Source organism: Osmerus eperlanus, chromosome 19, assembly GCF_963692335.1.
Source record: "Osmerus eperlanus chromosome 19, fOsmEpe2.1, whole genome shotgun sequence".
Taxonomy (NCBI): Eukaryota; Metazoa; Chordata; class Actinopteri; order Osmeriformes; family Osmeridae; genus Osmerus; species Osmerus eperlanus.
The window spans coordinates 2,304,065-2,376,153 of record NC_085036.1 but is presented as its reverse complement, the minus strand read 5'-3'; the positions used below and the strand labels follow the sequence as shown (position 1 = coordinate 2,376,153).

Below are 72,089 nucleotides of genomic sequence, written 5' to 3'. Positions count from 1 at the left end.
GAAAATGGCCCAAAAATGGCCCACTCTGGCCCTGATAGTATTTATATAATATATATAATATATATATAATTGCGCAGCTCCCCCTGTCAATGATCTAGCACCCCCTCAGCACCTGCATGAAAAATTATCTGGCGCCGCCACTGCTAAACTGTCTTTGTAAGTGATGAAGGTTGTTGAAAGATAATTTACAGTCCCTAAACTATTCCACTAGATGGCATCATTAAGAAGACCAATAGATTGTATGTAGAGTACGGAATTTACACATATTCCATATTTTGTCAACAAGTTTGTAGACCATGGACATTTCTTTGTGAATAAAATTGGCCTCTCGATGGCTCACCTGGTAGAACGCAGTCCTCACTGCAGAGGCCCAGGCTCAATTCCAGCCCGGGCCATTTAGTGCACTTCATTCCCTCTCTCTCTCCCCTGCCTTTCCTGTCTTTACATACGGTCACTATCAAAAAATAAAGCAGAAATGCCATCAAATATATCTTAAGAAAATACTGAAATGCCAGGTTGTCTTGTCATCCATCACCTTGGTGGTTGAACTAGAATTATTATGAAAAGTTCAGACACCAAACCTCTCTTTTAAAAGTAATTACTTAGATTTGTCAAATTATATGTTTCCCTACAAATAATTTGTGTGTGTGTGATCAACAGGCTCCCCTTGAAACAAACCGTGACATGGAAATTACACAAGTTTTGTAGTGATGTCATGGAAGGCCCCTTGCTGCAGTACATAAAGAAAGACTGAGAGGAAGTGCTGTTCATACATTCTATTCAATTAACAAGAGTCGATATGGCATTAAAGCTGCAGTTTTGCTTTCTTGTCTTGTTTGTACATGGTGAGTACAGCACTTATTTTCTTTCATTTAAAGGATGTGAGATACAGGGCACATACTGGACAATCATCAAAGATTGTCTGATTTAAGAAATGACTTGAAGATGGTCGATGATATTCCACACTATGGAAACATATTAACATATATCACAGCAACAATGTATGTCAGTATGCCATGTCATTAAATGTAAATGTATCCTTTAGAGTATGTATCTTATTGATTGGTTGGTGGGTTCTTTTTCAAATCCATAGAGATGGCAGAAGCAGTGGACAGTCATTCTGGCAGAATTCTGACATATGCTATTGACATAAAAGAATGTAGTGTGTGTCAAAAACAGTGAGCCAATTGTTTAAAAATATATCAGATAACGAACAATGTTTTGAGTTTGATGGTGATGGGAAAGTGTGTAGAGATCTTTAAGGCTTTATTTAAAATGTATTTATATAAGGAAGGAATTTATATCATTTGTAGGTAAACACTTTAAATTTAAATTAGCCACTTCACCCCCGTTTTTGTTTTAGTTACAGTCAATTCTAAATGCCACATAACGGAAGAAAGTATTCCACAGAATATGTTGGTCTTTCAAGCCCACCACTAATGGTGTCATTTTAGCCCCCCCAACTTTCCAGACATTGTCTTCTCGAACCAACCTACATAAAATGCAAGTAGAACTCAGTTTGTAAAGCCTCCCGCTTGTTTTCTCTTTCACTACTATCATGTGATCAAGCACTGACCACATGATTTTATTTCCTGTCAGCTCTGTGCAGTACTGTAGAGTGTGTGAAATGCTTAGGAGGTGAAAGCAATCTACAAAGCTCAAAGGCAAATACATGACATCCCCCTCTTCTCTTTGTACCACAGCCACCCTCTTATTCTCACCTCAGACCCCAAAATGGTAACTGCCCACCTTAAGTTTCCTCTGTAGCCCCTAAATCATGAGCAAAAAAGAAGTAGGAAGACAGCAGTGGGTGTGAGAAAAGGGGAAGTTTGCAAACGTGGGGAGTATATTAGGTTTCACTTATTACAATCAGTGACCATTCTAGCCTCTTAAGTTCATCTATCTGTCATTCTTGTTTAGCACAAAATGTTATGGTACATAAAACATTTTGAACTAATACTCTAATCTTTCAAAAGTATTTTCTGTCATGAATTATACAATCTAGACGTACACATTTGTATTCATAAAACAGTCTTTGTTTAATATACTCTGATGATGAATATCTTGTCAAGAATCATTGTTGTTTGACATTGTAGAGTCCATGAGTGTGTGGCAGAGGAAGACCGTGATGGTGGGAGAAACACTGACCTTGACATGTGCAATAAATGCTGGAGATACAAGCAACGTGGAATGGACAAATCCCAGTGGATTTGTTATGTTCTTCAATCACAATAAAGGTCAACAAAGGTTTAATTATGTTTATGGAAGTATTTGTGCAGTGTATACTTACATACAGTACCATACTGTACAATACCAAGATGTTACATGGTCAATGTTTGAATCAGTGTTTCACTGGGATGCCCATGACATTTGAATTTAGTTACTTTTAGGAACATGATTGGTTTTGATTATTCTAGCAAACTTAAATAGTTTATTACTTTGTATTTGTGTGTGATTTGCTCCATCTCCTCTCCTTCATCTTCATTTGCAGCCTTAAAAGACAGTCGATACAGCATAGTCAACTTTTCCAAAAAAGAATTTAAAGTAGCCGTGTCTGATGTCAACTTCAAAGATGGAGGCGTTTACACATGTTTACATTATCATCACAAGCACAAGAATGTTGCAACTAAGAGGGTGAATGTAATAGTTTTAGGTAAGTGCAAACGTTGTGCACAACATTGTTCTATAATGGCTTTATGATTTTAGTCTTGTGGGTTAGTTAGTTAGTTAGTTAGTTTAGTTATTTTGCCATGCAATTACATTTGTAATATAACATCATATTTTTGCCAAGTAATGGCATACAAAATTTGATAATTTTTCTGTAAATTACTTGCTGGTATTGTTCTTGCTCCCCAACTAATCCAGGTTTGAGACATTTCTAAGATCCCTAAACTGTTCATTTTATGGCAATACAGTGTCATGCTTAGTTTTCTAATGACATTGTCATATTTGTCATATTTTTTTCCAGGGACTCCAAAACTAGAAGTAACAAAAAATAGAAAAGAAACTACCATTAAATGTTCTGCAGAGGGAAACGCCCATCCACCCAAACTATCATGGCAGTTTGGAAATGGATTAGAAATCCTAGGTAAGTTAAATTACACCTTAAATCAATGTGGTTTCAGAATTTAGAAAAACCAGCTATATGAAGCTTCAAACATATATTTTTGATCCTAATATAACACTCCATCATCAATTGTTTATAAGTTGAGAAATATTTAGATGTCCATGATAGGCTTACTAATTGACAAAGGAATGTGAATGTAAAAACGCAAACACTGAGCCAAAGACAATGGAGAGGCCTGTGAACACTTTTGCTCAACTTCCCTAAATACTCCCATGCTTTTATAGTCTCAAAAGAGAACTAATATCTCGTGTTTTCTGAGAAAAGGTCAGTGGAGATAATTACAGTAATTATAATGACTGTTGTTTTATTTTGCTCTTTTTCAGTCACTTGATTTTTTGTTTTTCAGCTCAGTCTAATTCTGTGTTCGACCACAAAACACGTAAACACTCCTCAGAAGGCAGTCTTCACATTAAGTCTTGGACGAAGAGCGTCACAGTGAAATGCCTTGTCCGTCACCCAACGTTGCGTGGCCCAAATCTTGATCTCAACTCGGTTGAGATCAAGATTGATGAGTTGGACAGTGAGTACAATTTAAACTTGTTCTTTGATGCAGGGTTGCATTGTTGATGCCTAAATTACAATTCACAAGATATGAATTGTCACTCCTCATACATAAAGTACGTTCTCACTAAAAAGAGGTATATCCACCAAATAAATAATAACAATGAGTCAGGCTGTATTTTCAGAAACAGTGGAGAAAGTATAATTTGATGGCGTCAGTGACTAGGGGAAGTCCATATAAACCCTAGGTTATTTTCCCACTGGTCTCAATTGTTCCTTAAAATGACTTGTAAAGTGTCACGGTTTCTTGACCACAAACACATCACTTCTTCCTTTTTTTATGCTGAGAAAAAAACAGACTTCCCAAAGTAATCTGAAAGAGGCCAATAAGTCAATGTTTGTTCTTTGCGACATCATTTTCAAATATTTTTTATTGAAAATTAAATAGTGATTTGATTCAAAATTTGACATTTAAAGTTGCATAAATGTAGTGCATAATTATTGGGGCAAAATATTTGAACCTTGCTAGATAGATGATGATAGATAAATAAAAATGTCTCTCTTCTTTACAGCCAATGAAGTCCCACACACCATGAGACCTAGTACAGAAGGGGTGGCAAACACACCAGTAGAGAAAACAACTGAGAAAACAACTTTATACTGGCCCGTAACAGAAGGATCAACAGAGACACCATCAGACAAATCAACATATTCAACAAAAATACCAATAGTTACTGACTGGCCTACACCAGAGGGACCTCCCACAGCATCTACAGGATCATATGTTTCCACACATAGTAAGTTGAGGACTGAGTGATAGAAAACACTGCATGGACTTTATGGAGCAAAACAAGATTCGCAAAGAGCTGTTATTGCTGTGGGAAAAGAAGTTGAATGTCTTGATAGCATCTGACTGTTTGAGAGCAGGCTGCCATTGTGAGTACAGAGACAGAACTTTCTGTCAGCTGCTCAGGTGCTTAACCACAGCACTCTTTTCTCATATCACAGATCTGTGTCCTCAAACGGAAGTAGGTCAAATTAGCACAGAGTAGAGTAAAGTGAACGTTGTCCAGAATGTTAGCCAGACATTATCAGATGTCTTAAATATGTGTCAAACTACCTCAATATCAAAGTAACTGCTTACAGACAGAGGAAGTCAATTTCACCGTTCATTGTTGTCTCTGCCATCCAGATACCACACAGTCTGAATCAGAGTTTACATCTCAAAATGATACCAGCAGCTACTCTGCAAATATGAAAGGTAAAACTGGTTACTTCAGGTCAGAATAGACAACTTCCTTATTATATATCAAACAACTCTCTGACATCCACGTTACAACCCACAGGATTAATAACAGCCGCATTGGTTATTGTTAAGCCTGCAAATACTGCTCAGCTTCTCCATCTAGTGGCAACTCAAAAACATTACAACTAGGTAAATGGATAAGATTGTATTGAAATAACCACTAGAGCTTGAACTGAGTCCATGCAATGACTGAACCACTTAATAGTTGCTGTTGTGGTGGTGGAATACTTTACTTTAGCAGCAACATCTGCAAAAATAACATTATTTATATGATGATTCCTCACAGGTTTCCTTCCAGCGTCAGAGACAACGCAAAACACATTTCCTAATGGAACAGGGGGGAACACCTCCATTGAAAGTAAGGCTAGCAAAATTATCATCAAAATAAAAACTATCTCTCTGTCTGTGTGTTTGGAAAGGGTAGTCTGGTTTCTAATACTGCAGCATACATGTCTTCCAGGGATGTAGATTGACTCAAACCATCCAAGAATATCAGAAATTAATTAATTATTCTATGACTGGATTTCTGTGTTCACTGTTTGTTATATTGTCATCAGATACGTGATGACTTTAGGGAGGAGATTGATGAAGACTACAGTTTTTGGAAATTAGAACATGACCTGTTTAACTTATCTGTGACTAAGTATTTGACAAAGTTGAATGCTAATGCTGATAAATGTACAGAAAAAGAAGTTTAAATGCAATTCTGTTCTCCACAGGAGGGTTTGATGGCGTGAATCGGCAGACAGGAAAAGAAGGGAGTACGCCATTGCTTGTCTTGCTTGTGACATGTCTAATCTTCGGTTTGTTGGTGGTCGTTACTTTCTTTGGTATCAGACTTAGAAGAGCACACATTATCTGGAAGAAAGGTATATACTTATCACACGATAATGATAAGTTACAACTAATAATAAGTTCACAGATATATCTTAATTTTTCATTTCACTGTATTGAGTTCTAATATTTATAACAATGAGCATGTCTAGGATTATTTCACAGCTTTTTCATTATTACAGAAAATGAAGACTCAGATCAATCAGTAAATAGCACCAAATCAAAATCAAGCCATGAAGAAAAGCATACCCAAAACCGAAGACACAGAGGTAACAATTTTGAGACAATGAATCAAATCACGTCAATAAAAGTTACGTAAACCAAACACTATACAGGAGAAAAAATACAAACATGGCATATTATGTAATCAACAGTATGCTGTTTATTTCTAGGACTTTTTAACATTGGATTCACAAAATATTCAGTCGAACCCATTGATGTGGCTGCAGCCTCACCTGTAACTACAACAGCAACAAGAGACAGCAAAACAGAAGAGGCTCCTGAATCCCATGCCAAGGAGACAGAATTGTAGCTCAATATTTATCCACATACTATATTTATACACTGTCAGTGAGACCGGATGAGATGTGGTATAGCCTAGGCCAGTGTATGGAGCAATTCTAAATCATTCCTCAAGTTAAATTTGATATGAATGTTTTCATGTTATCTTATTTTTGTATTCTGTACTGTTTAGTAAAAAGTGTGTTTGATAAGTTAATTCTTGTTCACTTTTCTTGCAAATGTTTTAGACAAATGCACTTTATTTGGATATATCAAATTAAACTGTCTGCATGTTTCTGTTTGTAGATAGGAGTTTCATTAGGCACAAGAGATAACGTAATGCAGATAGCTTATTTCAGTCTACCTACTAATAATGCCAGGATCTGTGTGTGTGTGACTGTGTGTGTATCTCTCTGTGTAGAATGGGTTTAGTCTCCCACGATCATCTCAAGAACCAGGCACTCTGCAACGTTCATATTTTGCAGGTGTCCTCTTTATAATCCAACAGAGTGCAGTGCCACGATTGACGATGGATAAGCAGTTCAACATTTCCTAAAAAGAATTTGCTGCCAGTTTAGCTTCCTCTCTTCGCTCTCGACTCAGCCATCTTGAGTTGACTAAACTGCACTAAGCTAGCCTTTGCGAGCCGAAATGATATGAATATAGCAAGCTGAAAACAGGCATAAGACATGAACAATATTATTTATGCAGTGGTGGGTTGTCAGGGCCTGCAAGGCCTTCTCTGCTGGCCTAAACATACCCCAAAAATATGTAAATACTGTTGGGGAAATCAAGACGTCCGTAGAAGGTAGTAGAAAAAGGAGTCAGGAGACAAAATATATTTCAACAGCTCAGGGCAGCTTGATGGTTTATTTCGGAAAGGCAATAGCGCATTCACAAGACATACAGTACACCAATGCCCCAAAACTCATGTTTTATAGGCTAAATGAGAATAATCCCCCGCCCTGCATAATAAGACATAACCTTCTAGAAGGTTCTTTAACCAGTTCCTAACCACCCCACAACTGCGTGCGCATCCTCTGTCTCTTAACATGTTGATCAACTTCTCTCTTACTGGAAAAGCCCCCTCTACTTCACTTCCCATGTCCCCGCTTCATCTCAACCCCTGTTCACCCTAACATGCTTAACCTGTTCCTACATCTTCCATCTCTCTCTGTTCTGGCCGAATCTACCACTTTTGGATGCATGACTGTAGCATGACTGTAGTCCCTTAAGACTAAGTTCAAAGATGATTTGCTCCCACCTGCTGCACCCTGTCTCACTCCCTCCTTCCTTTCTGACAGGCCCTCTTGAGCCTGATGACCTCACCATAGGCTGTTGTGCAATAAGTGCAATAACAGCCTATTTTCCCAGGAATACCATTTCCTTTCCCACACTTAGTTTGCCAAATCAAGTCCCCCACCAGACATTCTCATCTGTTTGGAGAAAACCAGTTTCAATTTATAAGTCTGGGATTTTTTTTTTAAACACTTGGAATAAACAGTCATATTGTTTTTCCTTTCCCCAATGGTGACTTCTTTTGACTTATTATTGTTTAAATTCATTTTTTACTTAACAAATCCTAATTTTATTTCCCTTATAATATACCTTCTTATAATATACCTCCCCCCTTGCGCCCTGGCCTAGCCATGCGCACTGAGGATTATAAGAGACAATAAATCAACAATTAATCCCTAACAATTAATCCCTCATAAACTCTCCAAACGTTGTCAGGTCCTCTGACCGCCCCCCTCTCACCCCATAACTGTTTCTCAGCTATGGTAGCTGATTCATGACTCCCAACAGAGTAACCTCAGCCGTCAACTCTACACCTGTCATCATGACAGCAGTGGGGGTGGCCCTCGCTGCCTAGTTTGCCCTCTCCTCTGCCATCCTGTTACCAATAGTCTCTAAAACGTTAACTTTTTGTGTGCCTTGCACCTCACCATAGCTATTTTGTGGTAACATCATGGCCGAGATTAGAGAAATATCCTAGGCATGGTGTTGTATGGGGGATACACTAGTTTATATAAATCCTGGGTTTCCCAGAGGGATCCAAACATCTGACACACCCCATAGGTATGGCAGAATCTGTAAATATAGCTCCTATTTTACCTTGGGCCAATTTCCATGTTTCAGTTAGTGGTAGCCGCTCCGCCGACTGAACTGGCCACTGTTGAGAACATGGTTCAAACAATATCGCGATCGGTACCCTATTTTCATGCATCTGCACCACTGCATAGCCAGCTTCCAGCCTCTCCGATTCTCTGTAACAGGAACCATTTATAAACAAAATTTAATCAACACAGGCGAGCGGTTCTACGCTCAGGTCGGATCTTCATTTAGCATACTCTGTGACCTGTGTTCCACAATCATGAGGATCATCCTCATGCGGACATGGTATGCTGTCTGCTGGATTTTCAGTGGTGCATGCTCTTATCACTACATCAGGATACCTCAACATAACGAAGTATGCTTTAATAGTCAGTTCAGTTAGTACAAGTTTCACCCCTCTCAATCAGGCCTGCCAATTGATGTGTATGCGTCATTATCCCATGCCCCATAATGATGACAATGGCTCTCTCAGACATTTAATTGAGAAAGCCTTCAACTGCTACCCACCCCTGATATCATAGTGGGAACCTCCTCTCTACTCTGACAATACTACAGATTAGTGAGCTACGGGTTGTTTCCTACCCCCCTCCCCTGATACCTGGGTGAACATAGCAGTGGCATAGTGACGGCGGTTTAATACATACAAATGGTAGGATTGGGTGTAGTCGGGTACGGTCACTGCAGGTGCCTGGTGTACGAATGCCTCCTCGCCCTCGCCAGTCCAGGTCTGCTTGGCCGTCAGCAGGATAATGCCGGCTTCCATGATCATGCCCCATAGTGGTGCTACCATGCTCTGGTGCCAGTTCTAAGTCTTCTTGCCAGGTGCTCCTTCGGTTTTTGTCAGTATTGCACTTTCTTTAGGGAGGTTTTGTGTTTATTTATAAACTCAGACTACAGATCTTCGGGGCCCTGTCCTATCATGACTGAGCCCACAATAAGCATGTCAATATACATAAGAATGGTGTTGGACAAAGTACTTTGGTCATCGCGGTACATTAGCAAACTAGGTGCGTGGGTTGGATACTACTGTCTTAAGTGCATCTGAGTGAGGTTTCTCACTTCACTTCTGTCCTTTTCCAACATCTCTGCATCATGCTCTCTGAACTTTTCTATTGCATGGACCACATGATCAGAGAATTCAGCAAAAGTCATTGATGTCAGACCCACTACCTCATCCAGTCGCCCTTTCACCTGGGCTGGGAGCTTGTTGATCACACTCCGCCTGAACATGGCTCTCTGGAGTGCATCCTTCTCCGGGCTGTCTCCCAGCTCAGTCCTCCATATCTTCAGGGTTTTAGCAATGTGAGCTAAGGGAGTTTCAGAGTCTCCCAGGAGCTCTCCTGTGAGGAGCTCTCCTGTGAGGAGCTCAAGTTTCACCTGAGTGGGGAACTTGTTCCTAAGATGTTGCCCTGTGACTGTGTGAGGGTCAGCCGGTGGAGTGGGCTCCCCTCGAGCATCTCCCTCATCTCCCCCACTCCTAAGCTCTTGCTCAGGATGGCCTTGATGTCACCAATGGCCAGTAGGTGGCCCACAGTCTCTTCCTCGAACGCATGGATCCACCTCCCTGCTCCCTCCCGGAGGTCAGGAATCCGGTCCATCAATCCAATCATGTCCATGGCTGCCCAGGGAATGTAGCTCAGGGTCATGCCTCTGACCAGGATTGGCACTTGATACTGGGCTGGTGGTCTGACATTTCTCCATGGCCTCTGATGCTTGGTTTCCTCTTCATCAGTACTGGAGTCTTCTGTATGGTCACTTCCTAACTCATTCCCTGTCTTTCCCTTGCGCCTCCCTCCCGCATGACAGTCTTTTTAGTGCGGGGGCGTTCAGCTTCTTTCAGCTCAGCTCTGACATGAGCATAAGTTCCCTTACTAACCCTCACTGGTCTGTCATCATTATCAAAGTCACTGGGCGTGGCATCTTCTAGGTCAGAGACAGCCATTTCTCTGACCTTACCACTGAACTTGACAACTTTTGTCTCTACCCCCCGTACGACCATCTGCGGCCCGCACGGTGGCAGCTTCTTTGGGGGTATGGGAGTAGGTAATGTCTTAGGGTCCTGGAGACTCTCTCGACAGGCCTTGGCGACGGCTCTGTAGTTCGTTCCTTCGTTGAGGTAAAGAGCAAGAACACCTAGCTCCTCCTCCTTCTTTCTCCGTCATCTCACCACTCCTCCTTTCCCAGGGCAGTTCTCAATGAGGACCTTCAGGTCCTCGCAGAGACTCACGTCGAAAGTGCCACTGTCAGGCCAGGAAAGGGCCATGTCACGGGTCCTCTTTCTCCATTTCTGGCTCTGGACAGAGATTCGCTCCTTCAGCAGTGGATTTTTGGCCTTGAGCACCTGGTCAGCAGTGGCTGTGGCTGGCACTGTGGGCAGACCCTTCTTGGCTCGGGCGTGGAATGGCATGGTTCAGGTGGGCACCCGCAGACCTCCCCTGGGCGTGGTGATCTAGGTTTAGACAGAGATAACATGATTATCTAGAACTCTCACCTAGTATCTCCTTACATGGTGATTGTTCAGTCTCCCTACTTTATCACGTGATGTGGTGGGGGAAATGCTTTATGTTCATATGCTAAAAGGTTTATCACCATACCTTTCATCATACCTGTTTCTCAGGGGATCTATCTAGTCACCTCATGTAGGTAACTTCTTTATCTATCTTGGTATCCTATCTGATCACTTCAGTTGAGTGATCTCATCTTTATCTACAGGCTTGGACTGATTGCTCAATTTATCAGTTTGCGTGCAGTGTATATCAGTCCCCCTCAGTTGGCACAGTCCGATCAAGAATAACAGGGAAACAAAACCATTTTAACACATTTCAATCTTTATTACTTTCCTTATTATTTAAGCTAAACCATCTTTAGTGACAATATTGATTTCATTAAAACCACCTGTACTCTCCGTTTCTCCCACTCTCCACCTACAACTCGGAAAGAACGAGAGAGAGAGAAAGAGAGAAAGAGAGAGAGAAGCCAGGATCCACTCCACTTCCTGCGGAGCGCCCAGTCATGCCTCATTTCCTTAATTCGTGATCGGTGGGCCATCCCTGACAAACAGAAATTTTTATTATTATTAAATGCTCAAACATTCATTTTATCCAACAGTTTTATCCTCTGCTAGCTCACATGCCTCCGTAAGTGCAATCAACTCCCAATTGAGCTGAGCACGGTTGGCTACAGGGGCCCGCCTTCAACGGGGTGGCTTCCATACCTTCCTGCATCTGTACCAGTGCATACCCAGCTCTTAGCCTGTCCACCTCTCTATTACAAGAACCATCCATAAACAAGGTTACTTCCAGACAGGTGAGCGGCTCCGCACTTATCTCAGCACAGATCTTAACTTTACAAACTCGGCCACCTGCATCTCACAATCATGAGGCTCTCCCTCATGCGGAAGAGATGTGCTATCGGCCAAGTTCACAGTGGTACATGCAGCTATTGTTACATCGGGGTACTGCAACCGTACCGAATATGCCCTGATTCTCTGTTCGGTGACTCACCAATTTTATTTCAGAGGAGCATATGCTGGATGCAACAATCAGGCTGGTTGTTTATCTTAAACACTCGTGATTTGCCTCCATTTTCTTTTTTGCTCTCTGGGGACCTTTCAACAAACAGAAAGGATACTATTCTTTGCTCTTAGGCAAACATGCAGATTTATCTTCAAACCCATATTCATTCATACCAATATATCTAATGACGTCCATTCACCGGGGCACCTTCATTAGGTCTTAAAGCCAAGACAATGTTACTTTTATTTATTAGTCCCACCTGACATAATTTCCTTAAAATTACCCCTTATCTAATCTATATCACTACTTTACAGCCTTAATGCTATACCTGTTGCTAAGGTTTTCTCAAATCATTCCTCATGCACAGTCAGTAGTATACATGGGTTTCTTTTCAACTTCATTTTTTCAGTTCTTACTTCCTCATGCAATTTAAACAATCACAACATTTTACAGTTTACTTGGTTATTACTACAATAACAAAAAAAACACACAAATATCCACTTACATCAATAGCATTGTGCATCCATGCAGTAGCAGACAACTTCCTATTGTTCAAACAGTCTATTAGTCATTCATCATGCGATTACTCATTTATTCATATAGCCGATGTTAGCTATGACACTTAATGTCAATCTTGGCAGTGCCACTCAATTTCTCCTAACCATTGACAGTACAACTGTCTTCAGTATCTGCCACAACACCCAAGAACTTCTTGGCATCTCATTCTGTTAAACTAAAAGGGAAGGGAACCCTCCCCCCTCTCCTAAGGCACACACACTAGCTCTGAGTGTGTGCCGCCAGGAAACTTCTCAACAGGCCTTGGCCTCCAGGTTCCCTTGGGATCGCAACTTGAAGCTACCTCTTTCTCAAACCAAAAGCCTGCTCATCGGACGTGATGAAACAGGGCGGAACGTAGCCCATAGCTCAAGCTGTGCCTACTGTCAACAATCAACCCATCACTGGTGTCAGACTCCAGGAAAGGACCACGTGACTGGTTGATTTGAGCTACTGTTGAGTTAGACTGCCCGACTAAAGATATCAGTATTTAGGCAGTGCACATTACTGAGCTTACTCTGTGGGTTGTCTCACAGTCTCATGGACCCAAAACAAAACCCCACCTTCAAATAGAAAATACTTCCAGTGCTACCAAATGGAAGTTCCCGAGATTCTTTTTTATGAAAAGACTCTTCTCTCATCCCTCTGAGGTTATAACTTCCGAAGAAGGCCCGACTCCTCCCCCAGGAATGTCCAACTGACAATTCATGCGATAGCCAGCCCCCTCCTCGGAGTTCCTTGCGACCTGCAGGGATGAGCGCATAAGAGAAATATGCTTGAACAAAACATGAGCTTGTGTGTGGGATATGACCAGAACCTCTCTGGCACGTCCCCGACTACACAATTCCTAGTCACTCATCCTAAAATGCTCTTTTAGCACATGCAATATACCCCTTCTTTTATAACCCCTAATTTTATTACTTACTAGCTGGGCACTTTAATCAGTTTGTTTTACCAAACTCCGAGCTAGCCTATTCTTAACATCAACACACTCCACTTAAAGTCCCATGTTCCCTGTCCTGTCGAATACCTCCCCAGGCCTAGTTCAGTCTTCTCAGCCCCATGTTCTTTAATTGGCTTTAGTGTGTTTGACATTCTTCGTATATTCTATTAATTTACACCTCTACCTTATCCTCCCTGTTAAAACAGTAGGACTTTTCCTCATGCAGTATTCTGTTCAGTATTGTGCATGGGTCTCCATTCACATCTCATTCCTCCTCATGCAAGTTAGGCACTCAGGTCTCTTTTTAGTATTACCTAGGCAATGGTTTAAACAAACTCTTAACCACTTCATACTTAAGAACACACCCCCATGCAATTTTGTCACTTGTCTCGTTAGTATCATGCATTCATGCATTAGTTCATGAGTTAGACTGGGCTACTCACACACCCATTTCAGTCCGGTTATCATGCTAGCACTCATCCATCCATTTCTCGGTTATGTTAGTCACACCTCATGCCACACTAGGGAGATATCACTCACTTTCTATCAGATGGTGTGTCTCTACTGTAAACAGTCCAGCTGCCTCCAGTGACTCCCACCACCTTCTAGACTTTCCCAGCATCTTTAAAACCGAGCGAGGGGATTCCCCCCCCTTTTCTCCTCAGATACCACATGAGTATTACTATGAGGCCTTGACCTCCCTCGTTGGTCCTGTATCAGGGGTCTATTTATAGACCACCCTGGTGACCGAGAGTTCAGAGACTATTATTTCATTCAGACAACATCTCCGTTACTGCCCCTTCATGGGTCCTCCCTCCCCAGGGACAAGATTACAACAAAACACACGTACTGGCAAATCGAGGGTGCTTTCTGGCCTTCCCTTGCTACTGGAAAAATACTCTTCTTTCAGCCCCTTTCAGACTGTAAATCTGTTCATAATTTTCAATCTTTCCTGAGCCATGGTCATGAGCCATGGTCATTCTGATGATTTATTTATAATGAGGTTTAGTCAGTTAAACCTGAAGCCTCAACGCTTCTCCTAACTTTTTAGCAACTCACTTCTCTCAAATTCCTGTGGATCGGAATGTTCCAAGACAACATGACAGCCAGACTTTTGTAATGAATGCTCCCTCAGAGCCAGAATGTGAGTTGAACTTAAGAGTGTAAATCAAAAGAAAAAACTCAGCATGTTTTTCTCCTGCTTGGCCCATCTTTTAAACCAGCAGCAGAATAGCTCTGGTCAGGGAGAATTGCCCATGTGGTTTAGAGTTGGCTCTCCGGCGCTACGCACCGAGTCAGCGCCTCCTCATACTGGGCCACCTCAGGTGGGTTTGTTCGGGGAATCTAGACCAGTCCGATAGTAGCTGCACCATAGAGATACATGATGACCCGAGAGGTATTGTCCCGTCGCCTCCCACCGAACCACCACACCACCATCCGCACCTGCCCAGACCCCTGACCCGCAAGTAGCAGCCCAGCCCTCATGGTGCAAAACTCTTTCATTGAAGGTACCAGTCCGCCAGCATCCTAGGTCCATACAGAGACTGACCAAGCCGGAAGGTGTCTGCCATCGGTTGGGTTACCGAATGGTCAAACCCCCCTTTGACAAAGTCACGTCTCATCTGAACCAGAATGTGTTTTGGACCAGACCTCCATGAAACCTCTCTCAGTTCCGACAAAAAGGAAAAACCGAGAAAAAAGGGATGTGTGTGTGTGTGAAAAAGAACAGGAGCCGGTCGATCTATGTAAGTGTGTGTGAGTGTGTTCAACAAATAGAATGCTTCAGCTGTCGTTGTTTCTGAACATTATTTCCACCAGTTCTTCTTAAAAACATATTATCTTCACATTATGTTCAAGCTAAATGCTGCTAAGCTCTGCTTAGCCTTAATACCAGAAAGCGGAGACGGAAACAACACAAGGGGGGCGCCTACGTCTAGGCGCAAATGGGGCGGGACACAGGGTATACAGAGATCATAGTTCAGCGCACCAGTTCCTAGCTCCCTCAGCATCTCAGCAGATCATTCTGCCCAGACTGGTCGCTACTCTCCCTACCCCCCAAGAGCTTCATCTGGGGTCCAAGCCTCTCTATGCTGGTCTTTGAAAGAACTTAGAGGTCCATATTTCATTTGGTTACAGACAAACAACATAATTACACACATTGCGCATGCATTCCACTCATACAAGCCTCGTTGATTTGACGAAACACCACATTCTCCACTCATTTTCTTCATTAACGTGTCACCGCCTTTACTTTCAACAATAGCATAGATAAGATAACTTACCAGTTTCTTGTTGAAGTAGTTGCTATCACGTCGGGGTCACCACTTGTTGGGGAAATCAAGACGTCCGTAGAAGAGGTAGTAGAAAAAGGAGTCAGGAGACAAAATATCTTTCAACAGCTCAGGGCAGCTTGATGGTTTATTTCGGAAAGGCAATAGCGCATTCACAAGACATACAGGAAAAGACAAAGACCAATGCCCCAAAACTCATGTTTTATAGGCTAAATGAGAATAATCCCCCGCCCTGCATAATATGACATAACCTTCTAGAAGGTTCTTTAACCAGTTCCTAACCACCCCACAACTGCGTGCGCATCCTCTGTCTCTTAACATGTTGATCAACTTCTCTCTTACTGGAAAAGCCCCCTCTACTTCACTTCCCATGTCCCCGCTTCATCTCAACCCCAGTTCACCCTAACATGCTTAACCCGTTCCTACATCTTCCATCTCTCTCTGTTCTGTTCCGAATCTACCACTTTTGGATGCATGACTGTAGCATGACTGTAGTCCCTTAAGACTAAGTTCAAAGATGATTTGCTCCCACCTGCTGCACCCTGTCTCACTCCCTCCTTCCTTTCTGACAGGCCCTCTTGAGCCTGATGACCTCACCATAGGCTGTTGTGCAATAACAGCCTATTTTCCCAGGAATACCATTTCCTTTCCCACACTTAGTTTGCCAAATCAAGTCCCCCACCAGACATTCTCATCTGTTTGGAGAAAACCAGTTTCAAGCAGAGTTTATCAACTGCGCAGTGATTTTCACCTACGCAGTTAGGAGTCAGCCATTTTAGGCCCCAGAACCTAGCCTGGGGTCACCTTCTCTAGTTTGCCTTGCCAACCCATAATCAATCTCCCACGACAATACAATTATATATATTTTTTGCGGTTATATATTTTTTCTTCATAATTTCCCCCATCTTAATGTCATTCAATAAATACACTGACATAAATAACAAAAAATATTCTCCATAGTCTGTTCTCTTCATGTCATATTATATCCACTTGGTTGAGCTGCTGACAGTGTTGTATATTATGGTAGAGTTTTTATCCAATCATAATTCAGCTAGCTTGTGTTGTCAGGTTCTATGAAATATGCCTGAGGCCTTCAGAATCAACAGAGCAGGCTCCCGTGCGCTGTAAGTGAACGGAGACGGTCAATTGCGATAGCCAATCATATCTCGAGTCTGCGACATCAAGGCCAGCTAGAAGGCCTTACGCTGAACTTGACATGTACACATCCTGTGATTGGATAAGCACTCGTGAGAGCCTGAAAGAGTGCAATCCGTTAGCGAGAGATTCAGATAAATTCGGATCATCTGCAATTTATAATGTAAATAACGTGGCGCAGTCAGCTGCACCAACATGTACAATTGTTTTGCTGTCGCATATTCTCAATGTATTTTTCAAATAATCAGTTTACTTTAATTTTCAATTAATAGTTTTTTTCGTTATCGTCTCGTTGGTGACTTATATGAAATGGCGACAATGCACAGTTTATTGGAAAAACTTGTTTAAGCTCACATAGCGTGTTTTTGGTGAACAAACTTTGTTAACTCATCTCTTAAAATCGCCTTTTATTTTTGAGTTTTGACAGTGTCTGTGATCTTAGTTTCCTACTCTTAATTGTGAATGCAAGCTTATTTATTTTAAATGCTCCGGAAATTAAGTGTTGCTCGACTAGCCTATATTAAGGTGATGTAATGTGTAAGAGTGATTCTGTATGGATTCTCGAGCCGTGGTGTCATATTGATGGTATTATGAGGTGTATTAATTTAGGTAGGCCTAAGTATGACGTCACGGAAGGCCTAGGCGTTAAATGCATGGCCCGCCACTGTATGTCAGAACTTCAAATCTGCTACGACATAATAATCACCAGCTGCATCACAGACATGGGCATTCCTATCACTTTAGCCTCCGTCCTTGGTCGTTTTCTTGAGGCATGGATCCACATACGGGCATACGACAGGAACAATGTTCGTGTGAATTTATTCTCCTCGGTCAGTTGTTGTGATTTTGCGAATGCAATACAGAAAACACAAGACTATTTTACAGCATTGCATAGCACAAATGAAAAAATGCAAACGTTAAAGGGGTCATTTACTGATTTTATAGGGTAGGCTATTTCACACTGTTCCTTAAGGTCTCCGAATAGGGTATGTAACATTGGTTGGGCTGAAAATGGCCCTGGTGCTGTTCTATGTGCCCTAATGCACCCTGTGAAATAGCCCTGGAATAAAACGAGAGGTTTTCTCCCTTTTATGGTATGCTCATGAATATATACAGTACTGTGCATAAGTCTTGGGCACCCAAGATTTTTTACACAAATAATGTCTTATACTGTATTTCTTCAATTAAATGCTACAGCTTTTCTGGAATTACATGTTTCGATGAGGGCGGTGTGTACATGAGGGCAGCTTTTATTATTTTATTAAATTCGTAATTTAGAACAACACAGGAATTGCGCAAAGCAGTTTATTAATTAGTAGGCGACATCTCTGGTGTCTCGTCGGTGAGGAGGAAGATGAGGATACTAATAGTGATGCAGAAAGTTTTGTACCGTACCCATTTGTAGTAAAAATAAATTAGAATTATAGTAAATCTAAATTTAATGGTGCTGCATTTTTTCGTTTAAGTGTATCAGATTTGAATGCAACGTTTAATCAAAGAAATATATGTAATATAATTTTTTTATTTGTGCAACAGTATAAAAGTGCAATTTTGCTCAACTTTTTGTTAAATTTTTAATATCATTATTTCTTAAAGCATTTTTCCTTAACCTTTTTTATTTTTATTGTGCCTAAGACTTGCACAGTAATGTAGATGAGCTGCGCGCTGATTGGTTGGTTTACAATAAGTGAAGCTACGCGCAAAGACTCAACATGGCCAACAGCACTCACTGAAACATCGAAGGTGTAGACTTGAAATAAAAACGTACAAATAAATCTATTGTGTCTACACGACACTGTTTTCAACAGATTGACTAGATATTTGAAATGATGGTTGTTTCCACTTCTGTTGTCGAAGCAAACGGGATCGACTTAGGTGGGTAACGTTACAGCTTAGAAAACAAACTATCGTGATTCAACTCACCTTCAGTTAGCTCTAGTTATAGCTATCTTGCTGAAAAATAAAATAGAAAATAACCTGACAACCTGACAAAGATCTGGACAAACATGCATCATGAATTGTAGATTTACATAAAAACACAGGTTATTTATTCGAATGAAACAGTCAGGAACATGAAATAACGTAAGCCCCATGCCAATAAATTAAATCATCACACATTCTACCTATGCTAGATACAGGATACGTAATAACTTAGCGCCAAAATCATACTTACAGCTTGCGGTTGTGAATACAGTCGGAACAGCATCTCTTTTCAGCAACAGCGGTTTAGCAAATCCTTCTTTAAATTGTCCAAGGTTTTCAAAACTGGTGGATTGTAATTCCCATTGAAGTAGGCTACACAGAGCAGTGCGCACCGCGCAGCTAAACTAGTGTCTGAGATCAGTGCCGCTGCTAGCCATTTTGGTGCCCTAACAGTGCGTTCACACTGCAGCGGAGCGGGCGGCGCGTGGCGTCGGCTTCCAATTCATTTTCAATGAAACCAGGCGTTGACGCTCGCGTAGGGCATTGTGGGAAGGCGAGCGGAGCGGAGCGGAGCGTTGCAAGTTGGATTTTCTCAACTTTATGTAAATGAGGAGCGTGAAAACGCTAGCGTTGGCCAATCGGATTGTTTTCTTGTTTCTTGTAACGTAGCAACCTTTGGTCATGATAAACATTTCTAGGTTTCACAATTTCAAGATGGAGGAGAAACTTTTCGTATGTGTCTGCACACCCAGTTCTGTTCAGAACAAAGTTACTAATGTGACGAGCCTGAATTTAAAGATTACATTAAACTAATAATGCATGGTGCATGGTTGCCGATGTCGTCATTGTTCCTAGTGTGTTTTTATAGCCTACTTTTAAATTCAGTCTCGTCACATTACGTGACTGTTCTGTGCCACTGCTAGCCCAGCCTACAAACGACTGGTTGAGTGACCGGTGGCGTAACATGTATTCTACTGTAATCTTGCACTAGTAAAATCTTGCACTTACATAAATGTTGTGTAAAAGTGGTATTTTGATCGATATTGTGAGTACATGAACCCAAATCTGCACGCTTGGCCATGACTACAACAGTGACCTTAGAGAACTACAACTCTGTATTAACTTGTCTAACACGCCCCCGAGCGTGGTGTACTGTGGGAAGGCAAGCGATGCAGAGCGTTAAAAAACGCTGCAGTGTGAACGCACTGTAACAGTGCGTTCACACTGCAGCGGAGCGGGCGGCGCGCGGCGTCGGCTTCCAATTCATTTTCAATGAAACCAGGCGTTGACGCTCGCGTAGGGCATTGTGGGAAGGCGAGCGGAGCGGAGCGGAGCGTTGCAAGTTGGATTTTCTCAACTTTATGTAAATGAGGAGCGTGAAAACGCTAGCGTTGGCCAATCGGATTGGTTTCTTGTTTCTTGTAAAGTAGCAACTGTTCGTCATGGTAAACATTTCTAGGTTTGACAATTTCAAGATGGAGGAGAAACTTTTCGTATGTGTCTGCACACCCAGTTCTGTTCAGAACAAAGTTACTAATGTGACGAGCCTGAATTTAAAGATTACATTAAACTAATAATGCATGGTGCATGGTTGCCGATGTCGTCATTGTTCCTAGTGTGTTTTTATAGCCTACTTTTAAATGTAGTCGTCACATTACGTGACTGTTCTGTGCCACTGCTAGCTCGCTAGCCCAGCCTACAAACGACTGGTTGAGTGACCGGTGGCGTAACATGTATTCTACTGTAATCTTGCACTAGTAAAATCTTGCACTTACATAAATGTTGTGTAAAAGTGGTATTTTGATCGATATTGTGAGTACATTAACCCAAATCTGCACGCTTGGCCATGACTACAACAGTGACCTTAGAGAACTACAACTCTGTATTAACTTGTCTAACACGCCCCCGAGCGTGGTGTACTGTGGGAAGGCAAGCGATGCAGAGCGTTAAAAAACGCTGCAGTGTGAACGCACTGTAACAGTGCGTTCACACTGCAGCGGAGCGGGCGGCGCGCGGCGTCGGCTTCCAATTCATTTTCAATGAAACCAGGCGTTGACGCTCGCGTAGGGCATTGTGGGAAGGCGAGCGGAGCGGAGCGGAGCGTTGCAAGTTGGATTTTCTCAACTTTATGTAAATGAGGAGCGTGAAAACGCTAGCGTTGGCCAATCGGATTGGTTTCTTGTTTCTTGTAAAGTAGCAACTGTTCGTCATGGTAAACATTTCTAGGTTTGACAATTTCAAGATGGAGGAGAAACTTTTCGTATGTGTCTGCACACCCAGTTCTGTTCAGAACAAAGTTACTAATGTGACGAGCCTGAATTTAAAGATTACATTAAACTAATAATGCATGGTGCATGGTTGCCGATGTCGTCATTGTTCCTAGTGTGTTTTTATAGCCTACTTTTAAATGTAGTCGTCACATTACGTGAATGTTCTGTGCCACTGCTAGCTCGCTAGCCCAGCCTACAAACGACTGGTTGAGTGACCGGTGGCGTAACATGTATTCTACTGTAATCTTGCACTAGTAAAATCTTGCACTTACATAAATGTTGTGTAAAAGTGGTATTTTGATCGATATTGTGAGTACATTAACCCAAATCTGCACGCTTGGCCATGACTACAACAGTGACCTTAGAGAACTACAACTCTGTATTAACTTGTCTAACACGCCCCCGAGCGTGGTGTACTGTGGGAAGGCAAGCGATGCAGAGCGTTAAAAACGCTGCAGTGTGAACGCACTGTAAGCATAATTCCTTTATGATGCCCACCCCCACCCCAAGAAAAAAAGGTTTGTTTTTGCCAGTTTAACTTTTTATTACCAAACCTCAATACCAATAACACGATAGCAGCATCACAATGTAACACCTATTCAGATGTTGTGGTTCTCTGCTGTGTATCTGTCCCTAAACTGGTTGAGGGTGGTTGATCAGGGCTTGGTACTGTTGTGGAGTCTACAGACCTACTGGCCAGCTGGGGTTGATGTGTGCCTGAACTGCTTCAGTGGTTGCAACGAGCAACCCAGAACAAGCATCTACGAGAGCAGAATAGCTAGCAGAAACTTTGGTTTTGTGAATCAGTGGCGGTGCGTCAAAACAAATTCTGTCATTGATTTACAAAAAAAAACTTTCACAAGACATTCGCTGTAAGAAAAAAAGAGAAAGGATGTCGGACCGACATGATTTACAAATCCAGCAACAGGCCAGTGACGGGGGACAAAGCTACAACCAGGGCTTCACCTGCTCTTTATGTGAAGCGGAGTTGGCTGGCTGGATGTTCAAGTCGCTAGTTAACATGCTTTTTGGTAGTGGATGGGAGGATATAGTAAAAAAAAACAAAAAAAAAACATTATCCTCACGATCTTGTTTTGTTTGTAACTTGAATTTTGTACGGTATCGTCTTGCTTTTCTTAAATACATAGTTGTTTAAATAAAGTAGTGGAACTACAGCGAGCTACCGGAACCACGTGTTTCACTGGCAGTGAGTGTTCACAATGTTGTATTTCACTCCATTCTACATCAAAAACGTCAGGGAGGACTGTTTTTTGTAGATGCGCATTGCCGCATTACGGCAAGCTCTGGTCACTTCTTTTTTTCTCTCGAGGCATCGACAACACAGCTGACAGGTTAGGCTCTCCCTGTCAATACACATGCTAGAAAGAGTTTTGGCGTGCTAATGTTGTTGCTAATGTTGCTAATGCTCTGACATTCTGATCTCACTTTGGATGCCATCAAGCAGGATCTCTGGTCGTAGTCAGTCCTTCACTAACCAATCAGCATTCATTAGCAGAATGCTAGCGTGTTACAGGCATCAACGACTCACATTTACATTTAGTGATTTAGCAGACGCTCTTATCCAGAGCGACTTACTACGGTGGCCGACATGTGCAAACGCGCTGCAAATTAAGAAAACACATGCAAATAGACAAAACACAAGCAAATCAAGAAAACATCTTCATGAATTTGACAACACATGCGCAGCATTCAGCAAACTCACTGCAAATACACACGACACAACCAAATACATAAACACGCTGCAAATACGTAAACGCTTTGCAAAAACGAAAGCACGCAAACCAAAAACGCTGCAAATACATAAACGCGTTGCAAAAAGAAAGCACGCAAACCAAAAACGCTGCAAATACATAAACGCGTTGCAAAAACGAAAGCACGCAAACAAAAAACGCTGCATCCAGATTTCACAACGGAAGTTGTCCAGGCCTCTAGGGGGAGCGCTAAATGGAACAGCTTGATTTTTTCGGCCCCACGGATCGAGAGAGAGAGAGAACATATGAGAAGTTTGTTTTGGAAATGGGATCAAAATCGAAGTTGCTCTTTTGAAAAACTGTAAAAGAGGAGGGCCACATGTAAAAATGTATACTAACCTTCTCATATGTTCTCTCTCTCGCTCCGTTTTTGCAACGTATTTATGTATTTGCAGCGTTTTTGGTTTGCGTGCTTTCGTTTTTGCAACGCGTTTATGTATTTGCAGCGCGTTTATGTATTTGGTTGTGTTGTATGTATTTGCAGCGCGTTTGCTGAATGCTGCGCATGTGTTGTCAAATTCATGAAGATGTTTTCTTAATTTGCTTGTGTTTTGTCTATTTGCATGTGTTTTCTTAATTTGCAGCGCGTTTGCACACGTCGGCCACCGTAAGTACAGGGACATTCCCCCGAGGCAAGTCGGGTGAAGTGCCTTGCCCAAGTACACAACGTCATTTTGCTTGGCGGAGAATCGAACCAGCAACCTTCTGATTACTAGCCCAATTCCCTAACCGCTCAGCCACCTGACTCCCTGTAAGAAATCGAAAGGACATAAATACTTGTTCATTAAACTTTTGACCTATAATCCATGTTGAACAAGCAAAAACTACAATGAAATCTGAGATTTCTCAACGAAAATCAGGTGAAAGAGACAAATTTAGCCGTTTAGCTCCATAGACTCCCATTCATTTTGCACTCGACCGCGATAACTCCCAGTGGAACTCTGGTGGAACTGCAACAAAATTCGGTACAATGAGGCTTAATAGGGAGTGGGCAGGCTCTCCTTAAACTATGGAGGATTATAGGGGCCAAAACTAAATAAATAAATACTTGGATAAATAAATAATTATATAACACAAAGCTTAAATGACTAATTATATAATGAAATGCCTAATTGACATACAAAATATATAAATGACAAAAGTAAATATATATATATATATATATGTTTTAATGTGTTCACATTTATTTATTTATACTTACATTTATTTATTTATCCTTACATTTATCCACGGTGTAACTTGCTGCAGCAAAATAAATCCGTCGTCTGCGTCACCAAGTCAGGGGGCGGGTTTAAGCCTCTGATTGGTGAATGAACAGTATTACACACCAGGCAGGCTCAACCAGTCGATCAAGCTCTAGAGGGATCCTCTATCGCCTCACTGCAGCTGCTAGGGGTGTGCGATACTGCAAAATGTGGCATTGATCCCATACCCAGGAGTAAATACAGGGCCATACGGCGCCCCTGCCAATACCAATATTACTTTTTACTAAGAAGAAGCAGTTTATCTACTTTCGTGTCGAGGGCGCAATAGGCCATAAGGTGAACTAGGAAAAAGTGGCTAGAAAGTGATTTTCGTTCCCACACCTGGGCACTACTTTTTAAATGCATTTTTGCATAGACAACACCCTTATGGACTTTATGTTAAAAGTTCTCCGCAAAATATCCTGCAGTTTTTTGTCATGATCCATAAATGTATATAATTGAGCCCTCCAGCCGTCCTCCAGAACTACAGACCGGTATCACTACTACCCTTTTCTAAAACCATTGAACGCGCTGTATCTAACCAACTGTCAAACTTCCTCTCTCAGAACAACCTGCTTGACCCCAACCAATCGGGCTTCAAGACTGGCCACTCCACAGAAACTGCCCTCCTGTCAGTCACCACTGCCCTCCAGTCTGCCAGAGCGGCTTTGAGGTCATCCGTCATCATTCTGCTGGACCTTTCTGCAGCGTTTGATACGGTTAACCATCAAATCCTGCTGGCCAGACTTTCTGAGATGGGCATCACTGGCACTGCACTTCAGTGGATCTCATCCTACCTGTCGGGAAGATCCTACCAGGTCTCCTGGGGAGGCAAAGTGTCAGGCCCCCGCCAGCTCTCCACTGGGGTCCCACAGGGCTCCGTCCTTGGACCCCTCCTCTTCTCCCTTTACACCACCTCGCTTGGACCAATCATCACCTCCCATGGCTTCTCAGCTAGGATCGAGGCCTGCCTCACAGACATCTCCGCCTGGATGACCGAGCACCACCTCCAAATGAACCTTGCCAAAACAGAACTCCTCATCATCCCGGCCAAACCCTCCATCTCCCACGATCTCTCAATCACCCTGGGATCGGCGACGGTGACCCCTTCATCCTCTGCCAGCAACCCGCCCTCTCCAGAGGATTCAGAACGCGGCGGCCCGTCTGGTCTTCAATCTTCCCAGACGCTCCCATGTTACCCCGCTCCTCATCTCCCTCCACTGGCTTCCCATCACGGCCCGTATCAGATTCAAAACTCTGGTACTGACCTTCCGAGCGGTGAACGGGACTACACCCGACTACATCAAGTCTCTCCTCCAGCCTTACACCCCCCCCCCCCCCCCCCGCCACCTACGGTCTTCTTCTGAAAACCGTCTGGTGGTCCCACCGCTCAAGAGCGCCCGGTCCCAACACAAGCTCTTCTCCTGTCTGGCCCCCCAGTGGTGGAATAAACTCCCCACCTCCATCAGGGACACTGACTGTCTCCCCACCTTCAAAATAAGGCTCAAGACGCACTTGTTCCGGGAGTAGAACGGCACTTAGGAATGCTTGGCTGGACCTGATGTTAGTTTCCTCCAGGATCACAATGACTCGTATTGAGAGACTTGTTGCTCTTGTTGGTTAGTTGTAACGGTTTCAAATTCTTGTACTCGCTGTGAAATATTTTACTGTTGATAGTTTTTTCTACAGGGACACTCTTGCACTCTTGTGGGGAGTTTCATGTTGTTCAATTGTAACTTGTTTAACTGCATGCTCTTATGGTTCTTCCCTTTGGCACTTATTTGGTTTTTCACAATATATGCTTCATGTTTTGGCTGCTCGCAATGTTTGGGGCTATCTCGTTGTTATGATCAGTGACCTATGCTCTTTTGTAAAGCTCTCTCTTGGAAGTCGCTTTGGATAAAAGCGTCTACTAAATGCATAAATGTAAATGTAAATAATTGTAAATTTCAAAAAACTAAATTCTTATGCTGCTGGTTTTGCTTGTAACTTTATTTTTATTCATTTTAGCAACACAAAATAGCTCTCAAACTGTCATTTATACATGTACCTAAACATTTGAGACAGGTATTGGTGCATTAGTATACTCAAGTGTGAATGTAGACCATGAAATATGGTAAATCTGTAGAAAATATGCTTATAATTTACGGATTGGCACTAAGCAAAATTAAACATACACATTGTAAATTTAGCAAAAATGTGATGTTTTATACATCAAAATGTTCAATAGGCACAGTGTAATCACAGAAAGATAAAAAGAAAGAAGCACACTGGCCCAAGTTGGCTGAAATGATTCAAAATGCTACCCCGTCCCCCTTAATTCTGAATAATGCCAAAAATTTGACAATTCTACAATAGATTTATTACAGCTCAAAATCAACCTAAAATACAACACAGCGCATCTTTACTCATCAGTATTATCCCTACTCGTCAGTATCATACTCATCAGAATCATCTTTACTCATCATAAGACTCATCTTTACTCATCAGAATCATCCCTACTCATCAGTATCATCCCTACTCATCAGTATCATCTTTACTCATCAGTATCATCCCTACTCATCAGAATCATCCCTACTCATCAGAATCATCTTTACTCATCAGAATCACCTTTACTCATTAGTATCATCCCTAATCATCAGCATCATCCCTAATCAGTATTATCCCTACTCATCAGTATCATCCCTATTCATCAGAATCATCCCTAATCATCAGTAACATCTTTACTCATCAGTATCATCAGCATCATCCCTACTCATCAGCATCATCCCTAATCATCAGTATCGGCAATATGGCAGTGTGTAAAGTGACTAATGAGAAGTATATCGGTGTCCATATCAATGTTCATTCAGAAGCCTGATGGCCCTTGGAAAGACTGTTGTCCAGTCTGCGTGTGTGAGACCAAATGCTACGGTATCGCCTGCCAGAAGGCAACAGGGTAAAAAGACTGAATGATTGGTGGTAACAGTCTCTTAGAATCCTGACAGCTTTCTTGAGTCCACCAGGTGACTGCTAACTCCCCATCCTCAAGGTGCCATCCATTGCCAATTGGTGAAGGGGCACACATTATACCCGTCAGAGAATGTCTCATCATGGCTGCTTCATAGTTTGCCCTTTTGCAGTGTTGATACAGGGCGTCACTTGTCGGGGGCATGGATAGTTCTGGCAAAGCTGACGATGCCACGCAGAATACTTTGTATCTTGCATCATTCACGGTTTTGGCAGATGAGTGGCCATACAGGTGGCACACATATTTGCAAAGTAGTTTATCATGGTGTCAGGACAATAACCTCTCTCTCAACGTCAGCAAGACCAAGGAGATGACTGTGGATTATAGGAGGCGGCAGGAGGAGGAGCATGCACCCCTACACATCAACGGATCCGAAGTGGAGAAGGTCAGCTGCTTCAAGTTCCTCGAGGTGAACATCAGCAATGATCTCCCCTGGTCTGTTCACACGGACAAGGTGGTCAAAGCGGCCCGTAAACGCCTATTCTTCCTGAGGAGACTGAAGAAGTTCGGCATGGACTCAGTCATCCTCACTAACTTTTACAGATGCACTATAGAGAGCTTACTGACTGGTTGCATCACAGTGTGGTATGGGAGCTGCACAGACAGGGATCCCAAGGCCCTACGTAGTGTGGTCCGGTCTGCTGAGTTCATCATCAGCAGGAAGCTCCCAGCCCTACAGGAAACCTACCACACACATTGCCTCAGGAAAGCTGGCAGGATTCTAAGAGACTGTTACCACCCATACTTCAGTCGCTTTACCCCGTTGCCTTCTGGCAGGCGTTACCGCAGCATTCGGTCGCGCACACGCAGACTGGACAACAGTTTCTATCCAAGGGCCATCAGGCTTCTGAATGGACATTGATTCACTTCATACTAGTCACTTTACACACTGTCACTTCAGCTACTGGTTGCACTATCAGTAATATTGCACTATTGTACTTCACTTAGTTTAGAATAGGTTTATAGGGTTAGCAATAGGTTATTATGTGTATTTAGGGTTTAGTATATTGTATTTTTATATTTATCTGTATATTTAGGAGGTTTACTTATTTAAGCTTAGCATAGATGTAATTTATGTTCTGTGTACTTATATGTTATGTTATGCCAGGTGCTTGCGTTGTCTTGTCTTAAGAATTTCAGGGCCCAGTCTGACCTTGTGTTGTTCTGTGCATCTGACAATAAAATACATCTGACAATAAAATACAAAGAACTTGAACAAAGTTAGACTGGTCCAGGTTAAAACTGCTACCCAGATTTGTAAATGCAGTCAGGTATTCATCTTTCTCACAAGCAACAGAAAATGCCTTTCTTTTGTTTTTGCCATAGTAAATGTCAATGACATTTAGACAAGTTTGTCTAATTCTAGTTCTAGACAATGTCTGTATGTTTCCGCTATTTTCTGATTCTCACCCTGCAAGCCAAGCCACCGTTTGGCCCTGTTTCTGAATGTATCCCACCGTGTGCAGGTAAAATACTTAGTTTGTTCTTTCTTTATGGACGTGAGATGCATATAGCATTGTTTAAAATCCTTACCACGTAGTTTTGAAGGTCTGGCCTTAATTTCCTTGTTTTCGCTACTTGATATTGACGAGATTGATTGAGAAGACATCTTGGACTCTTTAAATGTTGTTACAAAAAGCGGCCACTTTATTGGTCTAGCGGTAAGCACGTGATGATTGCCTCATCAATCATGATCAAAATATAATTACGCGATGAAAGAACTAGTGCTGACTTTAAACACTAAATTTGAATTAAAATGTGAATTTTCATGATAATTTAATGATTTTTCCTTTAATTACTTGTTCATGATTATGATCATAATAAAGCACAGGACAAAGAGTTTTGTCAAAAATACTGTTAGTGTGTGCCGCTGAGTCGTGTTACTACACGTACACGCCGGTGTTGGACCGAATTCTCACTCCCCCGCAGAATCCCACTCCCCTACGCGTGAACACGCACTGCCTTCCTAGCGTATTGCTAGTTGTAGTTTGACGAACCGAGGCGATTTTTACAAGCCTAGGTTCCCTCGTCTTACAGTGCGTTCACACTGCAGCGGAGCGGGCGGCGCGTGGCGTCGGCTTCCAATTCATTTTCAATGAAACCAGGCGTTGACGCTCGCGTAGGGCATTGTGGGAAGGCGAGCGGAGCGGAGCGGAGCGTTGCAAGTTGGATTTTCTCAACTTTATGTAAATGAGGAGCGTGAAAACGCTAGCGTTGGCCAATCGGATTGTTTTCTTGTTTCTTGTAACGTAGCAACCTTTGGTCATGATAAACATTTCTAGGTTTCACAATTTCAAGATGGAGGAGAAACTTTTCGTATGTGTCTGCACACCCAGTTCTGTTCAGAACAAAGTTACTAATGTGACGAGCCTGAATTTAAAGATTACATTAAACTAATAATGCATGGTGCATGGTTGCCGATGTCGTCATTGTTCCTAGTGTGTTTTTATAGCCTACTTTTAAATTCAGTCTCGTCACATTACGTGACTGTTCTGTGCCACTGCTAGCCCAGCCTACAAACGACTGGTTGAGTGACCGGTGGCGTAACATGTATTCTACTGTAATCTTGCACTAGTAAAATCTTGCACTTACATAAATGTTGTGTAAAAGTGGTATTTTGAGAGTTGTAGTTCTCTAAGGTCACTGTTGTAGCCATGACCAAGTGTGCAGACTTGGGTTCATGTACTCACAATATCGATCAAAATACCACTTTTACACAACATTTGTGTAAAAATACAGAATTACTAGTGCAAGATTACAGTAGAATACATGTTACGCCACCGGTCACTCAACCAGTCGTTTGTAGGCTGGGCTAGCAAGCTAGCAGTTACACAGAACAGTCACGTAATGTGACCAGACTGAATTTAAAAGTATAAAAACACACTAGGGACACTGACAACGTCGGAAACCCTGCACCATGCATTATTAGTTTAATGTAATCTTTCAATTCAGGCTTGTCACATTACGTGACTTTGTTCTGAACAGAACTGGGTGTGCAGACACATACGATAAGTTTCTCCTCCATCTTGAAATTGTAAAACCTAAAAATGTTTACCATGACAAACAGTTGCTACGTTACAAGAAACAAGAAACCAATCCGATTGACCAACGCTAGCGTTTTCACGCTCCTCATTTACATAAAGTTGAGAAAATGCAACTTGCAACGCTCCGCTTACCTTCCCACAATGCCCTACGCGAGCGTCAACGCCTGGTTTCATTGAAAATGAATTGGAAGCCGACGCCCCGCGCAGCCCGTTCCGCTGCAGTGTGAACGCACCGTTAGGCTTTGAGGAAACTGTCAGTAGGCTATTTCATTCATGTTTCATCAAAATATAAGTTATGTTGTGCTGCACTTGAGAGCCTATATGATTTGTATGTCCTGCTACTCGTAAAATCCGAATGATTGTCTCAAGAAAATAGACGTACTTTGGAGCTGCACTTGAAAAACAATGTTGATGTCAATGTTGTGCTACACTGTCCTATTATCGGAATGAGGGTAATATGTGAATTATGTTGTAGTTGCTGTTATGTCACTGTCTGATAAAAGCGAGCATCCTTTGTATTCATTTGTACAAATCACTTTTAGTAGAACTATTCACTTCTGATTCTTGATTACGTTGTACTTGCTGTTACAGGCTATTTACTAAATGCACTATATGCCAATTGTAATATAATCATCTGGTACATGAGTATAGCTACATTATTTTACAAATGTATATAAAAAGGCCCCTGCTCACAGGTCCCTCCTACCAGAATTCAACTTCTATTCCCCTCTCAGTAAACTACTTGCCACACAACTGTTTTGTGTTTACAATCATATCCATTTTATAGATCCTGCTTCCCACAGCCTAGTTTGTGTCTTCTAACTTGCAATGTACAGTTCTTGCAACTGGTGTTGGAAAACACATGTAGTAGGGCAGAATAGAAGAACTGGGCACAAGTTACTGGTTTGGTCCCTGGTTAGTCCCCAAAAACGTGGCAGAAACAGAAGAAAATATTCGATGGCATTGCATCAAGGCCCAATTGGAGCAGAAGCCATAGGATATTTACAATTGTAGTGGGCCAATAGATCTGTTTTAAAAGTTCAGGGGTGTAATTTGGATATAAAAGGTGAAGCACAGACAAAGGAAATCAGATTTTCCTGGGAACCCTCTCGTTGCTGCTCCGTGCTGTTTTTGGACTATGAAGAAGTTGAATTTGGACGTAGAATATGATCAGAACTTTGAAAAAGGTATCCACAACAGTGCCTCTGTCAGTTGTGTGTCTATGTAAACTGCAAAGGTAGCCCACATGACCTCAACTTGCTCACTATGATTGCCTCAATGCACTTCATTAAAACGTACAACAGAGCTGAAAGCGGTCACTTAGGTGGGGGAGGGTAGGGGCGTGTTTCTTGCACGGGTGTGATTGTCTTTTTCAACTGATACCGTCTGGCACTTTTGGCCTTGTTTGAACACACACTGGAGCCCCGTCTTGTAATTTTTCTAATAAATATTAAAGAAACTTGGGTTCATCAAAGATTTATTAACTAAGTAGCAACTAGCAAACGCGGTCAACATGTGCCTTTAGTTTGGTGTGTGTCTTCTACTAAAGAACCTGCTGCTATGTCGTCAAGATTGTAGGCCTGCAGATCACAGGAACATTTTTTTTAAAGCTAGTCGTTGCTGCCCTCTGGTGTTCGCAAGTAATAACACCCCCAATAGTTTCACATCTCTCCCCCTCTCTCTTTTTCACTTGTGCCAGTATGCATAATACGTCCGATCAAACCATAGAGTTAATATAACTAGAGGAAGCAACTTTTGTCTTCCAAGATGGCGTCCCCATTCATTTCTATGAAAAGTGCTCAGTGGCGCAGTGAGGCAAGCGAGAGCGCCAAACTGGACCGCGCCATCTTTCCACTTCCGACTCTTCCGGTCTAGCTTTAAACAGTGGCTCTTTTTTCCCCTAGCTCCGAGACCTCGTGCACGCTTGCAACTAGCTGTACACGTCATACTTTGCGACAGCCAGTGGCGAGCATATATTTATATGGTTGCAAGCGTGTGAGCTATGCTGTCATAGTATAGTATTCCTTTCACTTGGTTGTTAGAAATAGGCTATAGGGCTAAATATAGGGCTATTCTAGATGGAACTCATCACATATGTTGCTTTTTTTCTTGTGATTTGAGTATGATTTCCAACGCATTGTATCGGATTAAATAAACTGTTAACATTAACAACTAGCTCCGTCGTTGTTCTCGCCAGGCAAAGACAGCTCAATTGTTATTTTGGTAACAGAAATCTTCCATAATGCAGACTTACCATAGCTTACTATCAACTGTATTTTCAAACGAAATGCCACGAAATTCACACTGCCTTCAATTTACATATCAGTGTATGTTGAGTTATACTGTTGTTGCAGCTAACGTTGTATTCGGAGGAAAAGAGTGGACGATAGGTTGATCACCTTTTAGCCGTTCTTGGCATATTTATTGTATGAGCTGCAGACACATCAGTCTCACGGTCAGACAGCTTCTGATTGAACATATCAACTGGAACAAAAATGACGCCGACGCGCCCTCCACAACACACACGCTACAGAGGTAGCGCCTCCCCGTGGCACAAACATACATCCAACCACAAAACAGCACAGCACCACATCACATACAATTGAGGACATAATGAACGCATTTCAACAGTGTAGAAATGTGGCCTGTGTTTTATATGTTCTACAAAACCAAACGCCTATTATTGGATATAACGTGATCTAACAAGACTTGGAAATAATGTAATAAATAAAAGCTTGAGAAGTGTGTCTAAAATATACTTTATTTAACATTTGCCTTTGAAAGGGGCATATTAACAGAACTAGGCCTATATACAAGACGTTTCCATCAGATATAAGTGGGGGTGAAACAGTCACTGAGGACCTTCATTGTCCCACTAAAGCAGTCTGGCTTGATGACACGGTTAAAAAAAAGAATAATGGGTGTGTTTAACAAAAGCTTCTGAAGGCAAGACTAATCATATTTATATCATTTCTTATTGTGGTTATCAGTTAAAGTATTAATCTTCGTCTTTGCTCCAGATAGACATGTCAACAATATGCTCACGCTTAACATAATGTAATATTTGCCATCATGTCATGTACGTAAAAACGTTCTTGACAGAAAAATCAAATCTGTTTTAAAATAACGGGAATAAACTATATTAACAACATTTCATGTATGTGTGACAACCATTTGCTAAACTTGCTACAACAGGGCAGGCAACTCAAGCCATTTCTCCCTGTGCTCATTCAATATGGCTCATTGTAGCTCCAGGTAAATCGGCTATCGGCCAAAGTGAACTTTTGTGCTCGTGCCCTGTTAGTATCCGCGAGCACATTTTCAGGCAACTTTTATTGACGTAAGCAAATAAATGGGGTGCTAGTTTACCCATTTCGGATTGGTTTCAAATGTAGCAAAAATCAGGAAAATGTATTTTATGAAAAAGCTAGTAGTATGAGCCAGGTTCGAGAATCGAACAAAAATTATTGGGGGAGATAGTTTTGTAAATGTTGACTGGAGTTAATAGAATAAAAACGACCGGAAGAGCCGGAAGTCTAACAAGAAATGCAATACCACCTACATCCACCGGGGCCGTTGCTTCAAGCCGAGGGGCGAGGGGTGGGGGCTTGGATCAAACAAATGAGTAAATGACTCGTTATACCATTTGTGTTATATGGATATTCCGTAATTCCAAAATGAAACAAAACAACGGAAACCAAGCATTTCCCCATAATCTGGTTCTGACATCCAAAATGGACAAAACGATATTACGAGGCTATTTTTCATTTTTTTTGCAGATACCAGCATAAAGGATATGGAACAATCAAACAAACGAGTAAATGGCTCGTTATACCATTTGTGTTATATGGTTATTCAGTTATTCCAAAATAAAACAAAACAACGAAATCCAAGCATTTCCCCATAATCCGGTTCTGACATCCGAAATGGACAAAACGATATTACGAGCCTATTTGTCATCTTTTGCAGATATCAGCATAAATAATATGGAATAATCAAAACATCGATTAATGGCTCGTTATACCATTTGTATTATATGGTTATTTCATTATTCCAAAAAAAACGAAACAACCAAAAACAAGCCGTAATACTTAAATGTGTGTTCGGCTTCCTAAAGTGACAAAACGATATTACGGCCCTATTTTGCATTTGTGAACACGGGTTGCAAAATAGAAAAAACAATGGCCACATGGTAAACGGACCCACAAGGTACACGCAGAGCCATAGAAAAAGATCAAAGAGTGTCGCAACTCTCTTTTTTTATGGCTCAGGGTGCTGCCATCTTGAATGAGTCGAAAGCAGTCGATTCAAGTTGAACCACCAATCAGAGGCTTTAACCCGCCCCCTGACTTGGTGACGCAGACGACAGATTTATTTTGCTGCAGCAAGTTACACCGTGGATAAATGTAAGGATAAATAAATGTAAGGATAAATAAATAAATGTTAAGTATAAATAACTAAATGTGAACACATTAAAACGTAAATATATATATACACAAATACATAACATTTATATATTTAGTGTCTCATTTAATTTGTAATTTATATATTTTGTATGTCAATTAGGCATTTCATTATATAATTAGACATTTATTTAAGCTTTGTGTTATATAATTATTTATTTATCCAAGTATTTATTTATTTCGTTTTGGCCCCTATAATCCTCCATATTAAACAGGCTCTGGTAAAACCTGCCTTTTTTTCTTACTGCGTGGGTGATAAGGTGGGAGGGATATCAAGGGCTGTTTTGGAATCTGATTGGTGAGTTTGGAAAGTCTTTGGAAATGTTGGCCTGTCATTGGTTGACATGCCGGTGATAAAACCGGCCCGATTTCATTTGCCTTTCTTTCTTTCACAAAGGCGGAGATCTAGTAAGCTTCGCGGCTGCTCAACTCCAAGTAACATCATTATCGTCATCAGGCCTTAGTCAAATAAATCGGTAAGTACTATGGTCTGGTTGAACTTATCTGTTTTGATAAAACTTGCATATTATCGAGACATGTACTGTAAGCATCGTAATTTAGTACCGAATTGAGCCCGGTCACGAAAAAGGAACGCTGTTGGAAGAACCTAGAGGTACCTACTGTAGCTAGCCTAGTTAGCTGGTATTTGGCTTGCAATCAGGGTAATGTTTTGTGTGTTTTTGTCCTGTAAAATATTTAAATATACGTCACACCAAGTGTGTAATGAGATTGTCGAAGTGAGTTTTTTTTTTTTGGTCGAGTACGGTAGAGGTAGGCTAGGCTAACGCTAATCTGACCTTTTTGTTAACTATCCAGTTTCTGTCATACATTATTCATTTTAAACTGGTAGGTAATGCTACTATATGAATCAGATCTTGGGAACATTAGTGTGCTAGATGTAATTTATAACTAACGGGTTACATGCAGGTTTTTCGGCACTTGTTAACGCATGGTCATGCTCAGTGGTTAAGGCCTTGCGGTAGAGAATGTTCTAGAAGCCAATCTCTGACCCCACGTGGTGTGACTCATTTCACTGAGCAGACTTCCGGTACTACATTGCAAAGCAAAGACTAATAGGTTTTATGATGTGGATTCCTTCTGAGGCTTGATCTGTATTTACTTAATATTTTATTTTTCTACATAGACAAAATGTCTAAGGGACCAGCAGTGGGCATCGACCTGGGTACAACTTACTCTTGTGTAGGAGTGTTCCAGCATGGCAAAGTTGAAATCATTGCCAATGACCAGGGTAACAGGACCACTCCAAGCTACGTTGCTTTCACTGATTCCGAGAGGCTCATTGGTGATGCCGCAAAGAATCAGGTGGCAATGAACCCAACCAACACCGTATTTGGTAAGTGCATTGGATGATGTGCCTGAGTTCAACATAGATCACTATGATGATGTTTATTCCTGCCATTCGTAGTTTCCACCAGAGGTGTAAAAACCAAAGATGGCCCAACTCCTTCCTTGGATGTCTGAGTGATGTGAAAAATTCAAGTTTGAAGGGTTCTAGAGTTCTCTTACTGAAATGTTTTTTTATTGTGTGTGTATAGACGCCAAAAGACTCATTGGTCGCAGGTTTGATGATGGAGTTGTACAGTCTGACATGAAGCACTGGCCTTTTGAAGTCGTCAATGACAACACCCGCCCCAAAGTACAGGTTGAGTACAAGGGCGAGACCAAAAGCTTCTACCCAGAGGAGATCTCTTCCATGGTTCTGGTCAAGATGAAGGAGATTGCAGAAGCCTACCTCGGCAAGGTAATATTTTATGAATTGACTAAAGCAATATTTTGAATGGCCTGTCTTGACAGTCAAATTGACCTCGGGTCTATTTCTTCCTCAGACTGTTAACAATGCTGTAGTTACTGTGCCAGCCTACTTCAACGACTCTCAGCGCCAAGCAACCAAAGATGCTGGAACCATCTCTGGCCTGAATGTTCTGCGCATCATCAATGAGCCGACCGCTGCTGCCATTGCCTACGGCTTGGACAAGAAGGTGAGCTGCTTCAGAGACCCATTTATTTTCTTTTTTCGCTGTGATGAAGTTTATTCCTGCCATTCGTAGTTTCCACCAGAGGTTGGAAGACCAAAGATGGCCCAACACCTTCCTTGGATGTCTGAGCGAAGTCGCTAGACCCTGCTGTCTGCCTTGTTAATGATATTTTAATCAATTGAGTCCCCTCTTATGCAACAGGTTGGAGCTGAAAGGAATGTCCTCATCTTTGACCTTGGCGGTGGTACTTTTGATGTGTCTATCCTGACCATTGAGGATGGCATCTTTGAAGTCAAGTCCACTGCTGGAGACACCCATCTGGGTGGAGAAGATTTCGATAACCGCATGGTCAACCACTTCATCGCAGAGTTCAAGCGCAAGTACAAAAAGGACATCAGCGACAACAAGAGAGCTGTCCGCCGTCTGCGCACCGCCTGTGAGAGGGCAAAGCGCACCCTGTCTTCCAGCACTCAGGCCAGCATCGAGATTGACTCCCTGTATGAGGGTGTCGACTTCTACACATCCATCACTAGGGCTCGCTTTGAGGAACTCAATGCTGACCTCTTCCGTGGAACTCTGGACCCAGTCGAGAAGTCACTCCGTGATGCCAAAATGGACAAAGGGCAGGTCCATGACATTGTACTCGTCGGTGGCTCTACTCGTATCCCCAAGATTCAGAAGCTGCTGCAAGACTTCTTCAACGGCAAAGAGCTCAACAAGAGCATCAACCCTGATGAGGCTGTGGCTTATGGAGCAGGTGAGGCAGTCACTGAACTTCAGCTCCTTTAAGTTCGCTGTGATGACATTTATTCCTGCCATTCGTAGTTTCCACCAGAGGTTGAAAGACCAAAGATGGCACAACACCTTCCTTGGATGTCTGAGCGACAATAACCAAGTTATAATGTTGATCCTGTAGCTGGTGAGGATTTTGACTTAATTTGAATTGTTTTCAGCTGTCCAGGCTGCCATCCTGTCTGGGGACAAGTCTGAGAATGTCCAGGACTTGCTTCTGCTGGACGTCACCCCCCTCTCCCTGGGTATCGAGACCGCTGGAGGGGTCATGACTGTCCTGATCAAGCGTAACACCACCATTCCAACCAAACAGACCCAGACCTTCACCACCTACTCTGACAACCAGCCTGGTGTTCTTATTCAGGTAAAAAGACTGGATAGAATGTATCTGAAATCCTTCCTTCGCTGTGATGAAGTTTATTCCTGCCATTCGTAGTTTCCACCAGAGGTGTAAAAACCAAAGATGGCCCAACTCCTTCCTTGGATGTCTGAGCGAGATATAGGTGATTGTTGCTTTTCAGAAGAGCCATGCATACTTTGCTCATACTGACTTTGACCAACAGGTTTACGAGGGTGAGAGAGCCATGACCAAGGACAACAACCTGCTGGGCAAGTTTGAGCTGACTGGCATCCCCCCAGCTCCTCGTGGTGTTCCTCAGATTGAGGTCACCTTTGACATTGATGCCAACGGCATCATGAACGTGTCTGCTGTTGACAAGAGCACTGGCAAAGAGAACAAGATCACCATCACCAACGACAAGGGTAGGTGTCCTGAACTCCTGTGATCTGTAGGAGGGGGAATCGCCCACTAAACTCCTACCAAGGTTTCGTCAAAATTTTGTTCTTCCTCAGCTTCATTGAGGGTTTAGGTGTAGTCCATGGGCATATGTGAAGCCCTCCGACATGCTTGTAAAAGGTCTATACATGTGATTTGTTTTACTGTGCGTTAATGGATTCCTATTTTCCAGGTCGTCTCTCCAAGGAGGACATTGAGCGTATGGTCCAGGAGGCCGAGAAGTACAAGTCAGAAGACGACGTCCAGCGTGACAAGGTTTCGTCCAAGAACTCTCTGGAGTCCTATGCATTCAACATGAAGTCCACCGTGGAGGATGAGAAGCTGACCGGCAAGATCAGTGAGGAGGACAAGACCAAGATTCTGGAGAAGTGCAACGAGGTCATCAGCTGGCTGGACAAGAACCAGGTAAAGTGTGACCAGTTAATTGCTGTCTTTCTCATGGCCTTTCCCCTTCCTGGAAGAAGCAGTGGTGTTCATCCTTGGTGACCTGACGGATGTCTTATTTTTATTTTTAGACTGCTGAGAAGGAGGAGTATGAGCACCAGCAGAAGGAGCTGGAGAAGGTCTGCAACCCAATCATCACCAAGCTGTACCAGAGTGCTGGAGGCATGCCTGGTGGTATGCCTGAAGGCATGCCCGGTGGCTTCCCTGGAGCTGGAGGTGCTGCTCCTGGTGCCGGTGGATCATCTGGACCAACCATTGAGGAGGTCGACTAAAGCCATTCCATCGTTTCTGCAACTACCTCTACCCCTAAAACGTTTTAAGTGTTGACCCTCTCGCTGCCTGTGCAGCAGAGTGCAATTTAATACAGGGGTGTAAGGGATCACATTTGTATTGCAACATTGTTTGCAAAAAGACAGAACCATTGCACAACTAAGCTGTCAATTTCACATCTATGGAATATTTTTTAATTGGTTTTCAACTGCCTTTATCACAATACCATGATAAATAAAATATTCTGACCTTCCACCCCCAAGTTGGCTTGGTTGATCTTTATTTACATTTGGTCATTTAGCAGACGCTCTTATCCAGAGCAATTTACAGTAAGTACAGGGACATTGAAGTGCCTTGCCCAAGGACATGTCATTTGGAACGGCTGGGAATCGAACTGGCAACCTTCAGATTACTAGCCTTTCTCCCTCACCGCTCAGCCATCTGGCTCCTTATTATACCCACTCCTTTATTGATAACATTAGCTGAATTGTACACTAAATGCTGAGACTTCTGAACTGGAATTGTTCCTATTGGCATAAGTCAATGTCATCCTTTTATCAGTGGAATGAGTGAGTCCCTAGTTTTTGGTAATTGGGTGTGCTCACGCCTTCGGCGAGCATAACCGTTCTCTCACATATTATTGGTGGCGAAGCCACTTAAGTGTTTCTACCTTTTCTTATTATTAATCATCTTCCTCTACCATTGGAGTCTATGGCAGCCCCTAGAACCGTATGGTAAAAAGTTGTGAAATTTGGCACACTGAGGACAGTCACCTCTTTATTTTCACCAAGTTTCATGTCACCCATTGGAGCACTCTAGAACCAACAACGGGTCAAAGTTAGACTTGTGTTTACACACGTAACTTTTGAACTGTATGACCGATTTTCAAAAATGTACTGTTGGATTCCCTGGATCAAGACGAGTTCAACACACCCTATTACGTCGATTTCCGGTTATATAGATTTTCCGCCATTTTGAATTAAGGAAAAACGTTTTTTTTGCTTCAATTTTTGTAAAATCTTCCCCAGAATTGGCACACATCGTCACAGCAACCCTCACTAAAAATTGGAAAGGATTTTTGATTTTCAAAACAGTTTGTCCGGTACAGCCAATCAAAATCGGCAGCAGACACCAAACAGGAAGTTGGGTCATATCTCAGCCAATCCTTGAGAAATCAACACCAAACTTAGTATAATGACTTTGAACCCTCATCTGAGGATGTCCAAACAATTTGGTGTCATGTGATCACTGGGCGTGGCCGCAGGATGCAAAAATGTGTTTTGGCCAATAACTGTTGATTTGTTTGCCTTTATTAAGTGATACTTTTGTCTCATGGTATCTTGGGACATCCCATGTGTGACACATGATAACTTGTGATAACAACCAAATTGATGCGGCCGCCATTTTGAATTACTGAAAAAACGTTTTTTCTTTACTCCTACAAATGTTTTCCAATCTTCTCCATATTTGGCAGATATCATCTTCAGACCAAGCCTCACGAAAGCCATCATTTTTTTTTGATTTTCAAAACCGTTTGCCCGGTACGGCCAATCAAAATGTGCCGTTAAGCCAGCAAACAGGAAGTTGAGTCGTATCTCAGCAAATCTTTGATGGATTCACACCAAACTTATTGCTTGTACTCGTAACCCTCTTCTGAGGATGTCTAACATGTTTTATGGGTCATTTGACTGCTTGGCCACCTCATTGCTACTTGCAGCTATATTTATTTTTATTCTTTTCCCACCCTAAGGATCAATCAATATTTGCGCTACATAGATCACGCCAGTGTCAAAAGGTTCGTGTTTGCGATTGCGTTGCTTGTATTTTTATTCAAGTTCCGTTGCACGGTTTAAGTTTAAATTACGTTTTTGTGGCAAAAAGTGCCTTTTGTCGCCAAAGGGAATCAGTGCAAGCCCAACGTCAGCACACGTTGGCAACGACGCATAACTACGACGTGCATAGATGTAGTAAGACTGTTGCTCAAAGTAGGCTACTGGCAGCATCATACATTTAAGTAATTCAAGACTTGCATGTACAGTAATTTCACATTAAATAATGTATTTAAACTCAAGCTTGTGGTGTGTCGCTGTCTTCAATGCCACAGCCTAAACTTGATGTCAAAAGAAACGTTTTTCATTTCCGGCGCATTCAAACAATCCCCTTAAATTTGGCTAGCAACAGCAGCTAGGCTAATTTAGCACAATTTACCGGGGTCAGCTTCTCCCAAGCCCCCACCCCTCGCCCCTCGGCTTGAAGCAACGGCCCCGGTGGATGTAGGTGGTATTGCATTTCTTGTTAGACTTCCGGCTCTTCCGGTCGTTTTTATTCTATTAACTCCAGTCAACATTTACAAAACTATCTCCCCCAATAATTTTTGTTCGATTCTCGAACCTGGCTCATACTACTAGCTTTTTCATAAAATACATTTTCCTGATTTTTGCTACATTTGAAACCAATCCGAAATGGGTAAACTAGCACCCCATTTATTTGCTTACGTCAATAAAAGTTGCCTGAAAATGTGCTCGCGGATACTAACAGGGCACGAGCACAAAAGTTCACATTGGCCGATAGCCGATTTACCTGGAGCTGAATGAGCACAGGGAGAAATGGCTTGAGTTGCCTACCCTGTTGTAGCAAGTTTAGCAAATGGTTGTCACACATACATGAAATGTTGTTAATATAGTTTATTCCCATTATTTTAAAACAGATTTGATTTTTCTGTCAAGAACGTTTTTACGTACATGACATGATGGCAAATATTACATTATGTTAAGCGTGAGCATATTGTTGACATGTCTATCTGGAGCAAAGACGAAGATTAATACTTTAACTGATAACCACAATAAGAAATGATATAAATATGATTAGTCTTGCCTTCAGAAGCTTTTGTTAAACACACCCATTATTCTTTTTTTTAATCGTGTCATCAAGCCAGACTGCTTTAGTGGGACAATGAAGGTCCTCTGTGACTGTTTCACCCCCACTTATATCTGATGGAAACGTCTTGTATATAGGCCTAGTTCTGTTAATATGCCCCTTTTCAAAGGCAATGACCAACAAGGAAATTTGCATAAAACTTATTAACTTAAAAATGTTATTTCTAAACAAAACCTTTATTATATTAAGGATTAAAGTTATGCCCCTGACACTATACAATCTATTTATTCAAAATAAATAATTATTTTTGCAAAAAAAGTCATTATTTGTGCACGTCCCCCATTTTGTCGTACAACCCCGTAACGCTTACAGTTTCTGACTATTAAGAATGCACTGTTGCTTTAAATGATATCACAGTGAGGAAGTGACATCATTCGAACCCTTGCAGGAGTCAAGCTCAAGAGCACGCAAGTTCCCACATTATTTGACATTGTTTATTTGCAGTTTTTATGTGATAGACAGGGTCCGTCAAGCTTAGCCTTACTGCCCCGTAACGCATAATAGATAGGGAAACTGTTTTTTTTTTTTTTATATCCACTTGTAATGTAAAAAAAATTATATTTTAGTCTGATTAGCGTAGTTTCTCTAGCTCAGCTAGTTGACCACATGGTGAGCTGCAGCCATTTTAAGGTGAAATTTACCACCCCGTAACATACTACCCCGTAACACTAAAGGGAGTGGTAGAGTGGTTCTTGTTGCCATTTAAATGTGAAAATTCATTGTTTATATAATTTATATCACATATATATATTATATATTATGATTATATATATTATATATTATAATAGTATATTATAAAGAATAATGACATTCAATAATTTGCAGATTATCATGGCTCCACTAAGTAATGCAGAAAGATAAAGACGATTCCACGCAGATCAAGAGAGGAGGCAGATGTACCTAGAGAGTGAGCAGCAGAGATGGAGACGAGATGTAGAAGGAGGGAGGAAGAAGTTAATTAAAGACTTAAATGAAAGAGACCAGAGACAGCTAAAAAAGAAGTGGAGAGAACAGAATAGACGAAAAAAGCAGAAAAAGGCAATATTGGGGGCTTTCAATACCCCTCCTGAAAGCCCAGAGAATGTACAGCCAGGATCTGCAGACAGGCAGCAGGCAGGACCTTCAAGGTAGTATTCAGTTATAGGGAATATAAGTGAAGAGTAGCCTAGATAAAAAGCCATCATATATAATGACTGACATACTGGATTTGCTATTTTTTTAGGCAACATGAAGCAGGGAAGCGGCTGTGGAGGAAAAATAAAGATCGCCTCAAGAAAGAAGTAGAGAAATTAACAAAATAGCTGGAGAAGGAGAGGAATCGTTCAGATAAATACAGAAAAATGTACAAACGATTAACCCTCGTGCTGCCTTCGGGTCACATGACCCAAAGGTTCATAACGAACCATCGTTGTGTTTACCCAATTTTACCCCATACAAAAACAAATACAAATAATTTTCTTTTAACCATTCCAATGTGGGGGGTCTGAGACAGCCCGACAGTTAAAAGAAAATGCTTCACTTTGTTTTTGTATGAGGTAAATTTGTCACAATACGACGGTGGGTCACAATGACTGATGGGTCAGAATGACCCGAAGATAACACAAGGGTTAAATAAGAGTCTCCACGCTCAAAAGTGAAACAATTGACAAAAACTGGAAGATTAACACCAACAATCAGGAACAAACTCCTCTACCATGAAGCTTTAATAGAGGAGATCAAAATCAAGTACAAGACAGCAAGAAAAGAACGCCAAAAACAGCTTATTGCAAAGGTAACTGTTGGAGGTATTGTGAAGAGATACCGACTCCAAACATTTTCAGAGAAGGTACTAGGATTTTCAAAAAAGCGCCGCTATCTCCAAAGGGAAAACATCAGCACCACCACAAGAAAACCCACTAATCGACTTCCTCCTGGCTTGAAAGCAGAAGTACAATGCTTTTACAGCAGAGACGATGTCAGCCGGATTACTACTGGACGCAAGCAAACAATCACCCGAGGCAAGGTGAAAAAACAAAAGAGGTTTCTAATGGATACAATGAAGAACCTGCACAGAAAATTTCTTGCTGAACAGGAGCACTTCATATCCTACTCCCTGTTCTGTAAACTGCGTCCATTTTGGGTTGTACATCTCACTCTGTCAGACCGTGAAACTTGTTTGTGTAAGATTCATGAGAATCTTGAATTTGTTGTCATGAAGATGTATCACTTGAAACTCATTGAGACAACCAATCTTGAGAGTTTGACCAAGATGATAACATGTGAATTCTCTAACAAGTGCTGTATATACGATGAGTGTGTGGAATGCAAAAACCAAATTATCCAGCTCCCTCAGTTTGATACTGTGAAGAAAGTTTCCTTCCCTCAGTGGGCCACAGCTCAGAAAGAAAGAGAGGACTTGAAGGATGGAACCACTGTTAGGTACACACTTAACCCTTGTGTTATCTTCGGGTCATTCTGACCCATCAGTCATTGTGACCCACCGTCGTATTGCTACAAATTTACCGCATACAAAGACAAAGTGAAGCATTTTCTTTTAGCAGCTAGGCTGTCTCAGACCCCCCACATTGCAAAGGTTAAAAGAAAATTATTTTAATTTGTTTTTGTATTGGGTAAAATTGGGTAAACACAACGATGGTTCGTTATGAACCTTTGGGTCATGTGACCCGAAGGCAGCACGAGGGTTAAGAATCAGGTGGAAGATTCCCAAGGAAATCTGGTGGATTTATTCCATGCCTTGCTACATAAATTCAAAAGACACACTTTTAACATAATTCAGCAGTACTCTTACTGCAGAAGGTTAAAAGAAAACCTGCCAAAAGAAGAGGCAATCATACACATTGACTTTTCTGAAAATTACACATGTAAGTACAGCTCAGAGATCCAGTCTGTTCGCTTTGGTGCCTCACAAAATCAAGCTACACTACACACTGGTGTCCTTTACCTAGGTGGGGACAAAGAGGTCGTGCCCTTCTGCTCAGTGTCACCCTCCAAACAAAAGGGTCCTCCGGCTATATGGGAACACATGGCTCCAGTGCTGGATTATGTGCAAACGAATTACCCTCAAGTGTCTGTTCTTCACTTTCTCAGTGATGGGCCATGCACGCAATATAAACAGAAAGAGAATCTCTACCTTTTCAGCACTGAGCTTTCAAGAAGAGGCCTGAAAGGAGGTACATGGAACTTTTTTGAAGCCAGTCATGGCAAGGGGGCTCCTGATGGCGTGGGAGGAGCCTTGAAAAGAACGGCGGATAAGTTGGTCAACACCGGCCGTGACATCCCTGATGCACATGAGTTATTCAAGGCCCTCTCAGACACACCTACAAGCATCAAGTTGTTCTATATTCCTGCGGAAGCTGTGGAACAAGCAGTGCAGAAGATGCAAACTCCAATTCCCCCGGTGCCATCTATTATGAAGTGTCACCAAGTTGTGACATTCATTCCAGGCGAGGTTCTCTATCGAGAGGTGAGCTGCATGTGCTCCACCAAAAAGCAGCTGAACTGTCAATGCTTCAATACCATGCACTTCAGCTTTCACAAGCCTGCCCCAAAAGCCCTAAAAGCCCCAAATACCCCAATTGTGCCAGTGGAGAGAGGTGGAGAGAGAGGGCATTGATTGGGAGAGTGGAAATGTCATCGGGAATTGGTGTGTGATCAAATATGACAGTGACCTGTATCCAGGCATCATCTTGAACACAGATGAAACACATACACAGGTGAAATGCTTGCACAAAGGTGGTAACAACAAGTTCTTCTGGCCTATCAATGATGACATCCTCTGGTACCTGTTTGATGATGTGCTGGAATTATTAATTAATTATTCAACCACCACAGCCTGTGACATCCCGTCATGTTGGAATCCAGAAGGATGTATGGAAGCGGCTTACCGCAACACTGCCGTGATCCAATATTACAGGCTGCACTTAATGAGATTCTCGTGCACAGATACATTTTGTGATTATTAAATAGATATGTGAGAAATACTGTTTGCTAAATAACTGACAGATCGGACCAAATTTGTATGTATGTTTCTCTTTGAATTACTTCTGATGACTTAACTTGAGAAAAGATGAGTTCTGAGTGATTAAATGTTTACTTGATTATTTTAATTGATGTTCCAGTGTGGTCATCAACTGTTGATGAATTAATGACAATGAGATTGTCTTGTCGAATTGATTGTCGAATTCTTGAATGTATCCCTACAGTCCTGCTGACTAGCATATTTGCATTTTAACCCTTGTGTTCTCCTCGGGTCGTTCTGACCCATCAGTCATTGTGACCCACCGTCGTATTGCGACAACTTTACCGCATACAAAAACAAAGTGAAGCATTTTCTTTTAACCGTCGGGCTGTCTCAGACCCCCCACATTGCGAAGGTTAAAAGAAAAGTATTTTTATTTGTTTTTGTATTGGGTAAAATTGGGTAAACACAATGATGGTTCGTTATGAACCTTTGGGTCATGTGACCCGAAGGCAGCACGAGGGTTAATGCGTTGTTTTAATAAATACCTTTTATATATAATTTGGATATTGCATTACTCTCTGTCATCCCATGTTCACATGTATATTCAAAATTAATAATGTTTTTGGTAAAAACACAATAAATGACATAGGAATAGTCAAAGTCAACCACCCCGTCACATGACTTACCACCCTGTAACATGACTTACCACCCCATAACAGTGTCTTTTTTATAAAAAAAAACATTGAAAGGCAATGAAATGCCTTATAAATAAATGTGGTATAATGATGTCCTTATGTGGATCAATTAATACATGCTACTTTTATTTGACTATGGGAAGTAAAATAGCATATATTGTTCAAAAATTGGAGCCATTGATAGGTGAAATTCATATCTCAAGGAAAATAATCTAAATCATGAAAAACTACAATAAGACAACAAGCCTTTAACTTTCAGTATCAAATAAAGGACATTTTTCTGATAGGAATATATGACATTTTTGAAATTGTTTCATGAATTATGTTTTAAATGGTGTGTATCTTGTCCGTTATGGGGTGGTAAAAAAACAACTGCCGGATCGTAATAAAATAGATATAGTTTTTAGGGATTTAATACCTGAGGTGGGAAAACATGTTTTTTTGGAGGTCTACTATGTCTTTCATAATGTGAGTGTCTTAACCCTTGTGTTATCTTCGGGTCATTCTGACCCATCAGCCGTGTGACCCACCGTCGTATTGCGACAAATTTACCTCATACAAAAACAAAGTGAAGCATTTTCTTTTAACCGTTGGGCTGTCGCAGACCCCCCACATTGCAAAGGTTAAAAGAAAATTATTTTTATTTGTTTTTGTATTGGGTAAAACTGGGTAAACACAACGATGGTTCGTTATGAACCTTTGGGTCATGTGACCCGAAGGCAGCACAAGGGTTAAAAAACAGTTTTTCCTTGGAAAAAAATTGAGGATTACAAAGTGGAAAAAGCACCCGTCTCGTAGAATGACTCAGGCCACATTTCTACACTGATATGTAAATTGAAGGCAGTGTGAATTTCGTGGCATTTCGTTTGAAAATACAGTTGACAGTAAGCTATGGTAAGTCTGCATTATGGAAGATTTCTGTTACCAAAATAACAATTGAGCTTTCTTTGCCTGGCGAGAACAACGATGGAGCTAGTTGTTCATGTTAACAGTTTATTTAATCCAATACAATGCGTTGGAAATCATACTCAAATCCCCCAAAAAACGCAACATATGTGATGAGTTCCATCTAGAATAGCCCTATATTTAGCCCTATAGCCTATTTCTAACAACCAAGTGAAAGGAATACTATACAATGACAGCATACATTTACGTAAAGTTTGCATCATGTCTCTGATTCTTATCGGACTTGTACCCCATTCTGCCACTGCAATGCCTTATCTCACACGCTCGCAACCATATAAATCTATGCTCGCCACTGGCTGTCGCAAAGTATGACGTGTACAGCTAGTTGCAAGCGTGCACGAGGTCTCGGAGCTAGGGAAAAAAAGAGCCACTGTTTAAAGCTAGACCGGAAGAGTCGGAAGTGGAAAGATGGCGCGGTCCAGTTTCGCGCTCTCGCTTACCTCACTGCGCCACTGAGCACTTTTCATAGAAATGAATGGGGACGCCATCTTGGAAGACAAAAGTTGCTTCCTCTAGTTATATTAACTCTATGGCTTTTCCACCGTGCAGGGCTCTAGTCTAATATCAAATGGTCGTATTTGGCATTGTTACTGACAATGATCGCTTCCAGCAAACTTCTTTTGAATTAGCCATTTCCCCCTAAATAAATGTCAAGCTTATTTACGTTTTTTGGGGGCATATTTTCAGTTAGCAGATGGTACTGTACTGTTTCAACCGATATTTTATCTAATACTGCCGGTGACAACGTTGTTACTTACAATAGCTTGTTTCAAGGGGGTTCAGCTTGTTTCAAAGGTGGTTCTTAATGAATAAATGCAATATGAGTGGGCTAAATGCTTGAAAATATCACTACTGTAGAAGGGAAAAACTTAAGGAGACGTTTAAGTCATATAGGTTAGGTTCATTCTACATAACATTTAGTCATTTAGCAGACGCCCGTATACAGAGCGACTTGCAGTAAGTACAGGGACATGCTACACTTCACTTTTTGTATTTTAAATTGTACATGAGCAGCAACAAATGTAGGCTATGCTTTTAAATCTATGCAATCTTCATAAATAATAAGTAGGCATTTTTATATAAAATATACAGAAATATCAGTTGTAAAAATTACAGTTAATAAACGGACCCATCTGCAACCGATGCAAGCAAGCACACACTACAATTTCCCCAGAAATTGTACCCTCTCTAGTTGGGTGTGCTTTGCCTTCGGCAAGGGCACAACCTTTGTTCTCTCTCATATATTATTTATTTTCCGACCCCTAAGGATTAGTCAATATTAGGACTACATAGACAACGTAGGTGTCAAAAGGTTCGTCTTGGTAGCGATTGAGTTGCTTGTATTTTTATTTACGTTCCGTTGCACGGTTTTAGTTGAAATTAAGTTTTTGTTGCGAAAAGTGAAGCAAAGGTGGCTAACTTGCTAGCCACAGTCACTGACGTTACTAACGTCACGAAAACGCGTGATTACCTGTAGTAGAACATTTAGGTGGTGGGCCGAAGCTCAAAATCGTGCATTTGAACGATCCCTGGCGATGTAGGAGCTGGATTTTTCCGTATCGCTTTAAAACTTTTTTACAACCCTTAAAAAATGTGTTGGCATGTCCAGTTCTTTCACATTTTTCAAGGAACAAACATTTTGTTTCTTTATGGACACAGGCATGTTTTCCGGACAACTATGGTCCGCATCGACTAAGAGCTCATTTACATGACACCTTCATAAAATCCACCAATCGTATACCCCGATATTCAAGGCGAGTAAAGTAGGAAGTAAACATTCACATGTGCATTTTGGTGAGCCGGTATATTGTCAGTGGTCGACTGGGCTTCAAATGTATGGAAAAAAGTAAAACAAATGGCTAATTCAGGTATTCTCTAAAGAAACATTGCAACATTCCACTTAAACAAGCATATTTGTTATATTATTGCGCTGCTATTAGTCATCAGAGCAAGTTAACAGTTTAGTGATAATGACATGTGCAGAACATTGTTCAAATAAATGTACAGTATTGTTTTATGTGTGTGTTGCCTAAACATATAATAATGACATGAATCAATGACATACGTAATTATAATTAGCCAAGAGTAGGTATACCACATCAGTAACACTTATCAATACATATTGACAGCTCTGCAGAAGCCTGCTTATGACCAGTCATTTGAATCAGGTGTGTTGGAGCAGGGAAACATCTAAAACATGCAGGACAGGGGTGCCCTGAGGACCAGGGTTGGGAACCACTGTGCTAGGTAATGCTGGATTTCACAGGGGTGTTACAGTAACTTCACCAACACAACAAATATAGCTCTTACGAGCTTTAGCTAAAGCACGTAAGAGCATGTAAGAGTGAAAATGCAGCTCTGGAGAAGGTTTTCTGTATTGCAAGATGTACAGTGGGGTCAGTGTATACAAATAACCTACTGCAAAATCAATTTTGCTGTTACAATCTAAGTGCACCACATTTTATTTGAAAATGAGTTGACAGATATTGCATGCTTATTAAAAGCACAGACAGGACGGGCAGGGCAGACGAGAGGATGGGCAGGACAAAGAAGACCTATAATCTGATGTGGAATACCATGCCCCTCTAGTTGTCCGAGTGTCTGCTCACATGTTTTTTTTCCATACGATAAGGTAAACTATGCAAGATGCCTTTCTTCTTACTGGCTGGAGATGAACAGTCTGGAGGATACACCTTTTGCATATACCTACAGGTACAATCTGGGGATTTTGTTTCTCAGAGACAACAGGAGTATGGTTTTGCAAACACTGCCTGTGATCAAGTCATAGAGCAAACAGCCAACAGAGACTCCAAAACTAAAATTGGACTGACTGGATTCTCCCGAAACAAAGATGCAGTGCATAGATGCACCACATTACTCCAACACAGTGAACTGCATGAATCATGAAAATATAAAAAGGATATTCAAAACATCATGTCAACAATAATATATTTATAATATATATTTACATTTAGCAGACGCTCTTATCCAGAGCGACTTACAGTAAGTACAGGGACATTCCCCCCGAGGCAAGTAGGGTGAAGTGCCTTGCCCAAGGACACAACGTTATTTGACACGGCCAGGAATCGAACTGGCAACCTTCAGATTACTAGCCCGATTCCCTAACCGCTCAGCCACCTGACTCCACCATTTAGCAGACGCTCTTATCCAGAGCGACTTACAGTAAGTACAGGGACATTCTCCCTGAGGCAAGTAGGGTGAAGTGCCTTGCCCAAGGACACAACGTCATTTGGCACGGCCGGGAATCAAACTGGCAACCTTCAGATTACTAGCCCGCTTCCCTCACCGCTCAGCCACCTGACTCCCCTCAAATGTACAATCAAATGTATGATCAACCTATATGACCAGACATTGGAGGGAGAAAGTCACATAACATCATGAAAACTAGCTTCAGATGCTGTTGTCAGTGACCTTTTTGAGGCTGAAGAGAGAGGAGACAATGCCTTTGTAGAGTTTGTACAATAAAGGCTTTAGATGTTTAAGGACAGAGCAAGAAAGACAATGACGAAGGTTAAAGGTCGGGAAATAACTTTTAGAGCAGACCGAGACATATCGCTCGTTTGATTATGTTGACACAGCTCAGTCTCCCATCTTCAGTCAGCTCAGGGTCCCTTCACCAGCCAGCTCAGTCTACCATCTCCAGTCAGCTCAGGGTCCCTTCACCAGCCAGCTCAGTCTACCATCTCCAGTCAGCTCAGGGTCCCTTCACCAGCCAGCTCAGTCTACCATCTCCAGTCAGCTTATGGTCCCATCACCAGCCAGCTCAGTCTACAGTACACCCAACAAGAGGTAGACACAAGACAACTTACACCCTCTACCTGGAACACAGTTTAGCATCAGCTGTTTAAAAACAGTCCAACTCGGATGTTGTGTATTACTTTTTACAGGGTTTTTGAGGATCACTTGCAAGGGCTACCCCATTCAGGGTCAGCCAGTGTCGATTTTAAGTTTCTACTAAACACAAGAGGAAGAGCCAAGACTACATAAACACTTTCAACATGCTACATATTATGGTATTCGTTGTATAAAAACGTCTCAATAATGTTCTCATATTTCTTTGTGTTTTTTGGCTATCCTGAGCACAGCCAAGTCTTCAGGTCAGTGAGTGCCCAACAGTTTTAATCACCGCCACGGATTTAAAAAATGAAGAAAATAAGGTAAAATATAGCTGCAAGCAGCGATGCGGGTTCCTCCGCAAAATGGGAAAATATTATAAACATGTACACTGTTGAAGATGGAGAGTTGGACAACAAGAGAGCAAAACTACTTCATGTTTGGCCAACAACAATAGGCTGAATGGGGATTTGAACTCATGAGCATAAGGTTACAAAGTCAGTCTCTCTATCCTCTCTGCTACACAACAACTGTTGAGATTGTATGAGTAGAAAGGGCAGAGTATTAGCTTTGGTCAGCTTTGGGACAAAGGATAAGAAACGGTTGACATTTCAAGGTAAAATTGCATAAAATCGCGCATGGTACACCAGAATTATGTCACCTTGAAGCCAATAAGGTTTGAAAAACCATCAGTCAAAATTATATTTGATTTATTGACACAAAGATATTGAGGCAATGTGAACGTTTACATAAATACACCCTTTTCAGACATTTTGTATTGCATTTCTCATTCCATTTCACCCTATATGGTGGAGGGGAGTCAGATGGCTGAGCGGTTAGGGAATCGGGCTAGTGATCAGAAGGTTGCTGGTTCGATTCCCGGCTGTGCAAACCAAATGACGTTGTGTCCTTGGGCAAGGCACTTCACCCTACTTGCTTCGGGGGAATGTCCCTGTACTTACTGTACTGTAAGTCGCTCTGGATAAGAGCGTCTGCTAAATGACTAAATGTAAATGTATATAAAGACATCTGCCCGGCCCGCACATTATCCACATTCTCCCAGCGCAGGTCACGCCAAAGGAGAAATGCTGCAGCAGGTTTAGATGTAGTCCAAAAATTGCCTCCCACAATCAAAACATATTAACCACAACTCTGTTTTCAAACTTCCTCAAAGATCACCTGAAAATCAAAGCTATTGACTCTCTTCGTTAGTCGAGCTCTTAGCTAACCTCAGTCAATCCACAATCAAGAATAACATCACAGGCAAGTTGGCTAGGCCATAGCCTCAAATTCTGTTCTAGAAGGGAAAATAGCCACTCTCTTCCAATTAAACTACACAACATGCACACTCAGGGTGACTAACAAGATTATATTAACTAACAAACAATAACATTACAAACATCTAACTGAACGAACACAACAACTGAAATCCCTCGCATGGCTGTTGTAACCTAACTATTTTCCACAAGTCTTTGCGTTTTTTGACATGCCGCACTGCATGCTGGGTACCCAAGAGCGCTGGCGCTGATTATCTAGCTGTGCTCCGACTGCGTGATGTGACGAGATGCTAGTGACGCGCTAAGGTCTCGGAGTCTCCTGCATTAACAAGTTCTGCCCGATTAGCAAGCTATTTTTACTAATGTTTTGTTAGCGATTAAATGGTCATGCAAGCTAGCTAAAACAATGTTAGTTAGCTTGGCTAAACTGGTTTTCATAGCAACAGAAATCAACAAATCAGATCAGTCGAACTTTATTCAGAAAGGGGGGATGGCGCGAACATTAGAAGTGTAGGGTACAGTAAAGGTGAAATGGAACGCGTCTTTCTGCCTTGAAGCTGCGTGCGCATCATCATCAAGACCCCATCTATATGTAAAGATAACATCCAAGCTACCAATTTCGCCAAATCTGACTGCAGCTTTGTATACCATATGTACTGTGTTATGGTTGTTTGAGTTAAACAACTTGCTAAATGAATTAAATGTCTGTTAAATGTCAAATCCAACTATAAATGTTTAAAAGAGAGGGGAGTCAGGTGTCTGAGCGGTGAGGGAAGCGGGCTAGTAATCTGAAGGTTGCCAGTTTGATTCCCGGCCGTGCCAAATGACGTTGTGTCCTTGGGCAAGGCACTTCACCCTACTTGCCTCAGGGAGAATGTCCCTGTACTTACTGTAAGTCGCTCTGGATAAGAGTGTCTGCTAAATGACTAAATGTAATGTAAATGTAAAAACAGTTTCAATCAAATCTAAATTCTTTTTAAACCTTGAGGTTTAAAAGGCTTTGCCTAAACTGACATGCACCAACTCGAAGCACTGAGTTTCAACATCCATTTACACATTTAGTCTCTATTTTTTACTCTACTCTTAAGGCATGACTATGTTTAACTTAATGTTAACCTCTCTGTCACCAACTGTCTCTGGAGTGGGGGTGGGGGCTTCACAGGGTGTCAGCGGGTATAAACAAGTTAAATTTAAGACCTTTTAATACCACTTCCAAATGAAATTAAAGACCAAACTTATGATGGAAATACAATTCAAAAGTGGAAATATACAGTAATCTTTCCAAGTAAACACTGATATCAATATGAACAGTATGGTAAAATGACAATAATTGGTTGAGTTTAAGAACATTGACATTGAATGTGTGCAATGCGAAAGGATAACACAAAAATGTAATTGCTGTCTTAAATTATATTTATTATTACACTACGGTGGAAATGGTGGAGCAGAAACTAGCAATTCCATGAATCCCATGGAAACAAAGGCAAATGTGTGAGATGTACTGATGTGGAGCACAAATCATCCAAGAAGCACTAATTCTCTTGAGTGTTTTTTATTCAGATGAATAATCATTGGATTCAGGTCAAAAGTCTATCACTTGAACTGGTTTCATCACTTAAGACACTCAAAGTCAGCAGCTTGGCATGCTGGGACATGGAAAGGATTAAACATTCAGACTTTCATCAAGGTAGAAAATGTTTGTCCTTTTTCATCAATGTCCTCAAAAAAGCAATCTGCAGAGCCAGTGGACACAGTAGTCTGTGGGGTGACTGTCTGTCTCTGGAGCACGTGCAGGCAGGGCAGGCAGGCAGGGCAGGCCAGCTGGATGAAGCGGTCTTGGGGTCAGGGCTGAAGAGAAGCTGTCCAGCTAGAGAGGGGGAAGTCCAGCAAGGGATCTGTGTTGCGGGTGACTGTCTCTGGAGGGCTGGCAGGCAGGGGCAGGCAGGGGCAGGCAGGGGCAGGCAGGGCCTGCATGCAGACAGGGCAGGCCAGCTGGATGAAGCTGTCCTGGGGTCAGAGCTGAAGAGAAGCTGTCCAGCTAAAGAGGGGTAGTCCAGCAATGGAGACCCATGCAAAGTCACTCAAAACACAGGTTCGATTCCAGGCTCTGGCAAGAGTATTTAGCTCTAAACTGGTCAATATACACATCTGACCAAAGACCAGCTCGACCTTTGCCTGTAATCAGTGATTCTGACTGCCAGAGACCTTTAAATAGGCTGACCGAGTGAAACTAGCCTGGCTAACGTAGGTCGCTTTCTCAGGCAAATGACGAAGGAAACAGGATTGCTTTGAAAAATCATATATACTGGCTATCTTCAGCAGGCTCTTGTCTACAAAAAGCAGTCCTCCCTGACGTTTTTGGAGTAGAATTGAGTGAAATACAGTCACTGCCAGTGAGCTAACCAAGTCTACCCTTACAAAAAAGAAGTATACTTCATGTTTATTTTGTAAGTATACTTAATATAAAAAGTATTCTATTATCATGTTACTTAAAGTATACTAGCAGTGTACTTATTTATATACTATTTTTGTACTTATTTATATACTATTTTTGTACTTATTTATATACTATTTTTGTACTTATTTATATACTATTTTTGTACTAAGTAAACTGAATTGGCCCACTTTTTAGGTCATTTAGTACACTTTAAAGTACACTTATAGTGTATTTGAAGGTTTACTTTTGAATACTGTAAAGTAGCCTGTGTAGTGCACTTTCAGTTCATCAAGTATACTTCCTAAAGTACTTCAAAGTATACTTTGGAATACTCTAAAGTAGCCTGTGTAGTGCACTTTCAGTTCATAAAGTATACTTCCCAAAGTACTTAAAAGTATACCTTGGAATAAAGTTACCTGTGTAGTGCACTTTCAGTTCATGAAGTATACTTCCTAAAGAGCCTCAAAGTATACTTTGCAATACTTTGAAGTGCACTTTCAATTAATGTAAGTACTTCAAGAAGTAAACTTAATAAATGTAATTTTACTATTACTTACTAATATATTACAATGTTTAGGAGCCCCTAAAACGCCTCAGATTTTAAGTCACTTAGCAAGAACGGGGACCCTTGCAAAGTTACACTGCAGATTCTTAGCGGAAAGAAGCTAATCACTGCGCAAGCGTTAAAAGAATCCAGCTCTTCTTATCAAACGTAACAGTCATTTAACTCATGGTTACAATGGTAAACCACCAAAACAATGACCACGCAACAAAACACTACATTCTAAGTAGACACATTTAAAAAACGAAATTGATGAAGTTACATTTGTATTTCGAACAAACGGCAAATTTATCAGCACATTTTAACACTATTTACCGCCTTGCATCATGGGAATTGACCAGCCAATGAGCCACGCTATCTTCATTTTTTCACGTCGTTATTTCGTTCTTCAGTCAGTTTGACAGTATCACCTTCAAATGCAAAAATGCAACCCTTCTGTCTGCTTCTTTCTCAAGTAGCTTTTTCGTTTTTTCCATTAACACTCCAATTGATAATTATTAGTATAAGATTATAGGGCTTCAGAATGTTTTGGCAGTAATTAAGGTTACAGCTTCAGTACCAAAAAGGATTCAATGTGCAATGCATAATAGATTTTCATAGACATGAATAATTAGAATGAGATGGATCTAAAAAATGTAACCTGTAATGTACTTTAAAATTATTTTGACTGTTTTTGCTGTATTATAATAAAAAACGTACATCCTACTCCAGAAGAAATGTATACCATTTTCTGTTTCTAAGCATACTTCTTAAAAGTATATCAAAAGTGAACTATTTTCAAAGCATACTTAAAAGTACATCAAAAGTGAACTATTTTCTAAGTATACTTTTTACAAAAGTGAACCATTTTCAAAGCATACTTAAAAGTATATCGAAAGTGAACTATTTTCAAAGCATACTTAAAAGTATATCAAAAGTGAACTATTTTCTAAGTATACTTCTTAAAAGTATATCAAAAGTGAACTATTTTCTAAGCATACTTCTCAAAAGTATATCAAAAGTGAACTAAAAGTGTACTATCCATATTTTAGTATACAGTATACTTTAATATACTTCTTTTTTGAAGCACCTCCTGTCATCCGTCTGTCAAACTTCTGAAGTTTGCGGACGACACCACCCTCATTGGGCTCATCTCTGACGGGGATGAGTCTGACTATAGGTGGGAAGCTGACAACCTGGTGACCTGGTGTAGCCAGAACAACTTAGAGCTCAATGCTCTTAAGACAGTGGAGATGGTTGTGGACTTCAGGAAGAATACAGCCCCACTCACCCCCATCACCCTGTGCGACTCCCCAGTCAACACTGTGGAGTCCTTCCGCTTCCTGGGCACCATCCTCTCCCAGGACCTCAAGTGGGAACTGAACATCAGCTCCCTCACCAAAAAAGCACAACAGAGGATGTACTTCCTACGGCAGCTGAAGAAATTCAACCTGCCAAAGACAATGATGGTGCACTTCTACACAGCTATCATTGAGTCCATCCTCACCTCTTCCATCACCATCTGGTACGCTGCTGCCACTGCCAAGGACAAGAGCAGACTGCAGCGTATCATCCGCACTGCTGAGAAGGTGATCGGCTGCAATCTGCCTACCCTCGAGGACCTGCACACCTCGAGGACCCTGAGGCGTGCGAGGAAGATTGTGGCCCTCCCACCCTGGTCACTCCCTGTTCCAGCTACTCCCCTCTGGCAGAAGGCTGCGGTCCATCAGGACCAAAACCTCACGCCATAAGAACAGTTTCTTTCCATCTGCTACTGGCCTCTTCAACAAGGCCAAGGACTCCCATTGACATTCATTCACTTATTTAACTATTATAAGTACATCTAAATGCACCCTCCTCAACCTTTTGGGTGAATAATTCGCCGAGATGCAAAATGATTCACTAATTATAAACACAAAGGGGAAAAGCTACTTTTCGAGTTCGGTTTTCCGTCACTTCAAACTCGAGATCTAAAGGTCTAAAAGTGCTCAAACCTTCACCATAATTCAAGAGTAGTGTACTTTCACAAACCAAATCATTGATTCTATCTTAAAATGTGTAAAAATAGGACTTACCGAACGTGGCTGCCTCCAACACGGCTATCAGGCGACTCCAGTTGAAAACAACAATGGCCGCCGAAAAAGAATTTATATTCGTAATGGCGAGCTGCGATTGGAAGCAAAATGAAACAGGAGCTAAAAACCGAGGGTGGGGGCTTGGTCAGCACACAATTTTCAGAAAGCATGTGTGTGTGTATCGCCATGCTCGCGCGGGTGTCAAGTAGGGTGACCACCTGTCCCGCTTTGCACTGTATCACACAGCATTTTCAATATGTGACGTGCGGGGCAAGGGGTGATAATGCTGTGTGACACAACGCAAAGCGCGACAGGTGGTCACCCTAGTGTCAAGGGGCAGGATGAGTCTGAGAATTTGGAGCATGCGCGTTATGGAGCAATTCAATTGAATTCAATCATATATTGACATATCAAGGTGAAATTGCGTATGGTACTTCAGATTGTCATCTTGAAGGCACAAAGGTTTGAAAAACCATCAGTCAAAATTATATTTGATTTATTAACACAAAGATATTGTGGCAATGTGGACATTTACATAAATACACTTATTTCAGCCATTTTGTATTGCATTCCTTATTCAATTTGACCCTATAGAAAGACATGTGTTCTACAAATCTGTAACAATTTTCAAGTAGATTGGATCTATGGTTCATGAGGAGAAGGGTTTTGAAGGTTGTACCAAATTTGGACAGTACAGCAAAATCTATCATGGTGGACCTTATGGGTTCTTGAGGCTTTTTTGTTCCCCATGAGAAATAAGGCATGTATACCAATTTTCAGGCATTTTGGAATAATGGGGCGCTGGGGAAATCACGTAGACTTTGGGCGTGGCTTATAGCGCCACCTATGGGCGTACATGGGCCATTAGTGGTCTGGGAGTAGTGAGTGACCTGTTGTATCATTGGGCCAAATTTGAAAAAATCGGGTCAAGGACTTTTTGAGCTATTGGGTCATTTAGCGGAGAAATATAATAATAAGAATACTAACAAAAACAATAGGTTTCCTCCTACCGGAGGAACCCTAATTAAAGACCGACAGTGACACGGAAAGCAAGTATTTAATTAAAGCTCACCGAGCTACCATTGTGGTGCCGAGACTTGTAGGCTTACTAGGCTAGCTACTTGACGCATGGTCACCTAGGTTGTTTTTAATATCAGCTGATCCTGTTACGAACCATTCGATTAGCTAAAAAGATGATATACGAGTTCTGGTTGGTTGGAGACTTAGGTATTTGAGACGATTGCCTGATAAAGTTGCTAACTTTGAACTAAGCTACAGAAAAAAATGTGCAATAATTGGATGTGCCAACAAACGAAAATGTTTTAAGAAAAAAACGACGTTGATAATATAAAAAATCCAGCTCCTCTTTCGACAGGGACAGGTCATTTCAAAAACTAAAGCAGATACGCGGGCTTGGCCCACCACCTAATTCATTTAGCAGCTCCTTAACTTCTGGGAGAGAGCTAGGCTAACTATAGGCTAGCTTTACTGCAAGACAGCTGCAGAAACGCCACAAGCAAAGAGGCCAGGGTGATAACTATTTATCCATTTTACTTTGTGATATGAAACACCATCGTGAAGTGTAATGTACAATATAAGCTGATATTATTAAGGAAGTACATCTACTTTAGGAAACAGTAGCCTACTATTTCACTGAAGCATTAGCATCATGACATTAGCCTCTGTTGCCTGGGCAACACATACTACAGCCAGAGCAGTCTATGATGCATCTGTTTTCAATTGTTAAAATAAACATTCCTCACAAATACATTTTTGTTGTAGGATTTATTATGACATTAGATTACAAGTAAACGATTTGTTGGTGAAATTATCAGGGCTCTCAAGTTTTGAAGACAGGCAAGAGTGACATTCTTCTCCCCCCCCCCCCTCCCGTCAGGGGGTCAAAATTAATATATTAATTAATTGCCTTTTACCTGACATCTTTGAAAGGCAGCAATGATTAATGCATCCAAGGCCAGGATATAATTATAAAATATGACATTATTTTAAAAGTGACCTATAACATCGACTATGCAAAACACTTAAATGTATTTAGTGCTAATAAAATGATAACGCCTATTTGGAAAGAGATGTTTAGAATGTGACAATATGTCAGTCATCGTGTGATAACGAAAATAAGACTAGGCCAATTATATATAACAGACGAGGTATTGCAAGCTCCGTCAGAGGTATCGGGCCTATGTTCGTCCCGCACTGGGTTCGAACCTGCCACCTCTGACATCCTAAGCGCCATCACTACCAACTACGCCAACGAAAAGCTAGCAATCCATTGATGCGGGTGGCCTATTACATACCTGAGGAGTGAGTTTCACCGATACACACTGGCTACATCTATGAACTACTTGTTCTGAGCAGGTGTTGTCAGTGAACAGGCTGTAAAACTGTTGGTTAAGACACTGTTGGTTATGAAAAACTGATGCTAATTATCTGGTAAACATTTTCTAACAGCAGTCAAGTTGTCATTGTTTGTGTCAAACAAGTTGTGAATATGTTGTAACAGTAAAACAGGAGATCATGACTGTGCTCAAAGTGATGCTCGAGCTCCAGTTGTTTGCTTTGTACAAAACTTTCAGAAGACGTAGCAGAATCACGAAAAATTAGAGGATATGCTTTTTTTCCATTGGTTGTTGCATTAAATCTTACCCAGATACAATAGTTCTATTTTACGATTGGCTATTGTATAGACCCTTTCTTTTTTTTGATTGGCTGATAAGTGGCAGGCTCGACTAAGAACACCTGGGGAGACGCGCTTGATTCCTGCCGGTTCCATAGTGAGAGCGGCACGGCCAGAGGAATTTTGGTTGGGTGCTGCGGCATATTAAATATATTATAAATATTTTTTTTCTGCGTGAGAAATACAATGTGTGGCGGGAGGGCGTGACAAAAGACCGAAATGATTGACTGTCACGCTCAATGCGTGACACTTGAGAGCTTTGAATTATCATTACCTGTGGTTTCAAACCAGTGTAGCTCACTACAACGCTGTAGCCTACGCGAGACACAGCTACTGTAGCTAACAAAAACATCTCTACAGCTGTTTAGGAAGTCAAACGGCGACAGAAAATGTTCGGCACTCCCCTTACTTAAATCAAAAGTATTTACATTTCAATAGGTGAAACTATCTGACTACTAACCTGAGCTTCATTGCCACAGCCTAAACGTTGTCAATCGGTTCATGAAAATAAATCATTTCAGCCTAAACCGTACAACGGAACGTTATCGATTTCAACCAACGCAATCGCTACCAAGACTAACAGTCTGGTAGTCTGTAGTCAGTAGTCTGTACTACTAGTCTACTAGGTCCGTGTACCATGTGGCCATTGGTTTTTCTCATTTGCAACCCGTGTTGACAAACGCAAAATAGGGCCGTAATATCGTTTTGTCACTTTAGTAAATCGAAAACACATTTAAGTATAACGGCTTGTTTTTGGTTGTTTCGTTTTTTTAAAATAATGAAATAACCATATAACACAAATGGTATAACGAGCCATTAATCGTTGTTTTGATTATTCCATATCCTTTATGCTGATATCTGCAAAAGATGAAAAATAGGCTCGTAATATCGATTTGTCCATTTTGGATGTCAGAACCAGATTATGGGGAAATGCGTGGTATCCGTTGTTTTGTTTCATTTTGGAATTACGGAATATCCATATAACACAAACGGTATAACGAGCCATTTACTCATTTGTTTGATCGGCCGTATTATGCATACTGGCACAAGTGAAAAAGAGAGAGAGGGGGAAAAATGTGAAACTATTGGGGGTGTTATTACTTGCGAACACCAGAGGGCAGCAACGACTAGCTTTAAAAAAAATGTTCCTGTGATCTGCAGGCCTACAATCTTGACGACATGGCAGCAGGTTCTTTAGTAGAAGACACACACACCAAACTGAAGGCACATGTTGACCGCGTTTGCTAGTTGCTACTTAGTTAATAAATCTTTGATGAACCCAAGTTTCTTTAATATATATTAAGTTTCTTTAATATATATTAGAAACATTACAAGACGGGGCTCCAGTGTGTGTTCAAACAAGGCCAAAAGTGCCAGACGGTATCAATCACACCCGTGCAAGTAACACTCCACGCCCCAACCCTCCCTCCCCCCACCTAAATGACGCTTTCAGTTCTGTTGTACGTCTTAATTAAGTGCATTGAGGCAATCATAGTAAGAAAGTTGAGGTCATGTGGGCTACCTTTGCAGTTTACATAGACACACAACTGACAGAGGCACTGTTGTGGATACTTTAAAAATAAGTTCTGATCATATTCCAAATTCAACTTCTTCAAAGTCCAAAAACAGCACGGAGCAGCAACGAGAGGGTTCCCAGGAAAATCAGATTTCCCTTTGTCTGTGCTTCACCTTTTATATCCAACAAATTACACCCCTGAACTTTTAAAACAGATCTATTGGCCTACTACAATTGTAAATATCCTATGACTTCTGCTCCAATTGGGCCTTGATGCAATGCCATCGAATAGTTTCTGCTGTTTCTGCCACGTTTTTGGGGACTAACCAGGGACCAAATCAGTAACTTGTGCCCAGTTCCTCTATTCTGCCCTACTACATGTGTTTTCCCACACCAGTTGCAATCAACCCTGGGTTATAGCCCTTCACCATTGCATGGTGCCATTCATTCTTCACAGGTCACACCCATCAAGTCAAAGTGAAAAGTAACTGGTCCAACTCCATATCCAAGCCCATGGTATCTGTGGAGGAATACAGTCATCACACTTGTCAAACCCTCCCCACACAAGTCCAATGACTGCATGTTTGCAGACATACAACACAGATGAGACTCAGGAGAGTGAATTAGAGATAATGGTAATGGAGGGTGTTGCACTTTTCTGCTTCTCTTTTCTCCACTCACTTCTTTACCTTCTCACGCTTTCCAATTGTTTAAACAAGTCTCTATATTCTATTCTCTCTGTATCCTGCACAAAAGATGAATGTGTACTGTATATAAAACATTCCGGCATATAAATCCACGTATCTCCACACTCAGATCCTGTCACCCTTCCCCAGTCCGCTGATGTTTTTAACTAACCTAAATACTACAACAGCATAATACAATTGCTGAAATTCAGTTATGACTTGTGATTTTGGAAAGCCACCCCAGGATTTCAGTGGCCCCATCTGGCCACTCCTATAAAACATTTCTGGGGGTGCCACTGCTTTTGCCTGTTAATGCCTGCACTGCAGTGAAGAAAACTATATGACAACAATAATGTTTAATGTAACTGGCCCCTCTAACAGAACCTCTGCCCCCCCCCCCCCAAAGATAGTATACTAACTTTAAGCACAGAAGTGTAGGCTGATATACAAATCGTCACAAGCAGAACAGAAATTTTCTTTCAAAGGACATTTTTAAATTGTGTGTCACAGGGTATGAATGCATTGATGTAGGCTAAAACGTGTTGTACATTGATGGATGCAAGGACAACAATTGTATTGTCCCTACAATGGCCTTTTGCAAAATTGAATAGATTTAAATGTAATGTTTTGGGTCAAGTTAACTCTACATTTAATACAAACTGAATAAAAGTTACATGAGAAAATAATATTATGTTTTTTTATAATAAAAAGGGAAGATTTGCTCAATGATTGCCTCGATGCACTTCATTAAAGTTATTCATTAAGCTGTTTTTGGATTTTTAAGAAGTTGAATTTGGACATAGAATATGATCAGAACAGAAAAGTATCCACAACAGTGTCAGTTGTGTGTCTATGTAAACTGCAAAGGTAGCCCACATGACCTCAACTTGCTCACTATGATTGCCTCAATGCACTTCATTAAAACGTACAACAGAGCTGAAAGCAGTAATTTAGGTGAGGGGAGGGAGGGTTTCTTGCACGGGTGTGATTGTCTTTTTCAACTGATACCGTCTGGCACTTTTGGCCTTGTTGGAGTTGGACCAGTTACTTTTCAATTTGACTTGATGGGTGTGACCTGTGAAGAATGAATGGCACCATGCAATGGTGAAGGGCTATAACCCAGGGTTGATTGCAACTGGTGTGGGAAAACACATGTAGTAGGGCAGAATAGAGGAACTGGGCACAAGTTACTGGTTTGGTCCCTGGTTAGTCCCCAAAAACGTGGCAGAAACAGCAGAAACTATTCGATGGCATTGCATCAAGGCCCAATTGGAGCAGAAGTCATAGGATATTTACAATTGTAGTAGGCCAATAGATATGTTTTAAAAGTTCAGGGGTGTAATTTGTTGGATATAAAAGGTGAAGCACAGACAAAGGGAAATCTGATTTTCCTGGGAACCCTCTCGTTGCTGCTCCGTGCTGTTTTTGGACTTTGAAGAAGTTGAATTTGGAATATGATCAGAACTTTTTTTTTTAAAGTATCCACAACAGTGCCTCTGTCAGTTGTGTGTCTATGTAAACTGCAAAGGTAGCCCACATGACCACAACTTTCTTACTATGATTGCCTCAATGCACTTAATTAAGACGTACAACAGAACTGAAAGCGTCATTTAGGTGGGGGGAGGGAGGGTTGGGGCGTGGAGTGTTACTTGCACGGGTGTGATTGATACCGTCTGGCACTTTTGGCCTTGTTTGAAAGCACACTGGAGAAACTAGGTTTCATCAAATATTTATTAACTAAGTAGCAACTAGCAAACGCGGTCAACATGTGCCTTCAGTTTGGTGTGTGTGTCTTCTACTAAAGAACCTGCTGCCATGTCGTCAAGATTGTAGGCCTGCAGATCACAGGAACATTTTTTTTAAAGCTAGTCGTTGCTGCCCTCTGGTGTTCGCAAGTAATAACACCCCCAATAGTTTCACATTTTTCCCCCTCTCTCTTTTTCACTTGTGCCAATATGCATAATACGGCCGATCAAACAAATGAGTAAATGGCTCGTTATACCGTTTGTGTTATATGGATATTCCGTAATTCCAAAATAAAACAAAACAACGGATACCACGCATTTCCCCATCATCTGATTCTGACTTCCGAAATGGACAAATCGATATTACGAGCCTATTTTTCATCTTTTGCAGATATCAGCATAAAGGATATGGAATAATCAAAACAACGATTAATGGCTCGTTATACCATTTGTGTTATATGGTTATTTCATTATTCAAAAAAAACGAAACAACCAAAAACAAGCCGTTATACTTAAATGTGTGTTCGACTTACTAAAGTGACAAAACGATATTACGGCCCTATTTTGCGTTTGTCAACACGGGTTGCAAAATAGAAAAAACAATGGCCACAAGGTACACGGACCCTACTAGTACTACTAGTCGATTAGTAGTACAATTTACCGGGGCAGCTTCTCCACACAGGGCTATATCGCATTTTGCGTTACTGACAATGATCGCTACCAGTGAGCTTTTTATGAATGAGCGATTTTCCCCTAAATACATGTCAAGCTTTTTACGTTTTTGGGGGCATATTTTCAGTTAGCAGATGGTACTGTTTGAGATAGCTACTGCCGGTAACGTTGTTGTTAGAATGAGGCCCCGTTTACACGGAGGAAAAACACATATATCTTCATGCGGTTTGGCCTTTCATTTACACGAAAACTGAGGTTTTATCACGGAAAACGACCATTTCTAAAAACTCCGGCCAAAGTGGAGATTTCTGAAATCTCCGTTTGAGAACTTTCGTCACAGTATGCGACTAAAAATGCACCACGTCATGTGAGCGTCCTGTTTGTAGTAATGTAATCATAGACATATACATGTCTATGAATGTAATGGGGTCATTTATTTGTGAATCACGAAATACATTTGTGCATCGCATTACATTTATTTGTGAATCATCCAAACAAATGAACCTCGCGCCATATTTACTATTGAAAGGAAAAGGAAGTTGATCGTGTTATTCGTAGTTGTTGTTGATTTTGAGAATTCTGATTGGTTTGCAGGGCTTTATCCTTCTCGTTACACTGCCGCCTACAGGTTTGGCATAGTTATGATAGCGCTCAGGGGCGTATTTATGCGGGTTAATGTAAACAGAAACATTTTTGAAAATGATCTTGTGTGTACGACGTTATTGTTGAAAACGGAGGGGCAGAAATATTCGTTTCTGTAAATACCCGGCTATGTGTAAACGTGGCCTAAGCTTCGAAGGGGGTTCTTTATTAATGAATGAATGCAATATGAGTAGGCTAAATGCCTGAAAATATCACAAGAAGGGAAAAACATAAAAGGACGTTTAACCCTTGTGCTGCCTTCGGGTCACATGACCCAAAGGTTCATAATGAACCATCATTGTGTTTACCCAATTTTACCCAATACAAAAACAAATAAAAATAATTTTCTTTTAACCTTTGCAATGTTGGGGGTCTGAGACAGCCCAACGGTTAAAAGAAAATGCTTCACTTTGTTTTTGTATGCGGTAAAGTTGTCGCAATACGACGGTGGGTCACAATGACTGATGGGTCAGAATGACCCGAAGATAACACAAGGGTTAAGTCATAGACATTAGTCATAGAGATTAGGTCCATTTTTACACCGGTCTGCCAAATGTATTCGTTTTGATCCAACTATGAGGCTGCTGATCACCATTTCCTCTTGCAGGGGAAATGAGAAGACAACTATTTAATTATACTCTTCACTCTTAGTATTTTGAGTTGTAAATGAGCATCAAAAAAAATATGCTTTTAAATCTATGTAATCTTTATAAATAATAAGTAGGCTATGCATTTTTGATTTAAAATATACAGAAATATCAGTTGTAAAAATGTCATTAAAAAACGGACCCCTCTGCAACCAACACAAGCAAGCACACCCTACAATTTCCCCAGAAATTGTACCCTCTCTAGTTCAACATTTGAAAGCCGTTTTACAAAGCTTAATGAAGTGATTGGCAAACATCATTCAGACAATTTCACCAAAATACCATCGTTCTACACCGAGTAGCCTAATATCAAGTTAGCGGTTTGCACTAACTCATAGCAGAGATACCTCTGGAAAAGTTGTCTAGTATAATTATAATAAGCACACAGAACTGAGTGATGAACTGCTGGCGGCGGTGGATGGTCCAGGTGCAACCGGAGGATGAACGGCCGGGGGGGCGATGCTCGGTACGGCTCTGCGCTGCAAGAGAAGCCGTGTGTTGGTGAACCCCATCTGTCTCTGGTCCATGTTAAAACTGTCCGCCGTGAAATGGTCAGTGCAGAGGCGGCTGTTGGAGTTTATCCGAAGCTTTCCATGAGCGTGGCTCTTCACAAAATCTATCCACCTATTTTTCCTTTCATTATCAATAGGGAACTTGGCGTTGCAGCGCAGCTGGAGTTCTTGCATCAGGGAAGATGCAGTTGCGGGTGGTGGGACACATCCTGAAGCTAGCTAGCTAGCTGATGTAAGCTACAATAACAGTACAGCAGTAGGAGCCATTCAGTGATCTGACGCAGATTGGTCGAAACGACGTAGATAGGTCGTTTTTTGGCTCCGCCCATTAAAACCTGATCTGAAAACGGAAGAGAAACTGTTCTTCGGTCTAACTCCACATTTCAGTGCGACAAAGTTATAGCGCTTTGGACATGCTTTCAGGAACTCATTTCACACATATATAATGTACTTAGAAGCAAAACATGGAATTTACTTTACAGGATCTTTAACCATGATGGGCGCGGTAGTCGGGAGCTGTACTCCGCAATTTCACTTGCCAAATGGCAGAGCATCGGACACAATTTAGTCGCCAGCCCAAAAATCTACACGCCATTGGGGTGCCAATTTCGAGTCCTGGGTTTATGTATATACACGTGACGTGACCCTCATGCTGAAAACGTGACATCATTGTCGCATAGGCTACATGACTTCACTCCCAGAGACGCAAGAAGAAGTCAAATATATATTTTACTATTAATGACAAAATAGTAACGCACAGTGACTTGGACAAGTAACTTCAATCTGATTACTGGTTTGGAAATAGTAAGGCCTTAGATTACTCGTTACTGAAAAAAGTGGTCAGATTAGAGTAACGCGTTACTAAGTAATGCCGGTAAGTAATGCGTTACCGGCATCACTGGTAAGGTATTTGACCCTCTGTACACTGTACATCTTGCCATAAAAAATACTGAATTTCATACACACCTTCTGTTTGGAAAACCTCCAGAGCTGTATTTTCAATCCTCTTACGTGCTCTAGCTACATTTGTGTTGTGTTGGTAAAGTTACTGTAGCACCCTTGTGAAATCCAACATTACCTAGCATAAGGTTCTGAGGTGCTGAATTTAAGATTAATCTTTCCACTGCTTTTTCTGCAAGAATGCTTTCCTTCCTCTCAAGATTTTGCAATTGCAATGCAGAGTGCACTCTGAACAGGACCAACTAGCTTCAATAAATGGGTAGATTATATGTTTTGGTTTGCTACCTACATGCATACGCATGTCCATTTTTACTCCTGTGTTACAGCTCAGGGGAACATTTCATTTATATGCAACTGTATGTGTCACTCATTGAACAAATATATTCTAATTCTATAGAATTAGACGTAGCGTCCATTATCTGGGTCGTAGGTAGCTTACTTGAGAGGTGGCGCCTTCCAGCGAGGGGGCCGAGCTTCAGCTCCTTCAGGCGACCCCCCCCCCCCAGTCTCGAACAGAGAATACTGCTGATTTTCTTACAATTTCAAAGCCTAATTTAACATACTTGTCAGTGTTTTTTTTCATTCGAATTTGGATGGGTAATTAATACACATTGTGTTCGACATGTCAACACATTCACATTAACTTGAAACTCGTTTTTAATTCCACTTTACAGGATCTTTAAAAAATGCTTGCAACGCCAACACGAACAGTTGTGCGCTCATCTAGATGGCAGAAAACCGGGAAGATAGCCTTTATAACAGCTAGAGAATGACAAGGACAAATAGTTAGATTTAAAAAGACAAAAAAGGTCGAGGATGACAGCATTTAAGAGAGAAAGCAATTCCCCATTGATCTGCCACATCAGAATTTAGATTTGGGTCACTAAAGTCTTGAAATTTGAGTGAGTGCGTCGCCAGATAGACCGCATAGTACATAGTCTTACTAGGCGGCAGCCATGTCTCTTTCTTGGTCGCGTCATGTCACAAAGTTCATAATTTTACAGTTCGGTCAATTCTACAACAAAAGATTTACACCAAAAAAGTCAAGCAGGGCATTTCAAGAGATATGGGAATTCTGCTTTCAGCCAGCTGGTCCGATGCGAAGACTAAACCTCATGGACAAGGCCAACCCATCTCACAATGAGCAAGAGGAGTAGTAGGCCCCTGGAACCCCCTGAATTAATACATTATTTCCAAAAGTAAAATTGGTTGATTTTGTTTAATCCATTCTGAGAGTGATTTACAATTATATTAAAATCATCAAGGTTGTTTATGTCAAACAATTTCAGAGTATGTCTGAAATGCCAGGTTTAATTTTGGCCGGTAAAAAATATTGGCTGGTAATTTTTTTTCATCTACCAGCCATTTTGGCTGGTAAGCCAAAAAGTTAATTTCGAGCCCTGCATAGAGCTACCACTCCCTCCCAGTGACTGAGTCGCCACTTTCCTCAAGCCCCTTTGCTCCGGTGCCATCTCGATTTGATTACATGTGACTAATAAGAAAGACAAATAAGATTAATAAACTATTACATGAATAAATGCAACGAACTGCAACTAAATCCATGTTTTTTCTAAAAGTAATGGTTCGCAAATGATCTCAGATTTACTGTACTCTGGGCATTTTTTATGGTTTGTTTTTTTCCCCAAGTAGGCCTACGACTTCAGTCGTTTTTCCAAATGCGTTCTTAGGTCAACATTTCAAAATAAACTCTTGTCTATAAATCAACATGAACATCAACAAACATCAACATAATGTCAGGAGATGCATTGTACATTGTAGTTGTGTAAATTACTGTTAAAAATGCACTTCTAATAAAGTCAGTGTTGGCAAAACTGGTTGTCATTTTTATGTTGAGGCGGTGGGGGTGTTGTCGGCAGCTGCTGAATGTAACTAAAAGTAACTTGTAATCTAACTTAGTTACTTTTAAAATCAAGTAATCTGTAAAGTAAATAAGTTACTTTTTAAAGGAGTAATCAGTAATCAGATTACTTTTTCAAAGTAACTCACTACAAAATCCGTTTTGCTGTTACAATCTAAGTGCACCACATTTTATTCAAAAATTAGTTGACATACATAGCATGCTTAATGACGGCACAGACAGGAGAGGACGGGCAGAATCAGAATCAGAATTCGGTTTATTGGCCATGTATGTTATACAAACACAGAATTTACTGTGGCAGGGAGGTGCAAAACACTAAACATATACAGATCTTAAATTAAGTAAAAGTACAAAAGTTGAACTATTTCTAAGAACTAAACAATCTAAGAATACAACAATTTAAATATAAAATAAAATATATATAAAAATAAGAATAATGAGCAGCGTGAATGGTCAACATAGTGCAATCGGATACTGAGATAAAGTGGCTTATGCATACTGAATTGCCATTAGATGGACTTATAATAGTTAAATAAGTGAATGAATGTCAATGGGAGTCCTTGGCCTTGTTGAAGAGGCCAGTAGCAGATGGAAAGAAACTGTTCTTATGGCGTGAGGTTTTGGTCCTGATGGACCGCAGCCTTCTGCCAGAGGGGAGTAGCTGGAACAGGGAGTGACCAGGGTGGGAGGGGTCGGCCACAATCTTCCTCGCACGCCTCAGGGTCCTCGAGGTGTGCAGGTCCTCGAGGGTAGGCAGATTGCAGCCGATCACCTTCTCAGCAGTGTGGATGATACGCTGCAGTCTGCTCTTGTCCTTGGCAGTGGCAGCAGCGTACCAGACGGTGATGGAAGAGGTGGGGATGGACTCAATGATGGCTGTGTAGAAGTGCACCATCATTGTCTTTGGCAGGTTGAATTTCTTCAGCTGCCGTAGGAAGTACATCCTCTGTTGTGCTTTTTTGGTGAGGGAGCTAATGTTCAGTTCCCACTTGAGGTCCTGGGAGAGGATGGTGCCCAGGAAGCGGAAGGACTCCACAGTGTTGACTGGGGAGTCTCACAGGGTGATGGGGGTGAGTGGGGCTGTATTCTTCCTGAAGTCCACAACCATCTCCACTGTCTTAAGAGCATTGAGCTCCAAGTTGTTCTGGCTACACCAGGTCACCAGGTTGTCAGCTTCCCACCTATAGTCAGACTCATCCCCGTCAGAGATGAGCCCAATGAGGGTGGTGTCGTCCGTAAACTTCAGAAGTTTGACAGACGGATGACTGGAGGTGCAGCTGTTGGTGTACAGGGAGAAGAGCAGAGGGGAAAGGACGCAGCCCTGAGGAGATCCGGTGCTGATGGACCGGGAGTCAGAGACTTGTGTTCCCAGCTTAACGCACTGCTTCCTGTCAGACAGGAAGTCTGTGATCCACCTGCAGGTGGAGTCGGGCACGTTCAGCTGGGAGAGCTTGTCCTGAAGCAGGGCAGGGATGATGGTGTTGAAGGCAGAGCTGAAGTCCACAAACAGGATCCAGGCATAGGATGCTGGGGAGTCCAGGTGCTGTAGGGTGAAGTGGAGGGCCATGTTAACGGCGTCATCCACAGATCTGTTGGCTCTGTAGGCAAACTGCAGTGGGTCCAGGAAAGGGTCTGTGATGGCTTTGAGGTGTGCCAGCACAAGGCGCTCAAAAGACTTCATTACCACAGAGGTCAGGGCGACGGGTCTGTAGTCATTGAGTCCTTGGCTTTTTGGGCACAGGGATGATGGTGGAGGACTTGAGACAGGCTGGCACATGGCATGTCTCCAGGGAGGTGTTAAAGATGTAGGTGAACACCGGAGACAGCTGGTCAGCGCAGTGCTTGAGGGTGGCAGGAGAGACAGAGTCCGGCCCAGCTGCTTTGCGGGGGTTCTGCCTCTTGAAAAGTCTGTTAACTTCACCCTCCTGAATGGAGAGAGCTGTCACTGTAGAGGGGGTGAGGGAGGAGGCCCCGTGGGTGGGAAGGGGTAGATCAGGACAGTCCAATTGTCTTTCAAATCTACAGTAGAACTCATTCAGGTCAGGCGGGAGTCGTTAGTGGAGTGGGGGGCTCTGGGCTTGTAGTTGGTGATCTGCCTGAGCCCACTCCAGACAGAAGCAGAGTCGTTAGCAGAGAACTGACGCTTCAGTCTCTCTGAGTACAGTCGTTTAGCCTCTCTCACCGCCTTGCTAAACCTGTTCTTCGACTCCTTGAATCTGTCTCTATCCCCACTCCGAAATGCTTCCTCCTTCTCTGACCTCAACCTTCTGAGCTCTGCTGAGAACCAGGGCTTGTCGTTGTTGAAGTTCACCCTGGTGCGTGTTGGAATACAGCAGTCCTCACAGAAGCTGATGTATGATGTCACAGCCTCTGTGAGTTCATCCAGACTATTGGTAGCAGTCGTGAACATATCCCAGTCAGTACAGTCCAAGCACGCCCGCAGATCCTCCATAGCCTCACTGGTCCACTGTTTTGATGTCCTCACAACAGGTTTACAGAGCTTTAATTTCTGCCTGTATGCAG

At 41.6% G+C, this 72,089-nt stretch overlaps 2 protein-coding genes and 4 non-coding genes across 10 annotated transcripts; all 6 read left to right on the top strand.

Moving 5' to 3' along the window:
- The first annotated feature begins 715 nt into the window (after positions 1 to 715).
- On the top strand, positions 716 to 6,623 carry LOC134039300 (cytotoxic and regulatory T-cell molecule). 5 transcript variants are annotated; one of them, XM_062485079.1, is made up of 12 exons: positions 784 to 845; positions 1,704 to 1,737; positions 2,097 to 2,237; positions 2,492 to 2,653; positions 2,969 to 3,088; positions 3,474 to 3,647; positions 4,201 to 4,425; positions 4,821 to 4,889; positions 5,221 to 5,292; positions 5,654 to 5,803; positions 5,951 to 6,037; positions 6,161 to 6,623. In XM_062485079.1, exons 1-12 carry the CDS (start codon positions 843 to 845, stop codon positions 6,298 to 6,300), a joined length of 1,377 nt encoding a protein of 458 aa, XP_062341063.1. In that variant the 5' UTR covers positions 784 to 842; the 3' UTR covers positions 6,301 to 6,623. The 5 variants fall into 5 exon arrangements, with proteins under 5 accessions (XP_062341064.1, XP_062341062.1, XP_062341066.1 ...); XM_062485080.1 differs by lacking the exon at positions 1,704 to 1,737 and having other exon boundaries at positions 716 to 845; positions 4,210 to 4,425; XM_062485078.1 differs by lacking the exon at positions 1,704 to 1,737 and having other exon boundaries at positions 716 to 845; positions 6,161 to 6,622.
- Positions 6,624 to 34,898: 28,275 nt separating this feature from the next.
- LOC134039291 (heat shock cognate 70 kDa protein) lies at positions 34,899 to 39,130 on the top strand. Its single transcript, XM_062485062.1, has 9 exons — positions 34,899 to 35,045; positions 35,714 to 35,923; positions 36,126 to 36,331; positions 36,417 to 36,569; positions 36,768 to 37,323; positions 37,520 to 37,722; positions 37,922 to 38,120; positions 38,327 to 38,559; positions 38,670 to 39,130. Exons 2-9 carry the CDS (start codon positions 35,719 to 35,721, stop codon positions 38,868 to 38,870), a joined length of 1,956 nt encoding a protein of 651 aa, XP_062341046.1. The 5' UTR covers positions 34,899 to 35,045; positions 35,714 to 35,718; the 3' UTR covers positions 38,871 to 39,130.
- LOC134040175 (small nucleolar RNA SNORD14) lies at positions 35,962 to 36,055 on the top strand. The gene has a single exon (XR_009932883.1). It is a non-coding gene; the product is annotated as a small nucleolar RNA SNORD14 (small nucleolar RNA).
- On the top strand, positions 36,605 to 36,698 carry LOC134040169 (small nucleolar RNA SNORD14). The gene has a single exon (XR_009932877.1). It is a non-coding gene; the product is annotated as a small nucleolar RNA SNORD14 (small nucleolar RNA).
- On the top strand, positions 37,358 to 37,451 carry LOC134040156 (small nucleolar RNA SNORD14). Its single transcript, XR_009932866.1, has one exon. It is a non-coding gene; the product is annotated as a small nucleolar RNA SNORD14 (small nucleolar RNA).
- Positions 37,761 to 37,854, top strand: LOC134040174 (small nucleolar RNA SNORD14). Its single transcript, XR_009932882.1, has one exon. It is a non-coding gene; the product is annotated as a small nucleolar RNA SNORD14 (small nucleolar RNA).
- Positions 39,131 to 72,089: the final 32,959 nt, after the last annotated feature.

Bases quoted from the DNA above. Each gene is read 5' to 3' on its own strand.
- LOC134039300 (XM_062485078.1), top strand. From the start codon at position 800: ATGGCATTAAAGCTGCAGTTTTGCTTTCTTGTCTTGTTTGTACATG. The intron at 4,426-4,820 runs GTAAGTTGAGGA...TCTGCCATCCAG, and splicing joins ATCATATGTTTCCACACATA to ATACCACACAGTCTGAATCA. The intron at 5,804-5,950 runs GTATATACTTAT...TCATTATTACAG, and splicing joins ACACATTATCTGGAAGAAAG to AAAATGAAGACTCAGATCAA.
- LOC134039291 (XM_062485062.1), top strand. From the start codon at position 35,719: ATGTCTAAGGGACCAGCAGTGGGCATCGACCTGGGTACAACTTACTCT. The intron at 37,324-37,519 runs GTGAGGCAGTCA...AATTGTTTTCAG, and splicing joins GGCTGTGGCTTATGGAGCAG to CTGTCCAGGCTGCCATCCTG. The intron at 38,560-38,669 runs GTAAAGTGTGAC...TTTTATTTTTAG, and splicing joins GCTGGCTGGACAAGAACCAG to ACTGCTGAGAAGGAGGAGTA.